General features: G+C 46.2%; 1 protein-coding gene across 4 annotated transcripts; it reads right to left on the reverse strand.

The window, feature by feature from the left end:
- Window positions 1-13,432: 13,432 nt before the first annotated feature.
- MAP3K8 (mitogen-activated protein kinase kinase kinase 8) lies at window positions 13,433-41,063 on the reverse strand. 4 transcript variants are annotated; one of them, XM_084859158.1, is made up of 9 exons: window positions 40,659-40,723; window positions 40,222-40,367; window positions 31,230-31,594; window positions 27,921-28,085; window positions 25,336-25,597; window positions 22,064-22,170; window positions 19,707-19,859; window positions 17,283-17,529; window positions 13,433-15,847 (listed from the first exon to the last, which is right to left on the reverse strand). In XM_084859158.1, exons 2-9 carry the CDS (start codon window positions 40,229-40,231, stop codon window positions 15,717-15,719), a joined length of 1,440 nt encoding a protein of 479 aa, XP_084715284.1. In that variant the 5' UTR covers window positions 40,232-40,367; window positions 40,659-40,723; the 3' UTR covers window positions 13,433-15,716. The 4 variants fall into 4 exon arrangements, with proteins under 4 accessions (XP_084715284.1, XP_084715286.1, XP_084715287.1 ...); XM_084859160.1 differs by lacking the exons at window positions 40,222-40,367; window positions 40,659-40,723 and adding exons at window positions 32,978-33,091; window positions 34,108-34,127; XM_084859161.1 differs by lacking the exon at window positions 40,222-40,367 and having other exon boundaries at window positions 40,659-41,063.
- Window positions 41,064-50,633: the final 9,570 nt, after the last annotated feature.

Here is a 50,633-nt window from a genome sequence, read left to right on the forward strand (position 1 = left end):
CTCCCCCCCACCGCGAACAAGCTTCGAGGACAGGTAAGTCACTTTCGTCCACCCCTAGGACACAGACGACGAGGATCCTTTCTGAGACTTTATTCTTTTATTACTTTATGACTCTTTCAGATACTAATCACTAGCGACTAAGCAAGGAACAGCACTGGGGAAAGATAGCAGAGTAGCCTAAGCTCCAGGTAAGGCAGTTGGTCCCCGTTTGAAGGAGAACCACGGGAAGACCCTGAACGTATGGGCTAGGGAGAGATCCTCCCTCTTTCCCTTGGGTCCTCAGGACGCGACCATTGTTTGCACTCCAAATGAGCGGTATGCCTCCTTTTGGCGCCCTCCATCTGTCATCGCTCCCTGCGTCTGCACCAAGCATCCAGCAAGCCCCCCTGCAGCGCTCTCTCACTGCCAGAGTCACTATCTATCCCAGGAATGCTGGCAGGAGGAATCTCTGCCAGCTGCTGTGCTTGTGAGAGATGAGCGAGCTCCTCTCCCACGGATTGCTGTTCCTCCTCAGAATCAGAACTGCTCTGGGGCTCTATGGGCTCAGTTTCCACCCTGACAAATAGCGCTCTTCAAGTACTTGAAAGGTTGTCACAGAGAAGAAGGCCAGGATCTCTTCTCGATCATCCCAGAATGCAGGTCACGGAATAATGGGCTCAAGTTACAGGAAACCAGATTCCAGCTGAACATCAGGAAAAACTTCCTGACTGTTAGAGCAATAAGACAATGGAACCAATTCCCTAGGGAGGTGGTGGGCTCTCCCACACTGGAGGCATTCAAGACAGCCATCTGTCAGGGATGCTCTGACTTGGATTCCTGCACTGAGCAGGGGGTTAGACTCAATGGTCTTATAGGCCCCTTCTTCCAACCCTATGATTCTATGATTCTTAGAATATATACTTAGATCTTATGGTATCAAGCGATATATAAGTAGTTTAAAGAAATAAAGCATAGAGAAACCTGCAAACTAGGAGAAGAGATGAAGGATAGAGGTGAAGCATACAGAGACAGAAGGACTTGAACATCCAGCATTTCTCAAGCAAGCACCCAATGCTACACCCTCCCAGGTCTCATAGACTCCACCAAATGTCTTTTAACGTTCCTGCTCCTGGGAGAGAGAACTATGGATGTATGAGAATTTTGTTCCACTTTGGAAATCATGTGAACAGGTCCCATTTGCAACCCCAAATGCAAATGCGAGCAGGAACACAATTCTTCAGAATTTTTTGCAATTTCTGAACTTGAATTTGTGTACAAAAATGTGTGCTTGCACAAATGCACACTTCCAAAAATACACATTTGTGCAAATGCACATTTTTCGTGATTGGAAAAAAAGAAAAGATGCTCGCTTTCAGGAACACAAATGAGCATTTGTGCAAATCCCCCCCCCCCAAATTGCATTTCCATGCTTTAGCCTGTGGGGGGAAATGCACATTTTTAAAATGTGTATTTTTCCTGATTTAAAAATGCACATTTTTCCTGCTAAAAAAGAAAAGAAAAGATGCTCACATTCAAGAACACAATCGAGGTGAAGCAAACTTCAAGGAAGAACTCAAGAGACCTCAACGAACTCGAACATCGCATGTTTGAAAAGAAAAGATGCTCACATTCAAGAACACAAACGAGGTGAAGCAAACTTCAAGGAAGAACTCAAGAGACCTCAACGAACTCGAACGTCGCATGTTTGCCCATCCCTAAAGAGAACCAGCAAGAGCACTGAACCCTGGATCAGTCCTATGATATATTACTTCAGCATCCCTGCCTGAAACCACTAGGATTGGAGATCCCTGGTAAAACCAGCCTCTGTGATTAGAAAGCAGTATGGACAGTCACAAAACACACAGTCCCCCACCCTGCTGTTTTCCTTATATGGAGAGCTTGGGGAGAAATGTATAATTTTTTTTCAGACACACTGTCTGGGTCTCTGTATCCCTCTGAATTCAAGGGAATCCAAAACTTTGAGAGGGTTCAGATGCAGACTCAGTCTGCTTTAGAGGAGCCCTGCTTCGATTTCCCAGATCTCCCAAATCTTTCCTAATCAGCCCAATTTGGGGATTCAGCACAATCGGAAGCACACCCCTAGTTTCTGTCTACCAATTCTTTAACTATAGCAACAACAGAACAACTTTTCCCACCTAAGTTATGCAGGCTATGGAAAGGAAGAAAGCTTGGGGAGAAAGGTGGCACCGAGAACAGACATAGATGCCCTGAAAAACTCAGAAAAATTGGGGGAAATGTCAGAAAAGAACTTCCCCACAAAATTCCCCCTGCACTAAAATGGGGAAAATGTGTGTGTGTTTGTGGGGGGTGTCTGTTTCTCCCTCTGTTTTGTCTGTTCTATTCTCTCCAGGCCTTCTTTAGTTCTGGCACTGAAAACAAATTCCTTAGCTCAGAATATGCTCAGAGGCACCCTGTTCTTTAATTCTAACAGCTTTTGCACCTGGCTGTGGTTGGTCGATCTTGGCATTCTAGTTTCTTTTTTTAAAACCCTATTCAGGTGTTCTAGTTCCATCTTTAACATGCAAGGGGAGAGGTGAGTACAAGAACAAGCATGCTAGCTCCATCTCCACATGGTTCTCTACGACTTGGAGAGATTGCTTCTGAAACAGGAAGCCCTCTCTACATCACATAGGGAGGCCCCCACAGAATATAAAATCCTGATTTTCCAGGGTTCCTAATTGTGTAGGGATCTTACATGAGAAGAAAAGGCTCTCCACATCAGAAGTTATCCCTCCAACTCATGGAGTGCAACAGGGACAGTGGGTGGAGCTAGTTTGCTTGTTCACATTCTCTGCACACACACACACACACACACACACACACACACACCCTTTGCCCACCCCTGGTGAAGAAGAGGGAATTTCTGCAAATATATGTAGCTTGTCATGCGAGCTACATCTGCTGAAATTCTCTCTTCTACCTATAAGAGGTGCAGAAGCTCTGTCCTCTTTTTTCACCTGGCCTGGCCACTTTCTAACCTGATGTCTCCAACTCAGGAAGATCATGATCAGGGCCAGTGTGAAGGGCATCTGCTGAGGACCCACACCCCAGCAGGGGCCCACTGACAAGAGCCCTCTGGACTTGCTTATCCTCTTCACCATTTCAGCCTGCTTGCTCACCTGCCTCTCACTCTGGCCCAGACTAGGGATGTCAGAGAATTCCGCCCGAATTTTAAATGGGATCGAATTCTGACAAATCCAGTCCACGGAATCTTCCACGGAACGGAGCAGCCCGGTCGACCCGGACTGGAGCTCACGTAGACCTTTTGGGGGGGGGGGGTCTGCCAAACAGCAGATTTTACAAAAATAATTATGACAATAAATCCATAAATCAGAAATGGAGGAAGAAGAATGCGGACAGCTTTACCCTTTTTACGAGGCATTTTCCGGAGGCTTTCTTTCGCTGGGGCTGAGTCACGAAGTCCATGGAAATTCTCCATCTTTTCTATTTACTGTCTGTGGAGGTGAGGTCAGGTCAGGTCAGGACAGTTCCAGTGAGGTCAGGTCAGATCAGGTGAGGTCAGGTGACCGGAAGTTACATGGGGAATCCCCGCAAAGGGTTTTTCCCTTTTTATGAAAATAAATAAGCTTACAGAGACTGATGGCGGGTGTGTGGAAAGGATTTTTTGGCGGTACTTATGGAATTATTTATGTAAGTTCAGGGAGCCGGAAAAAAAGGGGGAATCCGGGGTATGCAGATGGCAGAAAGGGGCAGCCCTCAGCTCTGCAGAATCCTCACAAAGCAGACCCGCTCTGCAAGGATTCCTGGGGGAGGAGGAACAGATCACCTCCCCCTCCCCGCAGATTCCCCACCGGAACAGACAGTGGGGAATCCATACACTCCTAGCCCAGACCATGGTGGTGGTGAGGAGGAGGAGGAGCAGATGCCACGGCCTCCTTGCTCACTGGCAGTCTGCCTGGCAAGCAACCCAGCAGTGTCAATGATGAGAAGGAGGAGGAGGAGGAGGAACAATAGCAATGCTGGTGAGAAGGTAGGCTCACTGAGGCAGGGCCCCCCTTGGGGGGTGTTGCCCAAGGGCCCTCAATAGCTTAGGGCTGGCACTGGTCACAATCACTAGTCTTTTTTGTGAGAGCACACCTATTCACTCTCTCCACCTGGTTTATTGCTTCACAGAGCTCTCTCACCTCCCCTTCATTTAAATGAGAATGTCAACCAGCACTTTGGCTGCTACACATTAAGCCAATGTGACTACCCATGTGGGCCATGGCTCGCTTTGGGAACGGCAGCATCAAGTACATTGCGATGAACGTACGTTTCCAGCTGGCGTGTGGTTTATGAAATGCATTAATTCACTTCTCATCTGATAAGATACAGAAATAGCAACTGATGCAGATGCTGAACGAGTCAGAGGTGAGGAGGGAACATCCTAAACCCAGATGTTTTTCCAACATGGACAAAACTATTACCGACAACAAACACTTTCATGTTTGTTTGTTTTCCTGACTGCCTGAGTCTGAATTTGTGATATTAAGGACAGTTTTAAAGATGCAGTCCCCTTACCGAAAGCTCGCCAGCTGAGGCTTGCCTGCATTTACAGGTGTGGAGGAAGGACAGGTGTGCCTCTATATTACTATATGTCTGTATTAAGACATTACAGACACATTGGCCCATTTTCTAGGAGCAATGGAACAGCTCTAAATTGGGGTGAGCAGAAAGGAGATCAGGAACAACTCTACTAGTAAATCTCTGGGTGGTTTGCATTAGATTGGCAAGGCTTTCTGACTTCCAATTGGCTAGCAACAGCAATAACTAACAGCCTCCTCACCACTATCCTGAATTAAGCTGCTGAAACAAAGAAAACTTCTGGTAGGGGTGGGGGAAACAGGACCGGATTTTTGTCCTGAGCTGAGCATGTGCTCAGGGGCCTTAATTCTGTCCTGAATTCTTCATTGTGTACGTACGTCCTCCTGAGCCACTAGTTCACACCTGGCTCTGATTGGTGGATCTCAGGGTTCTAGTAAAAATAATAAAGCAGTCCCGCAAGCCTAAAGTGGGGATGTACAGATGGTGTGAAATCTGTTATATCTGCATTTCATGGATTTTCAGGCGCCTTTCATTTTCAGGCACCATCATCCGCTCATTGATGGAATTGGATTTTTTCAAGTTCCCGAATGTGCACAAATTTGCATGTACAAAGATGCCCCCCAATGCGCGAATCTCTTCAAAATGTGCATTTTCATGCTTTAGCTTGGGGGAAATGCGCATTTGCAATCAGTGTTTTTTGTATTTACGTATTTTTGTATTACTAAATTTGCTCAAAATTCCAACAAGTTAAAAAAACGGTCCGCAAGTCCATGGAATCCGCACCACTCGGGAAAAGCCAGCCTTCTGCAGAATCCACGGGTTGAATTCATAGAAATCTGAACCTATTTGATTCCATTGCAGATTTCTCCAACATCCCTAGCCTCAAGTCTCCCAACCCCTACAGCCTAGCTTATCAATTTCAGTAACAGATTGGGTTAGGGAGAGGAAAGCCATCCATTAAAATTCAAGTAATCCAAAGGCAGATTGACATGAATTACCAGTCATCTTCTGCCTTGTGTTTGAAAACTTCGGTGTTTGTCAAATGTAAATGGGACTTTCCAGGCCCAGACCAAAGCATTTTGCAGGACAAGATGGTGCCCCATCTCCATGCCATATACAGAAGCCAGCTGAACTGGCTCTTGAATCTTGCTTCAACACTGGTGATGGGACAGTGGCTTCCACCACACCTGAAACAGCTTGCTAGTTTAGTGGGCCCAGGATTGGCTGTGTGCCCAAAGCAGAAGGGAACAGCCAGAGAGTTTAGAAGGTACAGCCAGAAGGCTGTCACTGCAGCCCCCCAGCATCTCCCACCTTAGGCAATCGCCTCACTCTTCCTAATGCTAGAGCCAGCCCTGCTCCACTCCTAGCTAGGACAATTTCTCCTCCAATTTTCATAAGGATAAACTTCCCATGTTTGTTGAACTTCTGCATTCATTGATGTGTTAAACTGGCCTTCCCCTACTGTTATCCTCCAGAGGTTTTGGACTACTGTTCCCAGCATTCCTGACCATTAGGCAAGTTGGCTAGGGCTGATGGGAGTTGAAGTCCAAAACGTCTGGAGGGCCCCAGCTTGGCAAAGGCTGCATTAAACCATTTACTTCCCCCAAGTTCCTGTTTGTTTCCCTGATAAGATCATAAACTTTCTGCATGTGTGATTTTTGCCTCTGCATTATATTGTAGGCTCAGTACACAAAGCACAGCCATGTGCTGAGCTGGGGAGTCCCAGTTCTACCCTTGGCAGCTCTTGATATGTTGGGGGGGGGGAACCATTCAGTAGCAGAGCACATACTTTGCATCCAGTTCCTGGCACAAAAAGGATCAGGTCAGGGGGGATTGGAAAGATTTTCCCTAACAGCTGCCACCAGTCAAGAGTAGTAGCCATCAACCTTTTCAGGCCCAGGAAAATGCATTTGGGTATCTTCGTCTTAGTTTGTTTGTTTTTTACTGTATATTTGCATGGAAGTAGTGCTGCTGCTGTAACTCACCTTAGGCCAGGCTGCAAGAGGGCTCCAACCGACCAGTCAGAGACCAATGGAATACTGGGTGAAATCAACCATATGAGGCAGTTTCATATATTCCAATATGAGAATTTATTTATTTTTTAATTTACACTGGGTAGCTTGAGAAAGAAGAGGGCACTGGTCACTCAGAAATGATATTGCCCACTAAATGCAGCTGCCCATTTGGGGGCTGCTGGGATTGCATGAATCAAGATTATTGTGAGCAAGCAAATGCATCTGGTTCGCCAGCCACTTCTTCCATCCAAGCACATCAAGCACAGATCCAAGGCAATATATCAGCAGTGGGCAACTTATGGCTCTCTAGACGTCATTGGACTGCCGCTCCCATCAGCCTTCACCATTGGCTTCGCCAGTAAGGGCTGATGGGAGTTACAGTCCAACAACATCTGGAGAGTCACAAGTTGTCCATCCCTGCTATACATTCATACAGTGCTTTTGGTGTAGGTCTTCACGTGTGGATGGCCCCAAGTTACTACCTTTGAAGTATAAGCATGAGATTTATTTCTCATATATCTCCAAGCAGGGCTGAGTTTTTGAGGGCCCATGGGCAAGATACTCTCAGTGGGCCCCTCCCTCAGGGAGTCAACCTTCTGACCACCATTGTCACCAGCTGCTCTTGTTCCTCATCCTCTTTCCCATCATTGCTGCCACTTGCTTGCTTGACAGGCAGAGAGCCAGTGACCAAATAGGCAGTAGCATCTCCTGCTCCTCCTTCACTCCACCACCATTTTCCGGGCCAGAGCGAGAGGCAGGTGAACAAACAGGTTGCAGTGATGAAGAGGAGGAGCAACTCCAGGGGGCTCTTGCCAGTGGGCCCCTGCTGACATGTGGTTCGAGGGCAGGTGCCCAAGCATGCCTACCTACAATGCCAGTCCTGCCTCCAAATGTTCACCCTCAGAACTCTTAGTTTCACAGAAACTAAGGCGTACAAACCCCAGCGGAATGCCACAGCACTCAGCAATATTATTTATGATGCAGCAACTTCCTTCTTTAACATATCTGTGACAATACAACTTTAGCACATTTCAACATAAATTGCGGGAATTAGAGGAGAGAGACGGGGAACAATTGAAGACTTGGGGGAAGTGAGGGCCTTTACCAAAAATTTGGGAGGGGAGGACTGAACAGCTTTGCTTTGACCGTCTTTTGTAGCTTGTTCCAAAACTTGATCGGGACTTGCTTGTTTCTACTCATAAGAGCAAAAGCGGAAGGAAAAGTGTCTTCCTCTTTACAAACATCACTTTTTCTGATCGTTTCTCTATCTCATGACAAACTATGACCTCTGCAGCTGCTGGGAAGGTTTTTTTTCTTTCTTGATTTGTTCTTTGGCAGCAGAGAACAAGTGGGAAAGTCTCACCAATGCTGAAACTCAGCAAAATTATGCAGACTTCAAACTTAGGCTGCACGCCTGGGCAGACACACCTGGGAGTAAGTCCTAGAGAAGACAATGGGACTCCCTTCTGAGCTGGAAGGAGCTTGAAGCCCATCTAGTCCAACTCCCTACTCAGTGCAGGAATCTTATTTTTCTTACAGCTGCACATGCAAACTAATCTGCGTGTTCGTTGTTGGCAAAGGGGTTTCAAAGTTCACCATGGCTCTGCCAATTTAGCAAGGCTGTAGTGAACACAAGCTCTGTGAAAAAAATCTAAATCCTTGAATCAATTCTGAAAAGTTTAGTTGAAATCCAAAATTATTTATTTTTATTTATTTAAAATATAAAATATACTACCCATCCTTATCAAATCAGAGGGTGGTATACAAAATGCATGAAAACTATTAAAATAAAATACAAAGATAAAAACAATAATAAAGAAAATCTACTGAGCGCAGAATTAAAATCAGCACATGTCTAGGTGTATGGAAAAGTTTTCAACAAGCATCTAAACACTGAAAAGGATGGCACCTGTAACACTGCATGGGGGGAGAGAATTCCAAAGATGGAGTGCCACAAGACAGGAGGCCATGTCTCTAGTTGCCATCAGATGTACCTGTGCAGGTGATGAGACAGAGGCCCTTGATCTGTAGATCTCAGTGAATGGACAAGTTGGTATGGGAGAAGGCGTTCCTTCGGATAATCTGCCTTTCAGATCATGCTTGGGAAGGTCCCTTACAACTGGCATAGAATGCCCTTGGTACATTTCTGCTCTCCATGCCAAGTCCCCACCTCATCGATGCCTCCTGTCATTCTTCAGCCACACCCCTCTGTTCCATGACTACCTCATTCCCAGAACTGCCACCCCTGGTCTATTCAGCAAGCACTAGAATAGTCCCATTAATGACATTTCCAGCTTAGAAGGAGTTCATTCACTTAGGCCAGTGGGTGGAGAACCTGCAGCCCTCTAGATGTCATTGGACTCCAGCTCCCATCAGCTCCAGCCAGCATGACCAAACATAGTCAAACATCTGGAGTCAAACATCTGGAGTCAAATATCTGGAGAGTGATATCTTCCCCACTCCTGAATTGCATCTAGAATAGCAGGCCTTGACATATTTTATTTCATTCTTTGCTGCCCTGGTACATATTTTGCCTATTTCTTGTGTATGCAGGCATTTTCCTGCAAGGAGGACAAGCCTCTAAGCAGAAGAATTTTTCTCTCTCTCAAATCATTACTTTTGTACAGTTACACCCAGTGCCAGCTCCAGGTTTTTGAGGGCCCTTGGGCCAGACCCCCTGAATGGGCCCCCTCCCTCAGTGAGTCTACCTTCTCACCACCACTGTCACCAGCTGATCTTGCTCCTCATCCTTCTTCTCTGTCAGGGTTGGATCGGAGCCCATAGAGCCCCAAAGCAGTTCTCATTCTGAGGAAGAGATAGAAACTGTGGGAGAGGAACCTGCGCGCTGTTCAGAGGTGCTGCTGGAGGGAGAGTCCCTCCCTGCTCACGTTCATGAGAGTGGTAGCGACCCTGACAGGCAGGGGGAGGGACAACTGGAGCTTTGGGATGCTAGGTGCTGGCAAAGAGACAAGCGGGAGATGGAGGGTGCCGAGAGGAGGTGCTCAGCCCGCTTGGTGCGATGTCAATAGCTGCACCCTGATGCCCCATGGGAAAGGGGTGGACTTTCGCCTCCTAGCCCTTAAATTCAGAGGTTTCCCGCCTCTGCCCTCCAAATGGAGATCAACTGATTCACTAAGGCTAGAAACCTCTGGTAGGCAGCTCTCTTAGGTTTCCCTCATTAGGCTCATGCAGTTAGCATCTGTAAGCGTCATTAGGTTGAATGGAAATAAAGCCTTGGAAAAGAGCCCTATCGTCTGTGTGTTGATTCTGGCTAGTTGAGGATTTCAGAAGGCAGCAAGGGCACTCCTGATGTTCTCATCCTTGCTGATACTTTCTTGCTTGAGAGACAGAGAGGCAGTGAGCAAGTAGGCTGTGACACCTCCTGCTTCTCCTTCTCACCACCATTGTCTGAGTCAGAGTGAGAGGGAGGTGAAGAAGCAGGTTGCAATGGTGAAAAGGAGGAGCAACTCCAGGGGGCTTTTGTCAGTGGGCCCTTGTCAGTGGGCCCCAGTTGAAGTGTGGGCCCTCGGCAGGTGCCCAACCATGCCTACCCTTGACACCAGCCCTGGCTGCACCCAGTCAATGACAACAGTGAGTGAACCAAATCCTGAACTTGAGATGCAGCGCTGAAGTCACTGGGTTCAGCTTATGTGGGAATTACCTAGGAGAATGGGTGCAATGACACAAAATCACCACCGGCCTCAATGACCCTTCATGGAAAAGCTTGTACCTCTTGAGTAAAGTACAAGCTTTTCCATGAGACAACCCCAGATGCCGAGCGTTCAGCAGGAACAAAGAGGGGCAGGTCATGGAGAGCAGCGTGACCTCAGCCAACCTTGTAATCCGGAAGCAGCAGATCATCAGAGCAAGTGAGACAGGAGAAACGTGGATGGCCCTTTGACCGGAAGCACAAGGCTCTTCAGCTCACAAAGGGTTCGCTTGCTCATTTTGGATAGCAGGAAGCCTCCCTCTGCTTTCAAACCCAGAGCACATAAGGCGTGGCTAAGCTGGGCTTCATGAAAAAGAAGTCTCCTTTGTGCAACAAGAACAATGCAAGCGTCTTGTGCTACCTTGATGCATCTCTCTTCAAAACTTCAGATCGCCTTCAGAAATACGAATGGAAAACAGTGAAGACAGACTGCAGATTCCTAAGGCATTGATACATAAGCGGCCCATCATGCAATGGCCCTTTCATTCACTTTGTTATTTATTCCTTACGTTTCTCTACCACCCAACAGCCGAAGCTGTCTCTGTCAACCTATGTGAGAGCTTTTTGTGAGTAGGCCACTGCCATGTTATTTCTTGAATAGTCGATGTTCTATTGTCTAATTCACTTACACAGTTATGGAATTATTCCTGCAAACTGAAGCCAGAATAAAGGAGTCACTGGCAATACTTACTTATACTTTGCTTCGTCAACAGATAGATCACGTTTAAATCGAGAGCATGACCATTAACCAGCATGAACAGATATAAGATACCATTCTATTAAAATGGCGGGGAGGGGGGCAGATTTCAGGCTTGCAGGATCTTTGTGGGTGGTTGTTGTTGTTTTTTTACTAAATCTCTGAGATCCACCAACCTGAGCCTGGTACAAAACACATAAGACTGAGAATGAAAAGATTCTGAACCCAGGAATTTGTTCAGAGTGACAAAAGTGAATGGAGCTCACTGTCAGGATTGATTCTGAGTGCAGGGAGATAGCAGCTCAGATTCAGAAGAGGAACAGCCAGAACCGGGGGATGCATTTTCCCAAGCTAATTCAGATATGGGTAGGCGTGCTTCTCATGTTACTACCAGATGGCTGGGCCTGAAGCCCCCCACCCGTTGCCCTCCTCTGTGAGAAGCCGGGAGGAGGACGAGGAGGAGAGTGAGGGCTGTGACCTAAGAGATGCTAGACTATGGCGCAGAGCTAAGAGGGAAACATCAGGGGCGGAGCTCAGATGGTTGACCCGGTTAGGGATGCGTGAGAGGTGACATAGGGAAGCATCACTGGAAGGGCAGGACACCCCTCCCTAAGTTAGTCTAGCCAACAAGCCTCATTTCAAACTGTAGGCAACATCATGTTCCCATTTGAATCCCCTGGAGGCATTCCTTTGTAGCCTAAGAGTCTTCGAGAATTTGCATCTGTAATGAACCTGTTGATAATGAATTAAAGGCCTGAGACTAAAGCCTCTCTATTTGTGTGTGAGAGTGCATAAGGAAAGAGGGGGCCCAAGAGAAACATGACACTCACAGCCCTTCCATGCAAGAATCCATCTGGTTACCCCAGGCTTTCTGCATTTCAGCAGTATAATTTATGATGAGGGAAGAGTCACGTTGATGCTGCTATTGTTACACAATTGGGAGTCCCAACGCTTTCCCAATCTACAGTAAATCAACCAGAAATCTACCAGTAGATCCAGTTCTTTCTCCTGGCCATCCCTGAAATAGGGTATCTGTGTCAAGCATCAATCCAGGTGGGCTTGTCCACAGGAGAACCAGTCGCTGGGATAATCAATGTTTGAAGGTCAGGATCGAGTGCTAGAAATCTAGGACCATCATTCCCAATAGGGTAATAGAAGACCAAGGAGACTATTCAAAAAATAACAAGGCAGTGGGCTACTTACTGGTGGACACAAGCTCTTATATAGGTCAACAGGGATTACATGGTCAATCCAGGTGATGGGCTGAATACCATAGAAGATATTTAGGGTCCATCCATATAGTACATCATTCTTTCAAATGAACATTTAAACTCCCTTCCCCCATCACACTTTGCCCACTTTTAACTCACACCAAACCCCTCCCTTTGTTACAAGTTAGCTACCCTGTTCGGTTCCCCTTGATCTGTGACTGACATTATTGTCAGACTTTAGTGGTGGCATACTAGCTCAGTTCCAGTTTCCAAAGAAAAATGCAAGGAAGACCTAGAGTTGAAGGGCCATTGTGTGCCTTGAGAGCAAAGGTGGATGGAGCTCAGAATTTGCTACAAGTTGTATACTGAGCAAGACTGAGAGGCTGATATACCATGGATTCCCTATTATAGAGCTGTAGACTCAGGACCTCTTGGGGATCAATCAGTGGACAACAGGACTCTCAGCCGAGTCTTACTACATGTAATAGTATAAAGTAAGAATTCCTTTAGTGCAGCCTTCTCCAATCTGGTGTGCTCCAGATGTTTTGGACATCAACTTCTATCAGCCCCAGCCAGCACAGCCAATGGTCAGGGTCAGGAATGCAGGGAGTTGAAGGCCATAGCACCTGGAGGGCACCAGGTTGGGGAAGGCTACTTTAGTAATTTCCCTCCCACCTGCTTTGGAACAGACAAGAGTAATTGACAATGGGTTGGATCCATGCTTAGAGTCAACTCATTGGAATCCATGGGACAAGTTAGTCGTGCACGATTTCAAGGGTAGGCTGTACACATGACTAAATCTGGAGCCAACCCAATGAAAAATAAGGGATGGTGCAAAATAACAAAATAGTTTCATATCACTTTTATCCAACACAGCAATACAACCAGGGCTGGCCCTACCATTAGGCAGAGTGAGGCCATCGCCTCAGGTAGCAGATGCTGGGAGGTGGCAGCAAAGTGGTGGAGGAGAGAGCTGTGGGCCATATGGCCTGCCCTACATGCTCTAAGCTAGCCCGCTGCCTACAGGAGTGGTGGAGGATGCTGTCCCATTGCCGGTGTCAAAGACAGATGCAGCGGTGAGGCCAGTCAGCCTTTGTACGTGGAATGGGAAGAGGCACCATCTTGTCCTTCGCCTCAGGCAGCAAAATGTTTTGGGCCAGCTCTGAATGCAACTGTTACATACACAAACAAGTACACACACACACACACACACACACACACACAAACACACAGAATAAGAAATGACAGACTAAATACTCACAAGAGACACATGGATTTATTCCTTCAAATAGTTGATCCCATCCTATTGGAATCAGAAATTAATACAAATACATTGTCTATACAAAGAGCCTTAAATATAAACTTTAAAATGGGTGTCGTTTTATGAAGAATTCTATTTACAACATACATAGTATGCCACCTTAAAAAACACAAAAATGCTTAATACAGTATTGGATTGTTTTATAAAAGTTTACATATTCATCCCATGGGATGTACCAAACTATGTTCTTGAAACAATTTTACTGCCATCCAAAACATCATGTTTTAAACGTATTCAACATCTTCAAGAGCAAAGGATGTCTTTTTCCATAGGAACATAAAATAATCTATAATTCATGACATTCAAACACATGTTTATCTTTTTAAAACATGCAGTCCCACAGCCATAAATTAATCCACCTTCAGAACTGGCATCAAACTCCAAACATTGTGCAATATTCAAATACCAACATTGTACTTCAATTGGCTTGCGCTTATAGTTACTATAACTATAACTATAGATATATAGTTTATAGATTTGTGATCTATAAAACCACTTAAGTTAATATGCCTGAACTTATTCCATGTTGCTGCACAGCTGTCATTCACACTAATGTTCTCTTTGTGCAAGAGAACATTCTGGAAACTGCACACAAGATGGCTAACTCAGTCAGAATGCAAGCATGCCAGTTCCAGCTCTTTCTGAGCAGCAGCCAAACACATTAAAAACAACAACAAAAACAAAAACCTTTAAAAGCCTATGGTTAGGATGGGCTTTATGCACTGGTCTCCAGTTCTAAGAATCTGTTCGAAGGCCACCAGACTCAATCAGCCAGTGACAGATTTTTAGAAGGACTCTGATGTGACCCAGAAGCCCCACATACCAGGGTTCACAAAACTGCGTCATGGTGTTCCAGCTTGGGTCAAGAAAAGAATATCAACCCCGACTATTCCCACGTAAGCGTAGGGCAACAAAACCACCGACATTTGTCCATGCCCAAAGGACCAAGCCTAAAAGAAGGGAGAACAAAGAAGCCGCGTCAAGGCAGCCTGAGAAGTATGGTGAGGAACCCAAGGGAGGCTCCGAAAGAAGATAAAAAATAGGGAGTTGCCTTCCCTGGCATCCAAAACAAGCAATCAACAAAGCAAGCAGGCAGTTGGGTGCGGATAAACAGAGATGCTCATGCTGTGCCCATATGTGGGTCACCAAGCTCTTGGTCCAAGAAAAGGGTGCATGAGGAGCAGGGACAGAGGAGGTGCTGCACTGCAACTAACAAGCCTCAGCCCTTCTTTGGCAAGATAACCTAATGCTCTAATCCAAAGATTTCCTGAGTGGAGTCATTGCCAGGCCATCTCTGCTAAAAGCCACATAGCTATTGGAAGCAGGTTCTGTTTAGAAACAGCCACAGATCTACTGTGCACTTTAATTATTATTCATTAGAAAAGTTCAAGGATTCCTAACGGTGGGCTTGGAGGGTCCAAACACGTCTTTAGCTTACATATTCTGATTCACCAATCAGGTCTCTCTTTTTCCTTTTTTAATACATATTGCTTGGGTGTATATATATATACACACACACAAATATATACACTTACACACACTGTGTTATCCGATGTTAGTTTGGCTCAAGTCCCATTCATTTCAATGACCTGGTTCACACATAACGACAACCCAGTGTAATGGTTGTCGTTGAATCATGGGCTGTCGTTACGTGTGAACCCTGCACTATGGTTTAATTATGGGTTGCTAACCATGAACAAACCAGAGTTCACAACCCAACAACAAACCATGGGTTCTCTTCCTGGGTTGAGATTATCAACCTATAATTAAACCATAGTGAGGGGTTTGCATGTAACAACACCCCATGATTCAACAACAACCTTTACTCAACCCATACACTGAACCAGTCTACTCTAAGTAGGACTAACACTGGATACAACCCACTGAACATTATTCAAATGATGTGTACATACAAGACACGTCAGATGCCAATCAGCAATATTTTCCCCCAAACAAGTAACCTTCTGGTTTGTTTCTTTGCTGTTCAGAACACAAATTTAGTGCTGATTATATATTAGTCAGAGCTCCCAAAAGGTTTAGCTTTATAAAATCCTTCAAGTGATTAAAAAGAAAATGATTGCACTCTTCTTCTTCTTAAAAAAATGTTTTTGTGTATATGTAGTATATACACACAAATATATATACATATTTATAGTGTGTGTATGTGTGTGTGTACGAAAAATTATCTCTGCTTGTCCAGCACTAGAGATTCCCAGATTTATTCATAATCAAGTGTTGTTGGTCCCCGGACAATGTTAAAGTAGCCAGCTAATGCTCCAAGGTCTATGTACAACGATCGCTGCCTCTTCAGCAATTCCGATTCTTCAGCAATCCCAAGACTCGACGAATCTGACAAGGAAAATTTTAAAAAGAAAAGAAAGAGATCAGCATATTATGTTATACTACAAGATGCATTTTAGAACAATGGATTATGTCCGATTTTTGTTATACTCTAGCTTAAGCTTAGTAACGATGCTTCTCGTCAGTCGTGACAATAAGGCTGAGCAGCCTTTGCAACAAAACAGACCAGGTTGGCTCAAGGTAGATGAACTGCAATAGATGATTACAGCTGCAACCACACTTGATACCGTGTGTGGTTCTGGGTAATGCACCTCAAAAAGGATACTGTAGAGCGAGAAGAAGGCAGCCAAAAGGATTAGGGGACTGGAGCACTTGCCCGATGAGGAAAGGTTACAACCTTGGGCCTATTTAGTTTAGAAAAAAGGCAAGTTTCATTTAGAAAAAATGGCAAGTAAGATGGTGACCGCAACCCTGAGGACACTTACTAGGGAGGAGGCCCCATTGACACACTTGGGACTTACTTCCAAGCAAATGTGCATAGGATTGTGCCAATAAAATGCTAGGGCACTGCCACCCACCACACCATGTGAGATTTTAGCAACCATCTCAGAAGAGTGTAGTAACATGGTAAAGGTGGCAAATCTCTGGACAGTAAGACCTAATGTGGGGAAATTTGCCTATTACTGTTTGCAGGCCTGGATGCAACTAATCCTGTACTTTGTTTTAAAAAAGGAATTGCTTCATTAAAAAATGTGTGCATAACACAGCATTGCTTTAGCTTGCACTGTTGTTGTTGTTTTCTTTCAGCATGTCCCTTTAAAAAAAAATCTCATATTGCAGATACTGGTGAAAAATTATTTCACAACTCTGGAAGCTCCAAAATACTTTTCAAGAGCTTCCTGGATGATGATCTGGGCTTGGCATGGAAGTGATTTTACAGGAACTAGAGATCTGAGGCTAAAGCCTTATCCTACAGAGAAGTCAATGGGATGTCTGCCATGTACTTGAACATGATCTTTATCTGAACTCAGCCTGTTAAGACTCTGAAGCCGGTATGTTTCAGTGGAAAGCCTTCAAGCCCTTTAACTAGGGATGTTGAACCTCTTCCAGCCTGAGGGCTGCATTCCATTTCAGAGAGGCTCTTGGGGGCCACATTCCAGTGGTGGGCAGAGCCAAAGGCAAACAGGGTGGGCCCAAAAAATACCAGCATATTTTTGTTTGAACCTCTTACTGCCAGTAACTAAGCCTTAGGAAAGGCATTTCAATTGAAGAATGGAAGGGAAAAAACTGCACAAAGCTGAAAGTCACCAACAGGGGAAAGGGGGCAGGGCCATTTGGGGAACCCCGGAAAGCAGGGTTGGGATCCCAAGCAGGCCAGATTTGGGCCCTAGGCCTGAGCTTCTGCAGCTCTGCCTTAAACCTCATCCCTATCACGAGCACAGAAGCTGTCTGGGAAAGGCTGGTGCCAGGAGCAGTGCTATACCGGCAATGTTCTCAGGCAGCTCCAGCTCCTTCCGATCCAGCAGCCTTTTCCTTTCAAAGAGAGCAGAGTCCAGGCTCTGGCAGCGAGGCTGCTCCTCCCTCGGCGGGTGCAAGGCCTCATGCTTGAGCAGCTCCGTCGCAGAGGGCCTCTGGTTCAGGTTCCTTTCGAGGGCAGCTTCCAGGAACTTCCTCATCCCGGTGCTGCAGTCTTCGGAGATGTCCTCCAGGGGTGGGGCTTGCTTGTGGATCTACCCAATGGAAGAAAAGTAGCAGCTTTTAAGATAATGCTCACCAAGAGGGGAGTGAAGAGTTCTGAGAGCTGGTGGGGGTTTTGTTTTGTTTTCTTGGGTATTATAAAGGTACCGGCCTAGGAATTTCCTTGCCCTGACTCATGCTTTGGAAAACTGCCACTCTGCTGCGACGAAGAGCCAGTTTCAAGCTGAATTGACGAACCCAAAAAACCGGCTTCCAGGTTCATCCAGAGGCCTTGCAATGCTAGCTCTGTCTTTCAGGCAAAGGCACACATAGCAACCGGGAGAGGGCGACCCAGTTTGGGGGCCAAACAAGGAGAACCGACTGACACTGCATGAGTAACACCCTCGATTCAGTGTGGGTGGACATTTTCCCTGAGGACTGGCAACATGACGTGGACTCCACGCACACCCAAATCGCCAGCATGCTCCAGGCAGTGGTTTTATACCTCAGGCTCATGCCAGACAGATACTCAATCTGGTTCGAAGAAGAAAAAAAAGGTCTACACAAGATTTTATTTTTAAAATGCTTGTGGTGCTGTAGAGGAAGAATTCTTTTGAGAGATGTGAAGATTTATTTATTTCCAATGAGTTATGCTTTGGAATTTTTCAGGTGGTGTTCAAAACCGTCGAGGATGCAGATCCCCCCTCCAAGCTCTGGGTTGCAAAGCCCAAGTTCTTGGGAGGGGGCCGACATTTGAGCCCATTCCATTGGAGTTCCTTTTTCCAAAGTTCACATCCTGCCTGTGAATTTCACAGCTCGCTATTTCCACCCCCCACCCATTCAAATCAGGGATAAAAAAATGTAATCGTTCCCCTTTCTTGCTCATACTTCCACAATGCCACGGCAGTTTATCAAATCTAAGCAACAGCAATGCAAAGGAGCTGAGAGCAAGTGCAGCAACTCCATCATTTCCCTCATAGACCAGCATGGATGAGGCTTTGTTGTAACCGAGGGGCTAAACCTGTGACTGGCTGTACCACTTCAGACTGCAGCTGGGGATGTCTGGGCTGTAGCACTTCAGACAGCAGCTGGGGGTCTCTGGGGTGTACCACTTCAGACTGCACTTGGGAGTGTCTGGGCTGTACCACTTCTGAGTGCAGCTGGGGGTGTCTGGACTGTACCACTTCAGAGTGCAGTTGGGGGATCACAGGTCCTCCAAAGACACACACACACACACACACACACACACACCCTCCACAAGAAAACCTTCTCTCTGGCATGCTAATTGTTTATGCAGGGAGGATCACTGAACATGCAAGCCCCCACCTGCAGTCTTAAGCGGTGTCTGGCTGTACAGGTTTCCCATGTTGGGGGCCAATGCAGAGGAGACATGGGAGATCCTGATTGGTTCTCCCAACTTAAAAATAAACAGAGGTAGCTGGTTGGGGGGAGGGGGGCTTCAATTTTGGTAAGAGCAGTGAAGGGAGAGGGAGTGTTTAACCTCTTCTCCTGTGCCATTTTGTCAACTGAAATTGCCCCTCCCAACTTGCTGGGTATGGGAGTGGGGGAGGCCTAGATTCTATCCCAAACTCTTTGGGTTGGTGGACACATTTGGAATTTTGAGAGTGTTGTGGGTGCTCTCAGAAAATGGCTGCCATGGGGATGGGATTTGCCCATTCATAAAATGGCTGCCATGGCCAGTCACAAAATACTCATTTCCCAGAAGGCAAACTGGAGAAACTCAAAGAAAAGTAACTTGCCCAAAATGGTAAGTACAAGGCAGAGGGGGGGTCAGAGCTCCAAAACACAAAACCACTCTTCTGAAGTAAAATAAAGATGGTGCTGAAGGGCAGTCCTTTGCTTTACAGAATGGCAACCTCCCAGTTATTTGTTTTAACTTTAAAAAACTGAAATGAAATAAAAAAAGGAGTGGCAGGGAGCCTGGCAGGCCAACAGAGGTGTCTAACAACACACTGGAGACCCCAGCCCTAGAATCAGAGTTGAAGTGGGCTTTGTAGGCCATCTCGCTCAACCCCAGGCTTAATGCAGGAAATCCAGAACTAAAGCATTCCCAGCAGATGGGCATCCCAGCCTGTATCATGCCTGTCTTTCTCCCCGCAGTGGGGTAATAGCTGCTGGAAGGGGGGGTGATTTAGATTAGGGAAATGGCATGGGAGAACATACACACACACAGAGTGCAGCTGGCCAATCAACCAACATCAATGCTTACTATATAGAGGTAGGAGGGATACGCTGCGCGAGGATAACGATTCACCCATGGCGGGATGCCTGTCTGCATATGAATGATGGTTGTTCCCAGGCTGTAGATGTCAGCTTTTGTAGTGTGGCCCCGGCAGAGTATCACTTCTGGGCTCATGTAAATCTGCGAACGGAATCCAGAGAGGAAAATGAGCTTCCTTAATCCTGACCATCCTAACTTGGCCGTCCTCTCAGATCTCACAAGGAAGCCATGCAAGGCCGAAGTGAGGCAGACAAAGACCAGCGAAGGGGAGGACAACAGTACCACCTCTCTTACACAGCAGCCGGTTTTGATGGGGTGATGGGTGGGCAGCAACTAACTGTCACACAGACCATGTTTTACTGCAAGGGTTGGGGAAGGAACTGGAGACAGCTGGAAAATGCACGGTGCCAGTAACCATAACACATTTCACTTCCGTCCATAGTCAAAATCCAGCCAGAAACGACAAGAGTGGGACCACCTGCCCAGCTGCTGAGATCTTCTTCAGAGGCACTTCTCTGAATTGCCCTGCTTTTGGGGGTTAGGGAGCTGGTTACTGGGGGTAGGGTCTTCTTTGTGGCGGTGCCTTAGTTATGGAATTCCCTCCCCAAGGATGTTGGCCTAGCACCAACCCTGTTAAGCTGCAAGCTTCCTGTCAGAACAGCTGAACTGGACTACAGTCGATTTGTACTGCTGCTTTTAAGGTTTAAGTGTGTCTGCTGTGCCTTTTCATACCTTGTCCTGTCCTTATGCCATTTTCTCTTGCTCAGTATTTTCTTTTGTCAACCGGTTTTGACGGTTTAGTCATCTCTGCCTTGTCATCTTTGTTTGTAAGCCACCTTGAGAATTTCAGGTGGGAAACAAGAACCCTAAACTAATGAACGCCACTCAGGCTCAGCTCTCACATCAATCTTGCTGGAGCAGGTAAGGGAAGCTGACCAAGGGGGATTAGGGTTCATTTGTCCAATCCAAAAATCAGTTTCACATCTGCTTCTCTGTCACCACTCCCAGCCTGTGGAGGCTGGTGGCTCCAATGTCAGTGGGGCAGCGCATCCATTCTGGGTGTCAGTCAGAACCAGTCAGAACTCTAAAAGAGCTATCCAAAGTGCTTCACCACCCCACTGACATCAGAGCCACCAGCCTCCACTGCTCCCAGCAAAGGAACCCCAGGAAGTGCAATTTGGGGGAAGGAGCTACAGTTCGCCAACAAGGAGCACTCAGCATCCTCCCCAAACGTCAATCGGGATGGGCACGTGGCTTCAGACCAGTCTGGTGTTACATGACTGCCCTCCTCTGTCTTCCCTCCACCCCTTGTGTGCTCCTCCTCACATGGTTTGAAGAGGGTTTCCAGTTCTGGCTTGAAGGTAAACTACGGTTTGCCTAAACCATCATTTGCCCAGGTCAACTATGGCTTGCTATAAAAGAGGAAGTAGGAGACGGCTCTTGGGGAAGATGGAGCACGAGAGCCTGAGCAGTGGTGCGGTGGAGTCAGGGCGCACAGGGATGCAGCACCAGCACTTTTTTTTATTAGCAGGGATGCCAACAACATCCACCATCCCCCTCAAAACTTCCCTGTTCCCTTTGAGCTTAGCTGCAATCCTCACAGTAGCTGGGCAGGAAATGGGTTTTCCCAGCAACAACCTATTGTTCTCTGTTGGTCAATGAATGGGCAATTAGGACCCATTAGCTTTACAAAAGACCTGCCCCTGGTGGGATGAAGACTGCTGGGACCAGTTTGTTGACATGGATCAACATAGCTGCTGGCTTTCTTGGACTCTCCTTGGGGGTGTGGCTCTGGGGATGTCACAATGAGCACCTGCACTTCAAAACTGACCACTACACCACCAAGCCGGAGGCTCATTCATGTAGCGCCAGACCATAGTTCGGCATGACATCGGAACTGAATCTACTAGCCAGTCAAGAGAACGCTCTTGCAGATACACATTCTAGGCCACCATGGCAGCCTTCAAATTAGATGATAGATCTTTGAGCGGAAGGATGGCCTGTAACTAAATAGAAATCTGATTTCTCTGCCACCCCAAACAGACTGTTATTACTAAATCCTGTCAGGTGTTTGGCAATTATATTTAACTTTTGACTACATTCATAGTCTGGTCATCCAACTCAAATGTGCGTTTTTTTTCTTACCACAGAGAAAAGAGGGATACAATCCACTGGGGAAGTTCTCCCAGGCAAGCTCCATAGAAATTAATGGGAATTCACGGCAGACATTCCCACTGGATTGTACCCCACCACCAGCAGCACTATTAGTTCTTCCCCATGCATCTATAATTACAAAGGTACAAGTGAAACAGCAGCCAGGCTTCCTTCTCATGCACAGTCATTACCTCTGTTCCTCGGAGGTCTTTGGGATAGTAGATATCCTCCGTTGTTTGAACACTTAGGCCGAAATCCACCAGAACTGCTTTGGTTGACATGAAAACAATGTTGCTTGCTAGAAACAAGAGAGGACAAATGAGGGCTTAAGTTAGGGGGGGAAACAGCTCCACAGAAAACATGCGGAGTCAGCCCAAAGGCCTAGCTAGTCTAGCATTCTCGTCACACAGTGGCCAACCAGAAGCATGTGGGAAGCCCACAAGCAGGACACAAGTGCAATAGCACCTGCCCAGTCATGTTCCCCAGCAACTGGCATTCAGAGGCATACTGCCCCTGATATTGGAGATAGCACGTAGCCATCATGAGTAGCAGCCATTGGTAGCTTTATCCTCCATAAATATGTCTAGCCCCCTTTCAAAGCCATCCAAGTTGGCAGTCATCACTAAATCCTGTGGTAGAGAATTCCATAGTTTAACATGCACGGTATGAGGAAGTCCTTTTATCTGTCATGAATCTCCCACCATTCAGCTTCATGGGATAACCTCAAGTTCTAGTATTATGGGAAAGGGAGAAAAACGTCTCCCTATCCACTTTCTCTCCACCCTGCCTGCCTCTGTACACTTCTATCATGTCTCCCTAATTCACCTTTTTTCTAAGCTAAAAAGCCCCAAACATTGTAAACTTTCCTCATGGGGGAACTGTTCCAGCCCCATGGCCATTTTGGTTGCGCTTTTCTGCACCTTTTCCAAATCTACAATATCCTTTTTGATGTGCACCTGCAGAGGGGAGTCTGCTCTATGCATATAGGCTCCCTCCGCCCCCGTGATCCCACATCACAGGGGGAGCCTACATGAGTAGATTAGGCTTCCCTCAACAGAGGAGTACCCCCAATGCATGGATGGTGTAGGGGACAGTGGGCCTGGTCCCGCTCTCCCCTCACATGATTGCCCATGAGGGGGAAACACCCAACAGAGCTTAACTATCAGAGTGTTTTCAAAAGGCTCAAGGGAACCACACGAAGTAAAGGGGCTCCAATGGTTTATAGCTGGACCAGGACCAGCTCAAGGCTTGGGGGGCCCTTGGCAAAGGGCCCGCTGACAGAATTGACCTGGTTCACACATAACAACAACCCAGAGTACGGGTAGAGTACAGGTAGTTGTTGAATCATGGGTTGTCATTACATATGAACCCTGCACTATGGTTTCACTAAGAGTTGTTAGCCACAAACAACCCAGGAAAAGAACCCATAGTTTGTTGTTGGGTTGTGAACTCTGGGTTGTTCATGGTTAACAACCCATACTTAAGCCATTGTGCAAGGTCTGCATGTAAGACAACCCATGATTCCACAACAACCCATACTCAAGCCATACTCTGGGCTGTCATCGAACCAGGTCAATGTATGCGAAGTGTATGCTTGAAGACTAGTCTAAAGCACTATGTAAATGCGAAATATCATGATTATGCCCTAAGTAGCTTTAATTGCTGGGATTTCTACCAGATGTCTTTATGCCAGAGCCAATGCGTTTCCATGCCAAGCCAAGCGTCACCCACTAGATGTCTGACTATCAGTGCAGCTGTTAAAGGCACAGGAACCCAATGTGGTGGGAATGGGGGAGCTGGGAATCCTGTTCTTTCCTGGGACTGTAAGCATCCTCTTTCAGCCCTCATGGGTTTTAGGGATTTCCACTCAGACCTCCCGTCTTCTTTTTTTAAGACCAAGAAGTGCACGCAGACCCGCAAATTATTCTAGTTAAACAAGTGCTAAAACAGCAACAGCGTCTGCAGCAGTACATTTGAAAAAGCAAATGTGCATGAGAGTGTGGGCATAGCTTTGGGGCTTCAGGGTAAAGACCAGATACTGAAGCCTTTGGGGGCAATAAACTGGGTACGATTAAGACAAGGAATCCCCAAAACTGACTTTTTGGAATTCTGACCAGACACGCCTCTCCTCATCAGACTCCTTTGCAAGTGCCAGCCTAAAGTTATGGTTGTAGAAGAGCACTGCATACCCAGAGGGGCGTATTCTTTAGCATCTTTGCCTTTATAGCATGGCAATTATGCACTGAAACCTTCTGCTGCATGTGCCGTCTGGCTAAGACATGACTAACATATGAATAACTGGGGTTTAGAGAAGTTATACATCTCCCACAAAATGTTGTGTGACTGTGGATTTCTCTCTATTTATTTAGACTCTCTGTTTATTTAGGGGTGGGCAACTTATGGCCCTCCAGATGTTTTGGCCTACAACTCCCATGATCCCACACCATTGGTTATGTTGGCTCAGGCTGATGGGAGTTGTAGGCCAGAATATCTGGAGGGCCACAAGTTGCCCACCCGTGCTGTAAATAATTCTCTTATTTTCAAAAGAGAGCTATTGTCTACTTGTAAGATGACAATGTGACTGTGGTTTTTCAGATTTTTCTGCTTTTAAGGCAGCAATCCCAAGCCCAGCAGGGTGGGAAGGTGGAGAACCTGTGTTCCTCCAGATGTTTCTGGACTACCCATAGTTCTAGGTTTGCACGTAACAACAACCCAGGATTCAACAATCCATACTCTGGGTTGTCATTACGCGTGAACTAGGTCATTACTTTATGTATTTCACAGATTTATATCTTTCTTTTCCATCCCTTAGGTTATCAAGGCAGCCTACAAAAGACAGGGCCTTTACCATGATGGCACCCAAACTGTGCAGTTCCCTCTCTAGGCTGCTTCTTTAACAGTAGCTGGTTCAGACTTTGCTATTTCAGAGGGCTTGTGGGGGCTGTAGATAATCACTTACCCCTATGCCCTCCTTGGCTTTAGTACACTTTGTGCTGCTGTTGTTTTTATGACATCACTCTTTTATTAGGTTTTTAACAGCATCGTTTTATTGTTAAATTAATGGACACTTTTGGATCCTAATGGACAGAAAGCTGCGGCATCACAAACAGATACATCTCGTGGAAGCTGGTGGCTCTGATGTCAGTGAGGCTGTGAGTCCACTCTGGGTTTCAGTCAGAACTCTAAAGGAACTATCCAAGGTACTTCAGCCCCTTTAGAGTCCTGACTGGTTCTGACTGAAACCCGAAAGTGGATTCACCACCCCACTGCCATCAGAGCCACAGCCTCCACTGGATACCTCTCACCAATGAACTTGAGGTAATCGTCCAAGGATGATCTTGAACAGTTTATAAACCACCAATGTAGCACATGAGGAGAAGCTCTAAACCAAAGGCTTTCAAGACTGTGCAGTGTTACTGGAGTGATGGAAGGAACCGCTCTTTAAAAGAGAAGGCAAACCTACGTTTTATATCCTGATGTATAACTCCTTTTGAGTGAAGAAACTCAAGGCCTTTGAGGATGTGCTTCGTCACCCAAATGATTTCAAACTCTCTCATCGGCCCACAGCTTTCCACCTTCTCCAGGACCGAGCCCCCTTCTCCTGCCTCCATGAAGAGGTGGATCGTCTCATCCCACAAGATGGCTCCGTACAGCTCAGCAATATTCTCGTGGCGAAAGCAGGCCTGGATTTCAACGTCGGATGGCTTAAACTGCTCCACCGGGACCTAGAGAGCCAAAATATCAACAGATTTAATCAGACAGCCAGAGCAAAGGTGGTCACACACGCTCGCATACAGCACTCACGCCTTGGTCCTACACCTGCGGGGGTCATATCCTATCCCCCACATTATTATTTGGAGGTAGTAAGCTCTAAGCCTTGGGGGGCGGGGAGAAAGGCTACAAAAAAGCAAGAAGGGAGATACGGGTGAAAAACACTCAAAATGGTGGCTGACAGGGGGCAAGAAATTGCCAAAGTAGCAGACAAGGGAGCAGGGACTTGTTTTAGCGCTTGGCACATTCACTGCTGAGAAACCACATGGCCAGCCCCAAGCTTCTTCTCTGAGCCAGAGAGAAAGGCTGGTGCTTGTTTTGCTGCTAGGTGGGCAGATGGCTTGAGTGCCCTCCCCACCCAAGCAACCTGCTCCCACATTCCTCAATCGGGAAAGGGAGTAGGGATCTTTGCCATAGTTGCACTGCACATCCAAAGCTCAGCAAAACTGTGAGGACAATCAAGGCCCCATTCCCAGGTGTAAGTTATAAAAGCAGGCCGGGGCTTCTCTCATCACCCTCACCAGAGACTCAAGGAACACTCACCGTGGCAAGGATGGTGACAGCCTACACTGGTTTAAATAGTGGTCTGATTGGAGTCCACCCAGAGAAGAACCTTCAGTGTGGTGGCCCCCTTTCTTTGGAACTCCCTGCCCCTGCAGGTCAGGCAGGCACCAACACTATGTTGCTTCCAGCACCTCTTGAAAACAGTTGTGTTCCAGAAAACATTCCTTAAATGACCGGCCACGGTTTTTACTGGCATTCTATTTTTAATAATTTTACTGTGGTGTTTTAATCTTCTTCTTTTTTACTATTGCATCTCCTGTGTTCACCACTCTGGAATCTGTTTTGGATGGGGAGCAGTATACAAATGTGGTAAATAAATAAATAGCTGTCTTGTGGCGACATCGGAGTCAGTCAGGCAAAGATGGTGGCTTGTCTATAGCTACAGCTGTCACTCTGCCTCTGAAGGCTTCTGCTCAAAAAAAGTAAGACTGAGAAGCAGGCAAAAAATTGTGAAAGCAGCTCTAAACCATGGATGGATTCCCTGATTTGGCGCATGGGTTTGGGTTCTAAACTACATTTAGCACAAACCATGCTTTGGTGTGAAGTCTGAACTGAGTGGTTTTCTTGCCTTTAGAATGGGGAACCCCTACACAGAGGTCCACGTGTGCATCAGAACTGCAGGATCATAGCCATACTGCTTTACATCAAGTTGTCTACTGTTGCATTCTCTTCTATTATTATTCCCCTTCTGATGACTGTTCTATTCATATTCCATTTACTTTGATTACTATACCAAGTTAACTGTTGCATTCACTTCTAACTCCTCCTACACACATTTGTTTTTCTTTTGCTGCAGCAAAACATGCTGATGCTAGTTAAATGCTACAAAAACAATGGCACAAGCTGTTTTAAGCAGGTTTGCAGTTCTTGCCTGATACAGCACATCAAGCAGCGATACGTTACATAGGCATGCAACATTCTCCATCCAAAGGAAGGTGAGGCTTCAACGTACGGACAGCGCTTCATGCAAGCAGGGGATGCACTATTCTCTTCAATGCTGGGGAATATTTATTCACTCAGCGATTTTAATCATATCTCACCTTCACTCCATGGAGCTCAACTTGGCATGCATGGTGAGCTTAAGGCTTGGTTAGGCTCAGTAAGCTTGCTGAATCATGTGCCTTCAGCCCACTCCCTGGACCCAGTGTTCATAATCACAATTCATTATCAGTTTAATGCCTCCCCCAATGCACACATGGAACGTCTCCCAAACTGCAAAACAGGAGGGCAGACACTGCTCACATGGAGCTCCAGGCATGTATCTGAGTCCACCATGTGCCTTCTGGGAAAGTTACATTTAGACCACACTTTCCTCCATCGTAAAAGCCATGAAGCAATAGCCCCAGCTCTTATTGCATCAAGAACATAAGACGAGCCACACTGGATCAGACCAAAGGCCTTTCTAGTCCAGTATTCTGTTCCTTTGGGAAGCCTACAAGCAGGACATGGGGCCATTCGCTGACTCCTGATATTTCCCAAGCAACTGGTATTGAGAAGCGTACTGCCTCTAATACTGGAGGTAGCCATCTCGAATAGAAGCCATTGATAGCCTCCTCCTCCAGGAATTTGTCCGATCTCCTTTTAAAGCCATCCAAGTTGGTGGCCATCAACACATCTTGTGGTAGTTTAACTATGAAAGGCAGAAAATAAACCTAGCGAACCACAGTATGGCCCCAATATATAACAGACAGAAAGGAAATCCTAGCGACATACCAGTTTGCAAGCCATTCGCTTTTTGGTTTCCGTATCTTGGGCCAAGTAGACTTTCCCAAAAGCTCCCCGTGGAATGAAGTCAGTCCCAATATTTCGGTAGGTTAGCTTCCATGGAAACAGGAGCACATCCGAGTCAATTTGATAGCGCCCGTTTTTGGGACTGATCTATTTTTAAAAAAACAAGATAGGTAAATTTTTAAAAGCAGGACCATTTTTAATGAGCAACTTCTATTTAAATGCAGACAGATCTGTTGACTGAATATATAGATATAGCCTGAGTTAGACCATTGGCTCACCTAGCCAAATGCTATCTACTCTTGCAGTGGCCTTCCATGACCTCTGCCCATGAGATCTTTTTAACAGACTCTGACCTGGTTTGCACGCAATGCTAACACACTGTTTATTTAACCAATCAGTTGTTTAATTCTGGGATGTTATGATGTGTAAACCTAGTTGCTCTAACAAACCATGGTTTGTTAACCATGAACAACCCAGAAAAAGAACCTATGGTTTGTTGTCAGGCTGTGACCTCTGGGTTGTTTGAACCATGGGTTGTCATTATGCATGAATCAGAACCGTGGATTGTTTATGGGTTGTTTCACCAGGCTACCAAGGCAGAAGGCAAGAGTGGTCAAAAACACCCCAGCATTACACACCAGTGTTACAGCACCGCAATGGCATTTGGGATACAGGGAGGGAGCAGGCGAAGGAGGAGGGAAACAACCAGGGATTGAGAAAACAAACCACGGTTTGTTTGAACACCTGCCAGACAAACCCTAAGTAGGGCAACAAAACATGGGTTAACCATAGGTTATTTAACCTATGGGTTAGCTTTATGTGCAAAGCCTGGGATTGAACCTGTGGCCAGCAAATACTCTTCCACCAAGCTATGGGCCTTCCCATAACAGAACTTAACTTTGCCTGATTTCTTCTTTCCCAATACAAAGAAGCCTCATGACCCAAGAAGCAGTCTTTATATAGAACAATCAAATGGGAACAGCATGTGAAGCATTCAGTTCACCCTGGAAATATTTACAATTCCAGGCAGTGATTAGACTGCCATCATGCATAAGTTGCACATAATTGTCTGGCAACAACAGCTTGGCTGACGGACTAATAAGGAGGGCTTGCGTAATGAGTCCACCTGGTGGTTTGCTCGTTCATTCCTGGAACCTGCTTGTCGGTTGCTTCACAAAGCTGTGGGTTTGGCTAAAGAAGGTAAGCAAACAGTTTCAACATTTCCCACCATCAGAGCTTGTACGGGGGAAAGGTGGGCGGGTGGAAAAGCAGCTTCTTCAAAATAGACTGAATAGAGATTTACAGTCTAATTACATCACTTATCCCAATAAAGGGTTGAATTCCACTTTGAAACAGCAAGCATCTTTGGCCAGCTAAAACCCTACAGCAGAAAGTTCACGCACAGGCCAAAAGAAAAAATGATCAGGACTCATCAGGGTTAAAAGTAGGGCTGCCATGTTTGGTCAATTGTTTGGTTAGATTAACCATTAAAAACCCTTGCATCAGCTAATCAGATACCCCCAGTTGATCAGGCAATACATTTTCTGTTTTTAAAAGTGAATTAGGGTGCAATCCTAAGCAAGTTTAGACAGAAAAAGGCCCTACAACTCCCAGCATTCCCCAGCCAGCCAACGCATCCCAAGGACACCAGGTTGGGGAAGGCTGTGCTACGTCAATCGCGTTCTACTCAAAGCTTTTTCCACTGCAACTGCAAAATGCACCTTAATTGCCAAGCTTGAGAATCTGTTTCCAGCATCCCTGGTCCAGGTCCAGAATCTGCCTTACAATGTTCTTCTCCCAGCTCCTTTTCCATGCATAACTTCAACAGCCACTGACAATACCCACCCATCTTCCTTGTGCAGAATCCAGCGTGTGCAGATTTGGACCACAAGATTCAGATAGACTGGCATAAACTGCATTGCCCTCAACTGGATGCAGGAGAGGTAATAAAAGATTTCCCAAACGGCTGGGCAAACACATCCAGGTCTATCTAGCTGCCCAAACACAAACTGTGTTTCCCTCCTAAAAACAACAAAGTGTCCCGTGGCACCTGTGTCCGTGAAAGCTTATGCCAAAATAAATGTGTCAGTCTTTCAAGTGCCAAAGGACTCTTTGTTCTTTTGGTTGCAGCAGATAAACACAGCTATTCCTTTGGAAACTGAATTCCTCTTAAGGCACAATCCTATGCATGCTCAGACAGAAAAAAAGTCCTAAGACTCCTAGCATCCCCCAGCCAGCATGGCTGAAAGGTTGAAAGTAGGGCTGCCACGGTTAGTCATCATTTGGTCAGATTAATAATTAAAAATCTTTACATCAGCTAAACAGATGCCCCTAGTTAATTGGGCAACACATTTTCTTTTCTTTTTTTAAAGTGAATTAGGGTGCAAGCCTATGCATGTTAGGCAGAAAAAAGTGCTACAACTCCCAGCATTCCCCAGCCAAGGGAATGCTGGGAGTTGTAGCACTTTTTTCTGTCTAAATAGGCATAGGATTGTACTCTTAGTTATTTTTTACAAGGCTCTCTCTTGTTACAGGATTACGGTGTGCAGTGGAAAATGCCGGCCAGGGGGCGGGGGGGATTTTTCTGTGGTTTGAAACATGGGCCGGATCTGATATTTGTCCCCCAATCCAGCTGTTTCCATGGATGGGAGCAAAAACACAGCTGCTCTCCTTGCTCAGCAGCCCATACATCCACAAGGGGCTGTGATCTTTGAAAGTGGCTTACCCATGTCAAATCAAAGTTGTGAGGTCAATTTCCTCAATAAAGTCCATTAACTGACCAAATTTGGGGAGGTGCAGTAGCCTAGTGGTAAGATCATGCTTAGCATGTGTATGTTCCGAGGTTCAATCCTTGGCATTTCCAGGTAGGGCTAGGAAAACACCCCTGTCTGAAACCCTGGAGAGCCACTGCTGGTCAATACTGAGCTAAACCGACTTCGGATAAGGCAGCTCCCCATGTTCCTATGTTTTTAGCTCACACATATTGGATTTCAAGCATGTAGGCCGTATTTGACCATGACAGCTCCCTGTGGGCTGGGCCAGGGAGGCCAGGCAGAGGCTGGGCAGGCAGAACAGGCAGTCCTTCACTCTAGCTACGGGCTAGACTTGGGGGGCGATGGGAGTGTCATTAAATCCATGAACCAGTGTAGCCCCTCTTGACTGGGACACAGATTTCTGGGACTCCATGTTTACGCCAATTTATCGATGAGCAAAAACCATGGCTTTCAAGAGCAGCCCATCTCAAGGAAGTGCATTCACAACTGCAGCCAGCTTTTTGGAAAAACGACATACCATATTTAAAATGATGCCAGACTCTTGTCTCCTGGGCCGGCAAAACTGCTTGGCGGTGTTTGACACCTGATTTGCGAAAGCCAGCAAGTCTTCCACAGTCCCGTACTTGACAGACGACAACAAAGACACCTCTCTTCTGCTGAAGAGCAAGGATTCTGCACATTCCTCGTTTTTGTTCTTCTCTGGACACAGCGTGAGGAGGCTGTCTTCGTAAACGGCCAGGTCCCCATTTGGGTAAAGGTTCTCCATGATGTCAATCACTTCAGACATATTTAAGTCTGTTAGCAGTAAGTCAATCTCCTCTTTATTGTCACTATCGGTGCTCATATACTCCATCACCGTCTGTCCTCTTCTCCTTTTTCTACCTATAATTGGCAAGCAAAAAACAAGCAAACAAAAGTAGAATTACATTTCACAGTTGGTTAAAGAGGAAAGCTAAGCGATTTCAACAGAGGAAGTATTTTACATGTGCACCTAGAACACACAGATCTGTACTATGAAAGGCGGGGGGACGGACGGACATGAAGTCACCATAATCACAGGCTGCCACCTTGAACACAGTTACATGAACTTAAGGTGACAATCTCCTATACACTTACTGGGTAGCTAGACCACTGATGTCGTTGGAACCTACTTCCCAATGAACATGTATAGGATCCGGCTGAAAGTCTTGTTTAAAGCAATAGGACTAAAGCGACCATGAGAGATGTTGACACTGGGCACAATCCAGAGTTCAATTAACGAATTCAAGGGGACTTGCATGTTAAATGTGCATTAAGCTGTCATTGATTTCCATGGGACTGGACATGACACAGGGCCTTTTCCAAAGGGAAAGCAGGTTTAAGTGCTAGCAGCAATATTGATAGTGCTAAAGTAGGACACACTCATGATGGGCTAATGCCGCGGTGGGCTTTGTGTGGACCTCCCAATGTTTTGGCCTACAACTCCCATCAGCCCTAGTCAGCATGGTCAATGGTGAGGGATGATGGGAGTTCTATGCCAAAACATCGGGAGGACCACAAGTTGCCCACCCTTGGTCTAATGGGAGGGTGGGCGGTGCTCTCTGACATGATGGACAGTAACAGCAGCTAACTGAATGCACCAGAGCCAGCAAGGCAGAAGTCAGACGGATCAGACTTCCAACTACTGGGGGAAGGGGAAAAAGAGTGAAGCAGCCCTATAAGATGGGGGGGGGGGTCCTTAATTCTTTGCACCTGGAGAAAGCTCAGGCGGCTGCTGTTGTGTGCCTTTTTCCTAAAGCTGTCCTGCTGCTTCTGCAAGGTAGACTCTGTCCTGCACTTCTCCCCACACACACCCAAACTGCAGCAGGGCTTGAAAAAGTGACTCCAATACCTATACTTAAGAGAGCATGGGATAGTAGGGGATGTCAGGTGGGCTGCTCAAGTTCCCAATAGTAAAAAAAACAAAAAACAAAACCCAAACCCAAACCTGCCAGGGAAATGCTTACGGCTGGGGAATCCCCATGCCGCCTCCTTCACTCATTGGTTGAAACCTCCCGCGCCTTCTTCTTTCCCCCCCCCTTCTTTAAAAAATGCTTTTCCTGTAGCAGTCAAGTGCAGGAGCAGCCTCCCAGCAAAGAAAAAGAGGAGGATGTCTCAAATAGCATAGGCTGTGGGAGAGGTATGTCTTGTGGGGTACACCACGTCACAGGCATTAGCCACTGAGCGCCCGTGACATTCCAGCTGCCACAATCCACACTGCAGTCATATTGGCAATGTTTGGAATACCTGGAGAGGAAGATGGCAATTTCCCAGCAACAAGGTCTTGTGTTTTTGAGTGCCGAGGAAATGTGATATCCCAGAAACAGATGTTCTGCCTTAGGAGAAGACATCTGAAAGACACTGTAATCCTTCCTTTGCATTACAAGAAAACTGGCTCGAAACTAAGGCCATAACTCACTCGCTCTGGATTGCCCATAAGCATAAAGTCACAAACACCACCACCACCTTCTCCACTATGACAATCAAAGAACCAACGTTGCGACTGAAACACTATCATCATTATGCAACTGGTCTACAGAGTTAAACGCATTCCAGCAGTATGGAGTGTGGCTTGAAAAAGAAGAAGCAAGACTCCACATTACAGGAGTTCTACAACTGTGCGGTAATCATATCACATGGTTAGCTGTCTCTCTCTGCTTTGTTTCCAGTTTATATTTGTTTGTTTGTTTTAAATGCAGATTCTTGACAGAGTTTCAACAAGGGGATTGGGGATCGGATGGGAACTTACAGGAATCCAAAACTGACATGCTAACTAAAAGCACCTCTCAGTCCACAATCAGAAGGAACCTTCCTATTCACAACACACTCCTTAAAAACCTGGAAAAACAAGGATTGTATTATTTTAAACAAACAGATGACTGGAAATCCCCCAACACATACATATCTCCATAGACCACACATTCGCATCGGGAAAAAGGAAATTGTGCTTGAGCAATTACTGGCTGCAAAAATACCAGATTTATTCCCTGGTGTTATATTAAAAAGCACAAGTCGAATCAGACTACCTTCTAGCACGAGTCCACAGAGTGCAGACTGCTTCTTCATTTGTAATGACAGAGCTTCTATGAAATAACCCCTGTCTCTGAAGAGCTGTCCCATTGTCACAAGGTCATCTGGCACTGAACTCATCCACAGAAATAGAAAATTCCAGGGAAAAGGGAGATTCCTGATGGAAAGATGACAAGGCTGGCACAAACTGAGATTATCTGGATATCTTGGACTTTCAGACATGATCAAAAATGGGCCCTCCTTTGAAATAGGTCTACATTTTATCTCGTCTACCCATCACTTGCATATAAAACTCAAGGCTTATGCCTACCTTTCTTCTAGCTGAAGACAAGTCTCTCTCGACTCACCTGGCTTGCTCAGCACAATCACGTGTGTGACAACTGGACAGTGACACCGATCAAAAGGGAGAGAGAGACCAGTTAACTCCTCCCAAGGTCAGACAGGTGACACCTGATCTACTGGAGCTGTCAGACTGCGTAGTGTGCCTGGCTGTAGTGGCGTGCCTAGCTCTAGTTTCTGGTCAGGATCCTTATCTGCATTCATCTTGCTGCATAGCTGTGGCAGCCTTCTGGCAAATGCTTATGCCTGGGATATGGGGAAAGCACGCACACCGAGCGTAAGCAAAAGGTTTGTGTTGGGGCTGAGAGCTGCAGGCCTGCCTTGGCAGAGATCAGGACTGTGTGCACATCCGCAAGGAGCAGACAGTAACCCTCTGGAATTGGGTCAAATAAAAAGGGAAGAGGCAGGGCTGAAAAACATGCTTGCAAAGGAAATGGGGAGGGAGGGCCTCACTGTCAGGGTGATTTCAGCCATATTACATGATTTCGAAACAGAGTGAGAGGTTTGGGACTTTCATTGAAACAGCAGGAAATGCCCCATTCCCACCCCAACAGCAGGAAATGTCCAGATGAACTCAATTTGGGCCAGCTGTGCCATCTTTCCATCAGGATCAAGATCTCTTAGGCCCTAAGACTTAAGTGTTGTGCTGTATGCATCATGGGTGGGCATACTGTGAGACTTTTTTTAAAAAGGGTTCTGGAATAGGGAATCCCTCCCTCCACAGCAATTCTAACCATTTCAGTAAACAGAACTTTTTTGTGGGGTGGGGGTTTCAGTAGTTTCCACCCACTATTTAAGGATGGTTTTCCACATGGAACTTCCATGTCATCTATGTTTTAATGGTCTCTGGGTATTTTGTTGTTGTTTTTACTTTTGCACCTTAAGATCTCCAATCCTAAAACTCAAGATTCACACTGGTAGACTTCACATCTAGCACAAAGTGTGTCTCTGCAATATACAGCCCAAACCTATGCAAAGTTAGGTGTACATTAACTTCACTGGGGTTAAACAAACTCTACACAGATAGGACCAGAGCGACTGATAGTCTCCTAGCTAAAAGGCTATGGCGGGGGGGGGGGGCAACTTATGACTCTGGATGTTTTGGCCTACAACCCCCATCAATCCAAGCCGGCATAGCCAATGAGGAGAGATGATGGGAGCTGTAGTCCAAAACAACTGGAGGGCCACAAGTTGCCCACCCCTGACTTAAAGACTGTGTTTGTCCCCAGCTCCAAACTTTATATCCACCTTCCCCAACTTGGTGCGCTCCAGATGTGTTGGACTATAACTCCCATAATCCACAGCCAGCATGGGAATTGTAGTCCAACACATCTGGAGGGTGCCCAGTTAGAGAAGGCTGATATATATGATCCAACCTCAGCCTGGCCAGAGATCAGTGTAAGCTAGACTACAGGGATGTCCCAACTTGGCACTGTTGATACAAGTACTTGTTTAGCGCTCCAGGATTTCAGATATACAAAGCGAATTGTTTTCCTAGTGAACAAAAAAAAGTTCCAAGGCCTCAGAAATCCAAAAGATAACTTCTCACAGGGTGATCTTATAGTCATAGCTTCCTTATACCCAAGAGATCTGAGAACTCTGATACGTAGAAATAATATCCATAGTCAAATATCGCAAGAAGTAAAGGAATAACACTCCTCTAGTGGCCCTCCATACACATGCACCCATACACAAGATCCTAGCGCTGCTATTGAGAACTCTGCAAACAGAGTTTGGGATGGATTTGCCCACATGATTTCTCCACAAACCGCTGATTTTGCGGAGTCACTTCACAGGGACTTTCATGTGGAACAAGATCATAGGAAGAGTTCAACATGCATCAAGATCACAAGCCTAGGAAACCTGAGTTTGGGGGCTTGCCAAGTTCATCTTCTGTTCCCACAGTGGCCCACCAGAGGTCTATGAGAAGCCCACAAGCAGGACATGAGGGCAAGAGTGCCCTCCCGCTTCTGTTGCCCCGCAACTGGCATACAGAGGCCTACTGCCTTCCTTCTGTTCGTGGACAAGCCCATGGATTTTATCCGACATAATAAAATGTCTGTGCATTTTAAGAGCCCCCAGAAAGCACTGAGAAGGACCAGGCCAGTTGTGAGAAGTGACAGCCATGCTACAAACGGAGATCAGACTTATACTTGTTTAGCTGCCATGGTTTCCCCGCCCACCACCCCAAAGAACTCTGTGAACTGCGCTGAGAATGCTTTGCATCTCCGTACAGAAAGGCAGCTCCCAGAATTCTGCAGCAAGGGAATGCCTCTTAAACCAGTTTAAGATGTGCATGTAGAGCAGGAGGGGGCAACCTTGCAGGAGGGGCAAATTCCACCCCCACAGAACCCATGAGGGGCAGCATCCCTCCCTGCCGCTGCTAAACTACCACCAATGCAACAACAACAAAAAACACCTCGACTTCCCTGCAAGCCATGTTTTAAAGCAAAACCGGGTGTTGCCACCACCACAAATTGGGCAGCGCCGCACTGGCGGCCACAATATCCCGGGGGGGGGGGGCACTTGCAGCCCAGGAGTTGTGTGTTACCCACCCCGGTGTAGAGATTCCTTGAGACACTTTTGCTTTGTATTCAGACTGCAGCAGCACAGCCTGCTCCATATCTTCCATCTGGGTTTCGTTTTGCGTTCCATCTCCCACCCCCCCACCCCGAGTTAGTTATTCTAAGAGGACTCTGGAGCAACATCACCAAAGAAATCCACAGAACAGCCTGAGTATCTTTCTCCCATTCACTGAATGTGGGTGGGTGGAGTGATTTCCTGCAAAAGAGCTCTGCAGGCCAGGCCATGGATGACGTTAGAGAGGTTATTTCAGGCAAACTGAGGCACATCTGACCCTTGCAGCCATTTGCACAACAACAAACTGAACCAATGTTAAGTCACTTGCAAGGAGTCTAGCTTGAGCATATCCACTGGGTGTCAAGCAGCCTTCCTCAACCTGGTGCCCTCCAGTTGTGTTGGAAAACTGCAACTCCTGTAACCCCACAGTTGGTTTGGCCCATGCTGGCTGGGGATGATGGGAATGGCAGTCCCCAACATGCCCGGAGGGTTGAGGAAGGCTGCTGTAGAATCTGTATTAGTTGAGAGTTCCCAAGGACTACTTTAGGGTGCTCTATTAGAAACAAAAAACAAAGATACCTGTGCTGGGCCATGCATTGCTAGGTGCAGTCTGATACCTAAAACACTTGCCGCTGACTAATTCATTCAGATGGCAAACTTCCATTTTGCGAATGGGTCTAACTCAGGGAAGGGCAACTTGTGGCCCTCCAGATGTTTTGGCATACAACTCCCATTATACCTCATCATTACCTATCCTGGCTTGGGTTGATGGGAGTTGTGGGCCAAAACATCTGGAGGGCCACAAGTTGCCCACCACTGGTCTAAACTGCAGCCCACAAAGCCAACAGCATCTGGCCAAATTTTTGGACTTTTCTGTTTCTTCCCACCATCCCCTGCTTTTTTGTACCATGTAGTCTGATGAAGAGTTCAGGAGAACTTGAAAGCTTGCGCAGTTTTGTGGAATTCTGGTTAGTCCTAATGAAGATATCGCCCAACTGAGGATCTATACAGCTAACATTCCAACCAACACGCAAGTGGCTGACCTGCAGAGCCATTAAGAGAGGCGTAAGCAAGCATTCCTTTGTCTGGAACAGGGACACCCAGGTGCTGAGCATCCCCATGGAACAGAAACGTGATCTCAATTTTGAGGCAAGCATTTATTTATTTATTTTTTGCTCCTGCATTGCTGATTACTGATTCATGCAACAAACTCCGAGCAGATAAACACAGCAGGTGATTCAGGACTGGGGCATCCAGACAGGCATGGGGCTGTGGTTTGCAGCGTGTTTTGATCGACTCCACCCAAGGTGGCAAGGGAAAGGTTTGCAGAGGATGCTATTCCTGCTCCCCAGTTGGGCACACAGACATAGGAAACGGCCTTTCACAGAGGCACAGCATCACGCTTAGTATCAGTCTCTCTGCTCTTGACCAGTGGAGGCTGGTGCGAAGCACCTTGGATAGCTCCTTTAGAGTTCTGACTAAAACCCAGAGTGGATTCACCGCCCCACTGACATCGGAGCCACCCGCCTCCACTGCTCTTGACTAGAGAGAAGAAAGGCTTGCTTGAGATCTTGGGGAGTTACTGAGATCATTTTCACTGGAGGTGCTAGGGACTGAGCCAGAGACGTTCTCCATACATAAGTGGGCGCTCTACCACCAAGCTCTCCTCAAAGGCACCAAAGCAGCGTTCCAGATGTGTTGGACAGCACCTACCATAACTCATGGCCATTGACCCTGCCAGCTGGGAATGATGGGAACTGCAGTCCAACACATCTGGAAGGCACCAGCTTGGGTAAGGCTGCACCAAAGGTATACCAGCTCCTTACTTTTCTTTGGGGATCCAGGAGTTCACAAAGAAATATGCACGGGCACGGGCACTGCTAATGGCCGTGCTTTCTCAAAGAGCCAAGAATTCCCCAGTGAAATTCCTGTCAGATGACCCAAAGAAACAGTAAAAGGTGCCTTTCGTTCTCCTGTTCAGTCAGGGGAGCCACTGCTCAATTCTCCCTGTCACTCCTCCTGGCGATGCAACATCTTCTCATCTCCCAATGAGAAACAGCAAGCCAAAAAGAAACTCCTGCAACTTCTGCATACTATTTTTACAGATTTGACTACCGCTGAAGTCTCTCTCTCTCTCTTTCACATACACAGACCCCAGTCACATTTTGGCTTACAAATCTCCATCCAAATTTCTAACATGCAAACAATATGATGCATCTGGAACCCTCTCCCCAAACACCTCAGTGCTGCTGCCCCTGTCTCTCTTCCATCAGACCCCTCCTCCAAACCTTCATTTCCCATGAAGCCTTTGGCTTACCCCTTAAGTCAGCTTTCCCAAACCTGGTGCCCTCCAGATGTTTTGGATGTCAATTCCTATCAGCCCCACCTCACATGGCCAATGGTCAGGAATGCTGGGAGTTGTAGTCCAAAACATCTCAAGGGCCCCAGGCTGGGGAAGGCTGCCTCCAGTCCTCGCCTCCCACTGAAATGAATGCTTTATGTGTAACTGCATTGACTAGGTAAAATCCAACCAAAGTCCTACTTAGAGTAGACCCACTGAAATGAATGGAATTGAACTTGGTCATGACTAACTTAAGTCCCATTCGTTATAATGGGTCTACTGTAACCTGTTGGATTTTACCCACTCATATGCATCCCATGTTATATTTGCCTCCCCCTTTCCTCTCTTTCCCCTCCTCTGTTGTCTCCCCTGCTATTGAAATATTGCACCCCTCTGCTTGCACTCCTCTGTGGAGCGTTGTGTACTCTGGCACCACCATCATCAAGCTCATCGGGTTGGATCCAGACTAAATGGGTTGTGCTTAATTCCCAAGGGAATCCAAGGGGCTTCAAATCAAGCCCTGACTTAAGTTCTCCCATCAGTTTCAATGGGACTCAAGATCAGCTAACGTAGCACGCATCCAACCCACAGCTGTCCACTGAGCAAATTGTGCCAAACTGCCTTCGTTTTAAATCAGGGCCTGTCAACATGATTGGCAGTAACGCACTGCACCTCCAAAGTAAGTTTGTTTCAATGCTTGAGAATGGAACTGTGAGATCACGTGCCAAGGATGTGTTCATATTCTGCTGGAATGAAACTCTTGATTTTCAAGCACACTTAACCTAAGCAGCCACTGCGATTAAAAATCATGGCAAGAACAAGCATTCTCATGTGCCCCTTGTTCTTCTCTTGTTACAGACAGGTGATGGGCAAGGTATGCTTAGTGAAAACAGCCAGTTTCTTATTTGAAGTGGGAAAACCCCCTGAGTCACTTAAAAATCACTTCTACCATGTATCTATCCATGCACCCGGCAAATATCATTTCCACTTAACAAAATGCAGAAACCAGTCTCTTTTTAAAACAAGAGACAGGCACTCAGCTTTACAGGCACTCAGCTTTACTGTTTTGCTATGGACTAAAGCACTTCACACAAACTATTGCAAGAATCCTTACAACAACCCTATAAGGTACAGCAGTATTTGTCATCCCATTTCACAACAGGGGTGGGCTCCATCTGAGGCCAAGAGGCAAGTGGCTTACCTAAAGCCATCTAGTGCCTGGAACTTAGAATGGGGAGTTCCTAGTTCACACTCAGATTCATCTTCCTCTGCAAGGATGGATTCACCGCGATCTCCCGACAAAGACCCTGCCACTGGGCGAATCGCTTTCAGCCTCAGCCTCCGCAGCTGTAAAATGGGAACGAAAAGTGGCCTTCCCGCAGTCCTCCTCCCCAGGGCTGCTGCGAAGGCATAAACGATACAGCCCTGTTGAAATTAACGCTGTTATTAAGTTGAGCTGTCTATCCAGCAAAGGAGGCTTACATCGGAGGCTCACGTTGCAGCCCTTCTACTTGAAAGCCGGGGGGGGGGGGGTGGAGGCTGCGCCAAGCAGAAATGGGGAACAAGCCCTCGGTGAGCGGCGCCTGCAGTGGCCCTCTCGAAGCCTTCCCCCTTCGGGGCAGCCACATGCTTACTTACTGAAGGCGTCTGTCTGTCTCCGGATCGCGGACGAGGCGCGTGGGGGCCGCTCTCTCCCCCGCCCCGCAGTCTCTTCCCCCGCGAAGGCAGCGTTCCTGCCCCCTCCGCTTCGGGGAACACGGGCCAGGCAGGCAGGCAGGCAGGCAGGCAGGCGCGCCCTCCGCTCCCCGGCCAGTCCGAGAGGCTTGTGCGGGCGCAGGCGGGGAGCGCCGCCGAGTCCCAGCTGGAGCGGGAAAGCCCCGGGCGAGGGGGCGGAGCCGGCCCGGGAGGAGGCGAGCGGAGCGGCCCAAGAGGCCACGCCGGGAGCAGCCGGCCAGCCGGCGCCTGATGACCGACAGCGCGGCGCTCCGGGTGGGCCGCCGCTTTCGATTTCGGTTTTTGCCCGGAACTCGAGGAGGGCCGGCGGCGCGGCAGGCGCTCCCCTCGCCCGCTCGGGGTTGGTGTTGCGAAGGGACAAAGAGGCGGGCCGGAGGCGGCGCGGCCCCGATGAGCTTCCAGTTCCAGGGAGTCCAATCCTCTTCGTCGCCCTCCGGGTCAAAGCGCTGCTCTTATTAATTTATTTTTAAAAAATGTTATTTTGGCGGCTTTTGACCCATGAAACCCTCAAACGGCTATCAGAGCTGTCTTCCCTTGAGAACAGCTCTGTGCTGTGCCGTGGTGGGTTTTTTTCCCGCCGCTCAAAAGAGGCAACCAAAAATGAGACAGACGAAAGGGATTTGAAAAGGGAACAAGATCGTGAAAGCAAATCTAAAATAAGTGGTGGTGGTGGTGGTAGCTTTTCCACCAGCAATGGGCAGGGCATTTTGCAAAGTATTGGACAGCAAAGTATCCTTCAACCTGGCGCACTCCAGATGTGCTGGACTACAAATCCCATGCTGCCTGGGGATGCTGGGAGTTGTAGTCCAACACATCTGGGGAGCGCCAGGTTGGGGAAGGCTGGAAGAGGGAGCCAAGTTGCTCCCTGGAGGAGTTTACAATCAAAAATTGACAGAGAGAAAACAGGGAGATATGTATATAGTTCAGTTGTACATTCTTAGGCTTAGTGATGGCAGAGTACGGGGACTAAATGAATTATCTGTTTCCTACCCTACTGCTCCAGAAAGCCACCTCTTGCAGACTTTCTGATGGCAAGTAAGGAAGCAGAACTTTCAGTTTCACTTTCCACAGCCTGCGGGGCCATCGTTATAAAGGCCCTGCTGCTCATGCTTAAAATTCTCACCACTACCCTGTTGGAATACAAAGAAGGACTCACAAGGGCATAGCTGATGTGAGGGCTCATATAGGGAGTGGCAGTCCCTAATGCAGCCTTCTCCAACCTGGTACCCTCCAGATGCTTTGGATTTCAACTCTCAGCAGTGCCTGCCCACATGGCTAATGGTCAGGAATCCTGGGTGTTGCCATCCAAAACATGTGGAGGGCACTAGGCTGAGGAAGGCATGGGGTCCCAGGACATGAAGGGATTTAGGGTGCAATCCTATGTGTGTTTAGACAGAGAAATGCCCTATAACTCCCAGCATGCCCCAGACAGCATGGCTGTCTGGGGCATGCTGGGAATTATAGGACTTTGTCTAAGCATGCACAGGATTGCACTCTTAGAGATCAAAACTAATGGCTCGAATTGGGCCTAGAAGCAGACTGGTCTCCCATATGAGCCTTCCCATTTAGTAAGATTTTATTTCAGGTATTTATATCACGTGTTTCAGTTGCAAAGCAGCTAACAAATAAAATCAAAGAACAGTTAAGCAATCAAAATAATTTTTTTTAAAAATGTCAACATAAAATACCATCAGCATAAAACCCAATCCAAGGCCCTGCTCCAGTTGCCCCCACTTTTTCCATAGTTGTGCCCTGACTATAGAATGCCCCTCTTCGAATATGTTTCCCAAACAACTCTTTTACTTTCTTGTAGGTGCCAAGCAACCACTGTTTTGCTTGATCCAACTTTGAGCAGAATCAAAATGTGCCTCTAATTATGTGGACGATACTGTTCTGCTGCAGATCTCGGTCTTCTCAGTTGCTTTATGTTCTGTTCTTAAACTGTTGTAAGCCTCCTCGGGGATCATTTGATCCAAAAGCCGAATCCGAAGTCTCAAAAATAAATATTTGTTTTGAGGGTTGCAGCCTTAAAGCCTTGTCTCTCCTCCAGGCAGTTACTGGAAGGAAAAGTGAAACAAGCCCTTTTCTCTGCCCATGGCTAGCACCTTAGCAACCAAGAGCACATATATTTGTGTATACTCAAGGGCCACACAACCCATGATCATGCCATTGTACATTGGATTAACACATCTAGGATAATCATTTCAGTGCCTGCTGACACATACTAGAATCCCCACATCACCATGGGAATAAAGATGTGTAAAGCTGATCATGATTACTTATTCATGAGCACTCCGCACATGGCTCAGAGCCACTCATTCTCACTACTTAACACATCATTTAACAGAGCAATCCCATACTTGTCTACTCAGAAGTAAGTCCCACTGAGTTTTGGACTACAACTCTCAGCTCCAGGTGCGTATAGGATTGCAGCCTAAGCCGGCACACCCCCAAACATGTATTGAAAGGGTAGAAAGAATTTGCACCTTTATTACTCTTTGCCTGCCATGGTTCCGAGTCCAAAAAGTTGTGAAACGGTTATGCAGAAACATAAATGTTCTTATAAACATGCTGGACAGCCCTCAGTGCAGATTGATTACCTGTTCATAATATCCCCTTTAATCATATTATTTTACCTACCTAGACCCTAATATTCCCATCTGAAGCCCTTCTCCAGGTGTCCTCCCCATCTTCCCCCCAGACAGAACTGGACATCTGGCTGGGTCCATTTTATCCACTTACCTGCTTTGGCTCCCCTTCCCTATGGGACCTTCCTAGTTTTCATCATGATACTTGGTAGAAAGGCATCCATGTTCTTGAAAACCATGTAGATACTGCATGACAGCAAATAACAGAAGTGATCATGGGTGTTTTCCAGCCACACTAGCTGTCTGCAGTTCCCCACGGTGACTACACCCTTTCATCACCCCTGCCAAAGCATGTTGATAAAATGACAGAAGATGCACATGGCGTGTCCTAGAATGTTAAATTCTATATATCCATCCACCTTCCTTCTCCCAGTCTCTCCCCCCCACCCCAATTTCTTCCTTCATCTGTTTGTCTTTTCCCCTCTCTCTTTCTTCTACTCTCCAACTTTTCCATTCTCTTCTCAAAAAGACATCACAGGTGTAATACCAGTGGTGTGACCTGTCTAAGTTGCACTATGACTCATCGGTAAGTCATGAAGCACCAGCTGAAGACCAGCAGCAAAGATCCAGCATCTTTTATTGGCCCTGCATCTATTTGGCATGAGCATGCAAACTTTCGAGATATGATTTTCCGGAGGAGTTCTGCGTAACTACTACATTTATTTAGGCATTTATTTATTTAAATCATGTTTACCCTGCTCTTCATCTGAAAAGGTTCCCAGAGCAGCTTATATATCAGTTTAACCACACACACACTCACACACCAGTCCCTGCTTGCAGGGTCACAATCTGAAAGATACAACACAAAAGGAAAAAGGGCTGTGGAGGTGAAAAAGAAAGCAAACTCAGGCTCCAGTTCTTAAAAAGTTACAGTTCTTGTACCAACAGGATGGAAACAGATCAGGCAGCCCAACGAAGTGGCTGCCATAGGTGATAGTTGAGGAAGTAACAAAGGCATCTGGCCTCTCAGCAAAGCAAATGGAAAAGCCCTGATTCTTTTCTCTCCCTCTTCAACAGCCTGTTTACACTCTTGCTGCATCAGATGCTGGCCCCAACAAAAGAGATCACTTTACCTATTTTGTAACTCCCAACTTCAACTAGATGTCTTGCATGTATATTGCTTCTTTTTTTGCCCTTTTGCCAAAAAGCCCTGGGCAACATACGTGGTCTTCTCCCTCTTTTATCCTCACATCAATCCTGCGAGCAGATGAGGCCAAGAGATAGCGATTGGTCTTCCAGGCTGCAATCCTATACACACATCCCTGGAAGTAAGTCCCACTGAACACAATAGAGCTTTGGGCTTACTTCTGAGTAGCCATGCCTAGGATTGCATTGTCAGCGAGCATCATGACTTAACAGCGCAGTCCTATACATGTCTACTCAGACGTTAGCCTCACTGAGTTCAACAGGACTTACCAAGTAAGTGTGTGTATAGGATTGCAGCCTGAGTGGGGATTTGGCGCTCTGGCTTCAGGCCAACTAACCATCCACAGACAATTTTCCACAACGATGCTTGGTTGAGGCAGTAGCTTCAGGTCAATATTAAAAGAGGTAAAACTGGGGGCTGGAGAGAGACTGAGATGCTTCAGTCTGAAAGATTAATTAGAAAATGAATGTCCATCAATGCCCTCCCTAAGGAAGCACATAATTTACAATATTTTCTGAACAGGTTAAGACATAGCTTTTGACCCGGACCTGTATAAATTGTATAACTTTGCAGCCTGCCTTTATCACTGAAATTGTTGCTGCTTTTTTCTTCTTCTTTTTGTGGCTATCTTGCATTATGGATGTTTTATTGTCCTGTACTGGGTTTTAAAACAATATACCATTTATATTGTAAACCTCCCTAAAATCTCATGCGATGGAGGATGGTATGGACATGTTTTAAATAAAATAATGTAAAACAAAAGTGTGCTCTCCTTCAGTTTCCACACCACACATAAATAGGGTTCAGCTCTCTCCCAGATAACGTCTCCTTATTTTATTTCTCTCATCCACGCTGGCCTTGTCTTTCCAGCCTTACCTTCTTGAAGATGGAGCCCAAGCAATTCATCTCTCATAGGACCTCTCTCTCTCTCTCTCAGCTAGATAGTCTCTTACAAGATCCGTATAAAAGTCAGAAGAGTGTGAACATGGAGCAGGCAAAGGAAGTAATATCAGGTGTGGTGGAGCAAGGACACTTGGGAGGAATACAGTACAGGGTGAGGAATATAATAGAACGACAGTTGAGGTGTACCAGAGGTGGAGGTGAGCAGCATCATTGGAAAGAGCACCTCCTCTGGAGAAGCTCATGTGGCAGCTAGACCTTGAGGTGTCATTATTTTTAAAAGCTGCCAGTGCAATTAGCGTTCTTCAGCTCATAATTAATTTTAATGACAGGCCAAGCTTTTTCTTAAAGACCAAGCTTGCAGGAAGAAGAGGCGTCTCTTTCTCAAATTGCCTTGGTGGATTTATGAGGGAGTGTCACCAGAGTCCATTGAAAAGGCATGTAATTACTCTGGCGGGGAGGGGCCAATGGAAAAGTTTTATCACCTGGCACGTGTCTGAAGGAATTAATCAAGGCCTCTGGCCTTATGTCCCTTGGATCATCTCGAGACCAGGGTGGAGAGATGCTAAAACTGGAATAGCTGATAACTGATGCCACTTACCAGCCATTTTGAAGCACTGTTTGCAAGGATATATCATTACCTTCATTCTACCGGGGGGAGGGGGGAGGAAACACTGTTAAAGCAGGGGTGGGCATCGTGTGGCCTTCCAATTAGCCTTAGCCAGCATAGCCATTGGTGAGTCCAGCAGCATTTGGAGCGCCACCAAGTTGCCCAGCCCTGGATTTCTTATGTGTTGACTGGAACTCCTCAGGACAAGAACACTTGCCTTTTTTTTTTTTTGCTTCATGCTCCAACAAACAGAATGGATGGATTTGATGCCAGAACTAAAATACAAACACAAAGTACAGGACAGATTCTTCCTGTCAAAAACAAAGACACGAGCTACAGGTAGGGATGTCAGAGAAATCCACAATGGAACAAAATGAGTTTGGTTTTTCATGAATCTGACCTGTGGATTCCTCAGCAAACTGGCTTTCCCCCTGTTGGGTGGATTCACTGATGGTGCAGTTGTCTAACTTTCTGGAATTTTGCACAAATTTCGTTGTAGAAAAATATGCATTAAAAAAAAAAAGGCCAGAAATGTCCATTTCCCCCATAGGCTAAAATGTGAAAATGCACATTTTGGAAAATTTGCGCGTTTTCACATATGTGAATTTGAGCAAATTCGGAAACTAAAAAAAACACACCATTCCATTGATAGGTGGACAACGGAACAACAGGTGCCTGACAATCCACGAAACATAGAATAGATTTTACACAATCCATACATCCCTAGTTACAGGTTCTCCTCCACTAGCACCATGAGCAGGAACTGGGGAGACCGAGAGTGCTTCCAGGCAGAGGTTTCCTAGCGCTGCCAATCAGAAGGCATGGTGCTGCTATTCTGTCTTTTTTCTCTTTCATGGATTTTTCGCAATAAGAAAAAAGAAGAAAGGAGCAGTGGGAAAATGCGGGAGGATTACGAGTGTAAGACGACAATGGGAGCCCCTGTTAAATTCTGTGAATGAGGCAGGGCAAGGGTGTGATAAAAGCCTTCTCTGGAAGCACCTTGAAAAACAAATAAATAAGGTTCCATTTCTGTCACGGTTCTGTTCATGCACAGGAGAACTTCTGCACAGACACTGATCAACATTTTTGATCAAACTTGCACCATCTTTGTTGCTACTGAGCACTCAAATAAGTCATGTGCATTCAGTGCAGATACATTTGCCATACCCCACAGGACCCACACACACACAAGCACACACCAGTTTATTGGCTATGTATGATCAAATCCAGTATGGCACCACGCATGGAGTGTGAGATAGGTGTGTCATGTGTGTTTTTTTAATTTACAAGGACAAACACATCACATTTAAATCTAGCTGTTGACAGAAGGTAGTACATTTAACGTTGTTGTCACCTTTACAGACAAAAGTATAGGTGGAATCCATTGGCTGGTTGGAGGTTTTCTTTATGATTTTTCATAATAACAAATTATATTTAGGGTGCAATCCTATGCATGTTTAGACAGAAAAAAGTCCTACAACTCCCAGTATTGCCCAGCCAGCCATGCTTTTGGACTTTTTTCTTTCTAAGTATGCATAAGATTGTGCCTTAAGCCATTTTTCCATTAACCTGAGGAAAGGCTTTAACAAACATTGCTGTGCATCTCTCTGATTTGTATATACAATAAAATCATGACATATTTTATAAAAATAAGATATTCTGATTTTGCCTTTAGATAATTTCAGTCGGTAAGTCAGTTTTTCTGCCATGTCTATCATGTACCAAGACTTCAATATTAGAAGTTCTGCAGATTTCCTGTGAGATGCTATCAGCATGAATGAAGTAATTAATTCCTTAATTAATTCCTTAGATGTCACTTTTGCATTTTGTTTTTCCCATATTGTTGATATGGGAAGAATTGCTGGTGTAAGATAGATAGTTTGATGTGTAATATTTGCCATTTCTGAAAATATTATGTTCCAAAACTAAGACAACAGAACAGGACTACCACATATGTCTATATAAACCTTGCTGATTACAATTTCTCCAACATTTTATATTGCTTGCGTTTGCTGTTCTTGCCAGATGTACTGGTGTAATAATTTAAACAAATTCTGTGTAAGGATTATTGACATATTTTTCTTTGATTGAGTAATCCATAATTTACCTCATACATTTTGATATATTGTTATCCCAAGATCATCTTCCCATATTATTTTCAATCCATCTGGCATATTTGTGTCTATTTCAATAAGGTGTGAATAAATTTTAGAGACAAATACTTGTGTATTGACCATATTTTTCAATAATATGCCTTCACATTTTGTCATACTTCTAATTGCACTTTGTCTTTCTAGAGAATTCATAATAAGATAATATATTTGATGAAGGAGAATCAAGTTCATTTGCATGTGTCACGTTTTATCCTCAACTACAGCCTCTCGTTTTTATTTTCTCTTGGGCTCATGTTGAGACACCCAATTTTGATGTGGGGTGCTTCCAGACAAGAGTTTCATTGAGCCATCTCCCTGCCTTGTTCGTGTAATTTTACAGGGAATCAAGATGACACTGTCTTCCGCTTGTAACCTTCCATGGCTTCCCACTACTACTTCCGTCCTTTCTCTTACTGCAGAAAATTTGTTAAGGAAAAATAGATGGGGTAGCTGCATAAGGACTTCTCATTGGGAGCATTGGGAGCTCTCCGTCTGGAAACACCTGTGAATATTTCTAAACATCGGCAGAGGCTTTAGCAACAACTATATAGTGTATACCAAGGGCAGCCAACCTGGAACCCTCCACGTGTGTTGGACTACAACTTCCATCAGCCCCCACCATCATGGCCAATGGTGAGGGGTTATGGGAGTTATAGTCCAACACATCTGGAGAGCACCAGGTTGCCTGTCACTGGTGTACACAGTAAAACTGTGGAAGACATCAGCTTAATTCCTTGCACGACAACATGGAGACACATGTATCGCTTGATTGCTCACCTAAATACCAATGGCTTGACTCTGCACACATCAAAGTGGTGGGTGGAGGCTGAATTAGGCATCATCAAGATGAGTCCCGAGCTTCTAGTCCTGTAAACGGAAAGTCTCTGGGGCGACCCTACAAACTGTTGCAAGTGGAACTGATGAAATTATGCCTTTGTGTTTTACTGGGGAGGTTGATAGCCAGTGGGGGTTGGTGGCTCTGATGTCAGTGGGACAGTGAATCTATTCCGGGTTTCAGTCAGAGCCAAAGCTCTAAAGGAGCTATCCAAAGTGTGAAGCTCTGAGTTCTGACTGGCTCTGACTGAAACCCAGAGCAGATTCACTGGCCCACTGACATCAGAGCCACCAGCCTCCACTGTTGAGTGTTGATAGCATAGGGGTCCCTAAGTCAGTGGGCACATTTGGAATTTTTAGTGTGGCTCTTACAAAATGGCTGCCATGGGGGGGGTCCCATTCATAAAATGGCTACCATGATGGGCATGGTTGGTCACAAAACAGTCATTTCCCAAGACAAATTGGTGTGACTAAAAGAAAATTAACCTGTCCAACAACCGAAGTACAAGGCAGAGGTGGGCTCTGAGCTCCAAAACAGAAAACCACTCTTCTGAACCCAAATAGAGATGATGTTGGAGGACAGCACTTTGCGTGGTAATATGCCAGCCTCTCAGTTAAAAGAAATCTTAAGAAATAAAAATCAGGAGGGGCAGGGAGCCTGGTGGGCACCGAAAGAGGTGTTCGTGGGCACCTCGTTGGAGACCCCGATATGATGGGCTGTTTTTGCCTACTCAGGGACTGCTTGTAAAACTGTTAGTTATCCTGGGACAGCAACTCTGAAAATGCGCTGCAACCAATTTGTTTACAAATTTCAGGGGTGAATCAACGAGTGAAGTGAGAGGACAGTCAGTAAGCTCTGGCATGATCACAGGTTCCTGATTCATCATGGTTTCATCCATAGAATAAAGCGATTGGGGCTCTTATCTCAAATGGGTGGAGTTCACAGTGCTACAGAGACACTGTTGTGACCAGGGATGGAGCCAAGATAGCAAGTGGGTGCACTGAAACATCCCCAGACTGGCTGTACAGACAAGGAATTTGATTTAGCAACCTCCTCTATCTTGATTGCATAGACCAGGAGGGCAGAACCTGTGGCCTGCATGCAGCTTTGGCTTGTGTGGCCTCCACCCGCTTTTCCCCACAGCCCATCTGATTAACGACCTAGATTAGGGGGTGGGGGGGAGGAGGAGGAGGAGGAGGAGGAGGAGGAGGAGGAGGAGGCTTTCTTCAGCACTAAGCAGGGAAACACCGTTCTTCTCCCCAGTGATCAAAGATAAGAGATCAGAGATAAGAGCAATTTAAAGGCATTTGAACTTTTAAAAGGTATTGAAAGAGCAGGTTATTTAAACCAGTTACGCAAGGGAAACGTGGAAATCAGAGGCTTGTATTTTAAAAATCTGGAGGTTTCCCTGTATGTTATTCTGTGGCTTACTTTTGAGCAGGTATGATTACACCATAAACTGTTATCAGAAGAGGCCGCAAGAGATGCAGTGCTTTCCTGCATCGGGGGCAACTCGGGGAAGGCAAGTACTCTGTAAGATACGTTGGTGGCCATCAAGAAAGACATCTTCATCTAAGACACCTAAG

This window comes from Heloderma suspectum, chromosome 5, assembly GCF_057233095.1.
Source record: "Heloderma suspectum isolate Gila_16-S chromosome 5, 16-S_ref, whole genome shotgun sequence".
Taxonomy (NCBI): domain Eukaryota; kingdom Metazoa; phylum Chordata; class Lepidosauria; order Squamata; family Helodermatidae; genus Heloderma; species Heloderma suspectum.

Coding starts and splice junctions, on each gene's coding strand:
- MAP3K8 (XM_084859157.1), bottom strand. Junction 22,171..25,335: donor TATACATCAGGATATAAAAC/GTAGGTTTGCCT, acceptor TCTTGTTTCTAG/CAAGCAACATTGTTTTCATG. Junction 19,860..22,063: donor AAGACCTCCGAGGAACAGAG/GTAATGACTGTG, acceptor TTCCGTTCGCAG/ATTTACATGAGCCCAGAAGT.